Source organism: Phragmites australis, chromosome 9, assembly GCF_958298935.1.
Source record: "Phragmites australis chromosome 9, lpPhrAust1.1, whole genome shotgun sequence".
Taxonomy (NCBI): Eukaryota; Viridiplantae; Streptophyta; class Magnoliopsida; order Poales; family Poaceae; genus Phragmites; species Phragmites australis.
The window spans coordinates 44391-116479 of NC_084929.1; the positions used below are offsets into that span (position 1 = coordinate 44391).

At 46.5% G+C, this 72089-nt stretch overlaps 1 protein-coding gene and 1 pseudogene across 1 annotated transcript; both read left to right on the top strand.

The window, feature by feature from the left end:
- Positions 1-26982: 26982 nt before the first annotated feature.
- LOC133929579 (scarecrow-like protein 9) lies at positions 26983-34051 on the top strand. Its single transcript, XM_062376386.1, is given in 2 exon segments — positions 26983-27594; positions 33806-34051. Coding segments are annotated over 2 exon segments (858 nt in total).
- Positions 34052-37431: 3380 nt separating this feature from the next.
- On the top strand, positions 37432-39019 carry LOC133929750 (scarecrow-like protein 9; annotated as a pseudogene).
- Positions 39020-72089: the final 33070 nt, after the last annotated feature.

The window sequence follows — 72089 nt, forward strand, 5'->3', positions numbered from 1 at the left end:
GGTATGCTTCGTACTGAGATGCCTTGGAAGGATCCTTCGGCTCTGCCGATAGCTTCGAGGTAATTCAGTAGGTCTGGATGCCGGGCTTGAAAGCTTTTGTTGACATGCCCAGCAACAACCTGGGAGTCAGTTTTGACCATGGGTCTGGCGGCTCCTAAGGCTCGAGCCTTGCAGAGCCCCAAGAGGATGGCTTCGTACTCGGCAATGTTGTTGGTTATCTTGAACTTCAAGTGGGCAGCAAAGGCTGCTCGCTGGCCAGCTGGGGAGATGAGGACCACTCCAGCCCCAGCGCCATTTGCCCCGTATGCTCTGTCAGTGTATATTGTCCATACATCTTGGGGAGGGGTATCCAAGGGACCGGTAGATGGGGGAGTCCATTCGGCGATGAAATCCACCAGGACCTGCGACTTGATGGTCGTACGGGCCACAAATGTCACCGCAAAAGGTTCTAGTTCCACCGCTAACTTGCCTATAAGTTCCATCGCCTCTCGGTTACGGAACATGCCACCCAGAAGGTATGAGGTTGGTACTGTGATTTTGTGGGTGAGGAAGTAGTTTCGCAGCTTGCGGGAGGCCATCAGAAGGGTGTATGCTGCCTTTTCGAGCTGCATGTACCAGAGCCTCCGAAATGTAGTACACTGCCCTCTGAAGAGAGCGGCCTTCCCTCTCCTCTTCGTGCACAAGTACGACTCTTACGGTAGAGGCGGATAAGTATTGGAGGAGCCCTTCGCCAGGAAGGGGTATCGCGAGTGTCTTGAGGTCGGAGAGGTGGGCCTTGAGGGCTTCTAAGGCGTCCTGGTACTCCGTCATCCATTTGAATGGCTCGGAGCTCCTCAGTGTTTTGAAGAAAGGAAGGTTGTACTCGGCTGACATGGCAAGAAAACGGCCGAGGGCGGCAAGGAGACTAGCCAGGCGCTAGACCCCCATTGAGTTGGTGGGGGTGCCATCTATGTGATTACACTGATTTTGCCGAGGTTAGCCTCGATGCCTCACTTCGTGATGAGGTACCCTAGCGACCTTCTAGCCTTGGTGCCGAAGATAGACTTCTCCGGCTTAAGCCGTACTCTGGCGGCCCAGAGACTATTGAAGGTCTCTTGGAGGTCAGCAACGTGGTGGCCTTTGAGCTTGCTTTTTATGACTATGTCGTCAACATAGGCTTACACATTTCAGCCTAGCTGGTGCTCCAGGACCTTGCACACCAAGCGGGAAAAGGTGGCTCTAGCATTCTGGAGCCCAAAGGGCATCCGAATGTAGCAGTATACCCCAAAGGGGGTAATGAAGCTAGTATTGCCCTTGTCTTCCTTTGCCATCCACACTTGGTGGTACCCTGAGTATGCGTCCAGGAAACTCAACAACTAGCAGCCGGTTGTGGAGTCCACCAGCTTGTCTATGCGAGGGAGCTGGTATGGGTCTCGAGGGCAGACTTGTTGAGCGCTATGAAGTTGATACACATGCACCATTTTCCGTTAGGCTTCTTGACCAGAACGGGATTTGATAGCCACTCCGAGTGGATGACCTTCCGGATGACGCTGGCCTCCAACAGTTTCTGGACTTCCTCTTTTGCGGCCTCTGATCGCTTAATGGACAGCTTGCAGAGAACCTGGCGTACAGGTTGGGCTTGTGGGTTGACTCGGAGGGCGTGCTCGATGATGTGGCGGTCGACTCTGGGGAGGTCCCGTGGAGACCATGCGAAGACATCGATATTATCCTTCACAACGGCCATGAGCTAGGCTTCTTGCTATGGAGTGAGGTCCGCCCCGATCTGGAAAGTCCGGTCGGAGTTCCTCATGCCTATCAGGATGTGTTTGACGTCCCCCTCTGGCTGTGGCTTAGGAGGGCCATGATGCTCAAGGCAAGCCGGAGGGGGTCTTTGAGGGGTCCTTCAGCTACATTATGTACCTGGTGGCTGTTGAGTGGGGTAAGGTGCTCATTCTCGATGTGCTTAGCCAGGTTTTGATCATCATGTACAGAGATCAGCCCCTAAGGTCGAGGCATCTTCAAGCAAAGGTAATTGTGGTGGGAGGCCACTCCAAATTGGTTCAGGGTTCCCCGGCCTAGGATGACATTGTATGCATAGGGCACACCCACAACATCAAAAGTGATCATCTTGGTCTGGATGGTGGAGCCTTCTCCAAAGGCAACTGGGAGCTCTATCCGGCCCAGGGCATCGAGGGGGTCCTATTGAACCCCTAAAGGGGCCTCCGAGCTGAAGAGAGCTAGCTCCATGGAATACGAAGCTGGTCGAAGGCATGTAGAACTCTCTCCGTCGATCAACACCCTCTGGACTTTGACTTCGGCAATGTTGGTTATGATGACTAGAGCGTCGGTGTGGGGGAAGTTCAACCCCACAATGTCGTCGTAGGTGAATGCCACATGGGCTTCGGCCCATCCGGGGACTTAGCGGTGGATGCTGGTTGCGCCGACATGGTGGATCCCACGCTTGTAGTCCAATCTCTACCTCTTTGAGGAGCCGCTGTAGGCTCCTCCTCCTATTATGGCTAAGACCACTTGCCTGGCCTAGCCCTCATCATCGACGTGCTGCATTATTGGCAGGAGGGGCGGAGGCGGCAGTGATAGCTGACGAGGGTTTTGTGTGTTTAACTCTACTTTCTTGATGCTCAAAAATATTATACCATATAAGAGCACATTTGGTGTGTTTATTCATACACATTACCATCAACATGGGGGTCAAACTTTACTCACGGAAGCGCGTTGGTATGTTGCTGAAAGGATACTGGAGTTTCTTGAATTTTTTTATGATTCAACTATGAGTTTATCAGGAGTTTATTATGCAACATCTTGTTTAGTAGTGCATAATATTGTTGAAATTGCTACTCATTTAAACAACTATGAAAATAACAATCTTCTAAGAGATTGTGTAGTTCCTATGAAATCTAAATTCTTAAAGTATTGGAAAGAAATTCCTTTGTTGTACGCCTTTGCCTTTATTTTAGATCCTAAAGCTAAAATTGCAGCTTTCTGTAGAGTTCTCGCAATTCTAGGTGATGCTCTTGGCCACGATTATTCTAATTATTATACTAATGTTCGTTCTAAGTTATTTGAAGTTTATAGTAAATATGAAACAAAGTATGGTGGAGTTCTCCTGCAACGACCTCTACTAGCACCCACAACAAGTAAGAACACGACAACATGGGGGAAAATATTTAGTGCAGGTTCTTCATCAAGAAGTCCAGACTCTTCGTCACGATCGTCTACGAGCGCCAGAATTCCAACATCCGGAGGGGAGCTAATTACCTTCTTCGACAGTGACGTTATCAGCCATGAACAAGAAAACTTCAACATACTGCAATGGTGGCATGAGCACAAGATGAATTATCCAATGCTTTCACTGTTAGCGCAAGATTTGTTAACGGTTCCTGTATCTATAGTTTCTTCTGAGGCTGCCTTCAGTCTTACTGGAAGGATAATCGAAGAGAGGAGAACAAATCTATCAAGTGAGATGGTTGAAATACTTACCATAGTAAAAGATTGGGAACAAGCTGAAGTACGAGTGCAACACACTGCAGAGAACACTGAGCTTGAAGAATCATTCCAAAATTTGTATCTAGATGTTGATGAGAACGTATAATTTTTAATTTTCTGAGCTAGGTTGTACTCTTTTTTCCTTTGCTAGAAAGGTTTTTAATGAGGCAACCTATCAATAAAGCTCATTTTTAGAATTAATTATGTGTCCCTATTATTTCTAAGTTTTTTATTTTATTAATATTTTTCTTTATTTTTTTGAAAATGACCCCCACGGCCCCACCCACCTCTCGTCTTAGCCTATAAATACCATCTCAAACTCCCTGTGATCCCATCGCCCACCCATCTCTCTTTTCCTAGCTGCTATCCAATAGCCACTTCACATCAAGAAATCAATTCCATATTTCAATTCATGGATCAAGACGTCGAGAACTCGCGTGCATGGTCATGGGTGTGGCAATATTTTGAGAAAGTATTTAGAGAAATTAACGGGGAACAGGTAAGATTTGCTAAGTGTAATATTTGCAGCAATGAATTAGGTTCTAGATCTCCAAATGGAACGGGATACTTGAGGAAGCATATTAAATATTGCAAGCAAAATTCTAGGGTTTCTAATGAAATCATGTAATTTTTGGAGCATAGTCATAGGATGTACTCTTTTTTCCTTCTAGTAGAAAGGTTTCTAACGAGGCAACCAATCACTAAAGCTCTTTTTTATTTATTTTCTATAATTTTTTAATTTTTTGAAATTTTATAGCTATTATTTTTTTTTTTCCTATTTTCGAAGTGCTGCCGGGCAGAGCGTGCCTCCACCGTGCCGATCGGGCCCATCGTGCCGGCCGGGCCTGTCGTGTCGTGGGCTGGCCCGGCACGACACGGTGAAAGATGGGCCGTGCCGTGGGCCGAGGACGCGGCACATGGGCCGGCACGGCACGGCCCGTTACAGTAAGCGGGCCTATCAGGCCGTGCTATAGCCGGGCCGTGCCGAGCTTGGCTCATGCCAGGACGGCCCGAGTGGCCCATTTGGTCATCTCTACTACCGAGTATAGAAATTTTAGAAAAATTTGGCAAACTTTCCCTTGTAATAACGGCTCCCTGGACAAGCAAATCATATAGAAATCTCAGGCACTATATATAAACATTAAGCAAACATCACAGCCCGACCCAATAACTCGATACATGTGACCAATATAACCACGTGACCATCTCAACAATAAAGGTGTTTAACTGAATGTAACTAACAAATATGGAGTTCTAATGAATTAATACGAAGAGTAAATATAAATATTGGTGTGTGTATTCAGATCATGGTGTTAATCTCATCCCATGCATGCCGCGACCACTTGGTACTAAAAACCAAATTAAACACAAGTGTGAGTAAAAACACTCAGCAAGTATAATATGAAACTGGAAGAACATATAATGCATCAAAAGTCAAAGAAGAACCAGGATTAAGGAAAATTCTCTTGCCTTGAAAAAAAACTGAAGTACTAGTTTCTGTCTGAAATGGACAACACTTGAATACATCCTCAGCGTTTACTGGTAAACCGAGCAAGTAAGGCCATCACTTACTCACAAGAACACGAATATAAGAACCAAGTTGTACATCTGGTATTTTCAGAAAACCCCCAGAACAGGAATAATATGAAACAAAAACTTGAATCTCGAATAATCTTTGAAAGGAACATTATTAGGAAACTTGAATCAAACCAACACATGAAGATATGAAAATTTATATGTGAATATATCACAAGTCACTCCTTGTAGATAATGCATCCAAGTCTTAAGAGCAAAGACAACGATAGCAAGCTAAAAGTCATAAGGGGGATAATTATGCTTATGATTCTTTGAATGCCTCGACATGTATGCAATTACCTTGCCATGTCGCTTGAGTACGCATCCTAGACCCACTTGAGAAGAATCGAATCAAACGCTGAAACGCTCGTCGGCTCGGAAAGTGTGAGGAAAGGCAGACACTAAACTATGCATCAACAACTAAAGTTATGCTTACATTCATCCGTCCAATGAAACTTCATACCCTTATGTATACTCATTGTCATTGGCTTGGTAACAATGGAGTCTTTCACAAACCGACGTAAACATCCTGATAAGCCCAGAAAACTCCGCACCTCCTTCATATTAGTCGGTCTCTCTCATTCCTCTGCTGTGGAAACTTTATATGGACCAACTAAGATTCAATGCTCATTAATCACATGCCCTAGAAAACCAAGCTCTAAAATCCTAATTCCGCACGTCATTAACTTTGAATAAAACTAATTGTTCCGTGGAGTCTCCAGTAGACTCTCAAATGCTTCTCATACTCTTCAATCTTAGAATGGATTAGTACATCATATGTCAACACCATTATGAACTTGCATAGGTGCTAATGTAGCACATTATTCATCATCTCGGTGAAATAAGGGGGTATGCTCATGAATCCAAATGACATAATCTTAAACTCATGACCATACCAAGTGGAAAATGTAGCCTTCTTTGATTGTACTCAATCTACAAATCAATCTATGAAAACATCTTGGCTCCATACAGCTGATTGAATAAATCCACGACGTGGGGCAATGAACACTTATTCTTGATAGTCACTACATTCAGAGCATGATGATTCACACACTACGCCTACTTCCACCTTTCTTCTTAAAAAGGGCAAGCCAAATATACGGTGCTATGGAATAGAAGGAAGGGTATCGGGAATGAGATCACTAAAAGGATAATGATGTTGCCTAGAGAGGGGGGTGAATAGGCATTTTGGCAAAACTTCATCCCCTTTTGATAGTTGGCCTAAACTTGTAGCGGAAATAAACTAACGGATTTTTCACGAGTGAAAAACCTAAATATGCTAGGCTCAACTAGTGCACAGTCACCCTAAACAAATATGAAGGTTACAATCCTAGGGTGACAAATATTATTCAAATCTAGCAAGATATGCAAGAAACTCTAATCGGATGTTCTAATTTTACTGTTCATAAGAAATTCCAATACTGTTCATCAAAACATCCGATCAGTGCAAAATGATAGATTTGAATATCACAAAATTAACTCAATGCACACACAAATAAGCATACAAGCATGAATATCAAAGTAATGCACAAGCGTAAAAAAATATAGAGACAAATGATTTATTACCGAAGTTCGGATATCCACCGATATCTTATGTCTCCATTGAGGAAGCTCGGTCGCACTTTAGCTGGGTCTCTTTCAACCCTTTTCCTCATAAGGTTGCACATATGCACTTCTCATCTCCACTATGGTCAACTCTTCCTCCACTCCGAAGATGGTGAGTTTCGCAACCACTTCCGGGCCTCCTCACAATCTTCACTTGAGGAGATCGCTGGCAATCCACCACCGAGCCGTCTAGGAGACAGTGGTCTCCAAGAGTAACAAACTCCCGAACTCGTGCACTGTTGAAGATTTGTTCCCGATAATATGTCCATAATTAGATTGGGTACCTTCAGGATCAGGGATCAAACATGAAACAAGATGCACGATGTAGACAGGTTCGGACCTCCGGGTGGAGTAATACCCTACGTCCTGTATGGATGATGATGTATATGTATTCTCTCGAGTACAAGCAATATGGCTAGACCTATTGCAAGGAGTAGATCGGATCTAATCTAATCTAGAGATGAAGTACCCGAGTATCTCTGGTGCTAAGGGCTTCCTGCTTGTGTCGAGTTGTGTTGTGTGTTGAATTGAATTGTCCTCTTGTGAATTGAGTTGTCCTCTTGTGTCTTGAGTTCCCCTCTCACTGGGGGTTTGGATCCCCGCCTTATATTGCGGTCCTGGCGCCGCCTTGAGTTCTAGTCATAGTCGATAGGGAGTCCTTCCTCTTGTGGACTAAAGCAAGGCAGCCGAATCCAGCTTGAATACTACTTGTACTCGAGTCGGTTAACTCGATCGAGGCCTTCCTAGTATAGGTTTTGGGGATCTCCGAGTATATCGAGTTTCACAAATTCAGATCCGCATTATATGGAGTTGTCAATCAAGTATACACTATACCCAGTACATACACGATGTACTCCTTATGTGTATATACCCTATAGTTAGATATTCAATAGTAGCCCACTTTAACTCTGCTCAGCAGAGTATCTACTCGAGTACCACCAAATCTAAGCCTGATCGAGTAAAGTAGGTCAAGCTCGTAGTCGAAAGAATCAAACAAGAAAATGTCCCGTTTCGAGTAATGAGTGGAAACGCTATCGGGTCGAGCGGCTTGCCGTTGTCCGCACTCAAGACTCAAGAAAGGCCTGAATACTCGATTTCTCGACATCCGTCCATTAGTAGAGTTAAAAGAAAAAAAACTCCAAAATTTGAATCGTGAGGTATATGCGCATTTAATGTCTCCAGATGGGTGTGCAAAGATTCGCACAATGACATCATCCCGTCTTTCATGCTGAACTAGGCGTCACAACAACGGGAACAGTTACCAAAGAAAACGTTAAGTTCTAAATTATTTATCCATACGAACCTGGATTGTAGCCATTCTTCATCCTCTTGCTGCCATTCCCTAAACTTTCTCCTTCCTTCACCCACATGCATGCCACCATACAATCATCTTCACTCTATGGCCTCCAGCCCCTCCGAGAACGCCACTTCTCCTCCATCGCCGGAGAAAGACTCCAACTTGAAGGCTGCCGATCCATCCCCAAACAGCTGGACGAGATGAGACTTCTGACAGAGGCCTGGGCGATCTCGTCGATGCCAGAATCAAGGCTCAAGGAACTTGAAGGTGATGACATCATTCCTCCTTGCGACTTTGCCAATTGGAAGCCAGCATCGGGTGAGGAATTCCCATCCTGCCAATTCCGAGATTGTGGTTTTTGAATCCTTTTTTCCGTTGCAGTTTCAATGTTCCCCCTTCTAAGTTTCTTCTTAATGTACTCAATTGGTACCAAATCGAACTTCACCACTTAAACCCAAACTCGATCACCATGCTTAGTGTTTTTGTTCTTCTTTGCGAAGCCTTCCTTAGTATCGAGCCGAGCTTGAATCTTTTCCAGTATTTCTATCGTTTGAAGAGGAATAATGAAAATAAATGTCTTGAAGGTTGCGGTTCGAACTGTGAAATGAAATGAAGAACTCCTATATCCTGGTCGCTTTGATCTCTTATTGCAAAAAAGATTGGAAAATACATTGGTTTTATGTCTCTAACCCCGACCCCATTACCTTTCCCTTGGTCTATAGAGGCCTCCTGCCCCATCAAAACCTGTCTTGGTTGAAGAAGCCCCATGAGCTCGACCACACTACCTACTTCGTCAAGAAGATTGGCGAACTTAGGCTGAGCGGCTTAACCGGGTGGCATGTGGCCAAAGACTTCATCAGTCGAAGGCTAAGCCCCTTGAAAGCACGGGATCACTTCACTTGGGTTTATACCGAAGATAATGATAGCTCCTGGGATGAGGCCGGATGTAAGATTTAGTTTGCATTTTATTGCCTCTATCACTGTAGTTGAACTCTCTCGAGTGACTCTTCCTTTTTTTCTAGCCTTGTCTCTGCAGGAAACTGTTGCTCGATTGAACAAGTTGTTCATTGAAGGACATCCGTGTTCTATTCAGCCCTACTCCCTCAAGAATCCTCGACCACATGTGAGAATTTTCTTGAATTAGGAGAGTGGTACTAGTTGTTGCTTCATTTGACCCGATCTACCTTTTTTATTTCAGATTCCAGACTTCCACCAAGAAAACACTTCCTCTGGCGCTGGCGATGAGGGGAATACACCAATTGGTCAAGAGGCCGAAGGGTCTCTTTAATCCAAAAGATCTTCTTCGCCACCCGACTAGCTGCCCCTCAAATGCATGAGAGGAAAAAGTCCACTGGTATTGAAATGTAGCCTCCCAGTGATTGTTTGATACTCTTGATTATCGAGCATATACTTACCGATGCCCGATTTGCATGGGTGGTCCTCTTTCAGGGAACCACTAGTGTACCCCCTCAATCGCCTCCTTGAGACAACGTCGTTCTTGATCACTCGGTAACTTATGTCAAGTTATTGTTCTCATATGGGTCATTCCGCTGAGGTTCCGCTCGATATGTCTAGAATGATGATGAATCATTGTGGGTTGGTTTCTTACAGGCAATGGCTTCTTTGGCTTTGTTAGACCCCCCCCCCCCCCCAATCATTCCTTCGACACAACCAACATCAACTATGGGCATCATGAAGAAGAAAGTCACCATCAAGAGGCAGAAGTCGAACATTGTTTTGCGCATTCCGATTACCAAAAGGTTTGACATGAATCTTTATCCTGCCTCGTAGCCTACCTTTCCCTTTCTCATCCTGTTGATTGCAGATCATCACTTCCGAAGAAAGCAAAAGAGCCAGCTGAACCAAACCGGCAGCCTAACAAGGCTGAGACCTTAATCTCAATCCCAACTAACGATCCCTGGGCGGCGATCGTGGTTCTAATCAAGGCCACAGGTGCCCAAGCAGCTGCTGCTAAGGCTCGATACTCTGAAGTCGACCACAACAGCTGTCAAATGGAAAAAGATGCGAAGCTTGCTGGTAGTTTGAAAAGAATTGAGCGTGAGTCTGCTCCCAGATCACAAGTAGCTGATTCAATCATCACAAGTTCTTTCTTCAACCTCAGTACCTTGTGTTCTTCTCCTTCGCGCACAAATCTTGGAGGCTGGACGACGAACACTTCTTCCTCAAGATCCCCGTTGAGGAAGGCTGACTTCACATCGAGGTGGTGCACCTCCCAACTCATCTGTGTGGCTATTCCTAGCATGAGCCGCATTGAGTCAAGATGAGCCACTAGTGCAAATACTTCATCGAAGTCTACTCCTTCCTTCTTCACATAGCCTTTTTCCATGAGTCAAGCTTTGTGCTTCGCCACACTATCGTCAGCGTTCTTCTTCACCTTGAATACCCACTTCAATCCAATCGGATAGTGCCCAGATGGCAATTCGGTGAGGCACCAAGTGCCATTTTCTTCAATCGAAGTCATTTCCTACAGCATTGCTCACCTCCAGCACTGATGCAGCTCAGCTTCCCCAAATGAAACCGGTTCCTCAGTCATCTCCCTGAGCAGCTCATAGCTCAGATTGCGTGGCGCAAAACTGCGTGGCGAGGCCGGACCAAGTATGTTGTCGACGTCCCTCAACCGGAGAGGCACATCATCGTGATCAGCATTGAGCTCTCCTTCTGGATCCATGCTCGGAGTGTTCAGCATTGGTAGTGATGCTGTTGCCAACATTTCGGACACAGGTGCCGGCGAAACCGAAGTAGGTGCCGGTGAGATCGAGGTAGGTGCTGAGGGGGCCGATGCTGATGGTGGGAGAGAGCACAACACATCGATGTGTGCCAAATACTCCATGGTGAACACCTCTCAATCCTCACTGATGCTGGTTGTGTTCTCAGTCGTCGTGTCATCCATGCTCCAGTTCCAATGCGCTCCTTCATCAAAGATCACGTCCCTAGTGATGTGAACTTTGCGCGCCACCAGATCAAAGACACGGTAAGCTTTGCACCTATCTTCGTAGCCGATGAACACCATGGGATTACTCCTATCATCATGCTTCTTCAAGTGTGGTTTAGTGTTCTTCACATGTGCGATTGCCCCGAAAGTGCGAAGGAAGTTCACATCCGGCTTGCGTCCCCACCATGCTTCATACAGAGTGATGCTGTTTAAGCTCTTTGTTAGTGACCTGTTGAGGATGTGTACTGCGGTGGTCACTGCCTCCCCACAAAATGCACCTAGCACACCTTTCGTCTTCAAGAGATAGCGTGCCATGCCGAGGATCATCTTGTTGCGTCTCTTGACCACTCCGTTCTGCTGCAGGATGTATAGCGCAGTGAGCTGCCTCCTTACACCATGACATGTACAGTACTTGCCAAACTTCACTGACGTGAATTTGCCACGCCGATCGGTATGGAGGGCGCAGAGGTGTCTCCTGGATTCATGCTCAGTAATGGCTTGGAAACGCTTGATGGCGGCCGGCACTTCATCCTTGTTGTGCAGGAGCTGGATCCACATGTACCGGCTATGGTCATCGACCAATAGAAGAAAGTGGCATTTCCCTGTGTCGCCGGTGAAATTAGCCTGCACAGGTCTCCATGGACCAAGTTGAGTTGGTTTTCAGACCGGTACTTCGCCTTCTTCTGGAACAAAATCCACCTTTGCTTCCCGATGAGACACACTGGGCAGATCTATTCTCTGTGGTCGATGTCAAGTAGTCCTTTCACCATGCAGTGCTTCAACATGGCACAGAGTGAGTCATAGCTCAAGTGTTCGAACTGTGCATGCCAGTGTCGTGCAGTGTTGACCAGGCACACCATCGTGCAGTTTGATGCCTCGCTCTGCAGCATCAAGATGTAGAGGTGGTTTGATGTGCGAGTCACCCGGGTGAGAGGTTTGCGATGCTTGTCCTTGATACTCATCACACCATCCTCAATCTAGACTTGGCACCCCACCTCATCGAGCTGCCCAAGACTGATTAGGTTACTTTGAAGGCGCGAGATGTAGTACATGGCTGTCAGGAGTTGCCGCCGTCCACCGAGGCCCGAGAGTAGGATGGAGCCCCTCCCAAGGATGTCCACCGTAGATCCATCCCCGAAATGGATAGTCCCAGTGACACCTGAGTCAAGCTCGGTGAAGGCATTCTTGTCGCTGGTCATATGGTTGGATGCCTTGGTGTCCAGATACCAGCGCGAGTCGGTTGCATTGCCTTCCTTGACCAGTTACGTGCTGGCCTTCTATTCGTCAAGGAAGATGCGAGTGCTGGTGCCCTTGGCTTCGGCAGTCACCACCATCAGTAGCTCAGGTTCAGCTTCCTCCATGTGCATGATGTTTGCTTTGTCGCGCTTCTTCTTTCAGGATTCCTTCGGCCAGTGACCGATTTTGCCACGGTAATTTCATTTATCGCATCCACCACTCGGCGTCTCCTTTCCATCTCACGTGCTCACGTCTCTACCATGCCCACGGCCACGGTGTCTTCCTTGCCCAACATTCCCGTTTGGCTTACGCTTCTTCATGCAGTGAGGAGCAGACGCTCGTCGAAGCATTCACCAGAGTTGGGGTCGAGACAATCTTCGACGGCTTGAGCCTGCCAGTTACCTCCTCTAGTGACATTTGGTCCAAGTCCAGCAGCGTCTCAATCGAGAGTGCCACTTGCGAATAGTGTGACGGCACTGCCCGAAGGAACTTCTGGACTGTCTGTTCATCACTGACAACATCACCCAACAATGACAAGGTGTTGATCATACCGCTTAGTCGCATGGAGAAATCCTCAATTGACTCACCGTCCTTGAATTGGATCTCCTCAAAGTCACGGCGAAGCGTCTGAGCCTTCACTCTTCGCACACGCTCTACTCCCATTTTCATGATTTTGAGGGCTTCCCAGGCTTCCTTGGTCGTCCGTTTCACAGCTATTGTCGCCAACATCTCAGCTGGGACAGCGTGTAGGCTTGCTTCAAGGGCCAACTGGTCATCACGGTACTCAGCCTCGTTGCTGATGTCGACGCCGTCCTCGACTACAGCCCACCAGCCTCTTGCTTGCAGCATAACCTTCATGATGAGTGCCCAATCGCCATAGTTAGTACGGGTCAGGGTCGTGTAGTTCGTCATGCCACTGATTTGCTTCACCACGCATTGGACAAAAGCTTGTTAGCCACTAGAGTTGCAATACCTTGATCTGCGCGGGGTTGGTGAGGGTGAATGGTGACGATTTCCCGAGGACTCTGCAACCTCCTCGGTGAATGTTGAGAGGAAGACATGGTGGCCGGGATCGCACAGGCTCTAATGCCACTTGACAGCTCAGATCTCTCACAGCTCACTCAAACATGCTGGCATCATCGCTCTAAAGAAGTTCAGAGTCTTGCCAGGTGTGCTACAGGAACTAAAGAATTGCTTAGAGAGAGAGTTTCAGAGGGTGTTTTTGCGTTGTTCAAAGTGCCACAGCGTTTTCTATCTTCTTCTTCTTTTATTCACCAAATTCATCAGTTTGTATTTCCCTTGCCATCCCACGAGATCCGGTAGTGCCCGCACTGGATGCGCATCAGCCCGTAAAAACACAGTCAGTGCTCAACGTGCAGAACAAACAAATGCTCTAACTAAAAACTCCAAACTACCTAACCTTCTAACTGAGAATTTTTTTAGCCTATTTAAAACTAATATTTTAATAACAGCACGTGGGGATCTAAAATTTCAGGAAGTAGCCCCTTTTGTCATGCCAAAAGCTTTGGCGTGACTCCCGATTTAGTCACGCCAAGTTGCCCGGTGTGACCGAGCTGCCACGCTGGCGGTCGCCGGACACCTTGCCACGCGGCATGCCAATGTGGCAAACCTGTGTCGCGCCAAGCGGGTTGGCGCGACTCCGGTCACGCCACCTGCTTTAGCGTGACACAGCTGCATACAGGGGAGCGCCCTGGCCCTTCTCTCCCCAACGTGGCACACCTGTGTCGCGCCAAGGGGGTTGGCGCGACTCCGGTCATGCCACCTGCTTTGGCGTGACACAGCTGCATATAGGGGGGTGCTCTGACCCTTCTCTCCCCACTGGCCTTTTTCTTCCTCACACTTCTGCGAGCAGCTGAGTCGCCCACGCGCCACCGACACCCCCTCCCTCCATTCTCCACCGATTTCATGCCCGATTCGAAGGGGATTTGATGGGGAAGTGTCCTAGGAAGGTAGCTCCTCTAATCCCTCCAAGTATTTTTGTTGTTTTTGGTTTACATTGTTAGTTCTAGGGTAGTTAGGGTTTAGACTATGATTTTGTTGATCTATGAAATCTGTACGTTTTGTTCTAGATCAGAGTTCATATATCGTGTTATGTATGTATAGTAACGCATATGTATCGTGTGAAATTTGTTGCATGCAATTGTTTGTGCGTAGGAAATTGAAATACATATAGTTACACTTAATGTATATGAGCAATGCATGTTCTTGTGTGTATACAAGTATTTTTGAATTGTTGTGATGAAATTGAATCATATTGAAATGCATAATGTGTAGGATTTGCATGTGTTATAGAGATGATATTTGTGTACACGTGTAATGTTTGGATGGTTTGTGTAGATGGAACGGATTGTTCGTATGTTTTGTGGTGGCATAGTTAATACAAATGGGGAGTTTGATAAGATGAGGGAGGAAGTGTTGAAATTTGGGAACCCTCCTTGCTTCGACGAAAAATTGTTGCTCGGGTTAGGGCAGTTATGAATGTTGATGTGGATGTAAGTAATGTAACCGTACGGGGAAGGTTTGATGCCAGCAGGGGTGGTAGAGCTCACTATGTTGTTATGGACTTGGCGTCAAAAATTTATTGGAAGCTGTACAAGGAATGTGTGAATGGTTCTCAAGTGTGTTGCGTGGAGTTGGTAGTTGATGTGGGTGTTTGAGGAAGCTCGATGCCATCGGTTCAAGATGTGCCGGGCAGTAGTAGCCAGGAAGTGGAGCCTATTGAGCATTTGACTCAGGAAACTCCCTATATTGTCACAGAGGTTGCCGGTGCCTTCGAACTCACGGATGTTACAGTTCTGGAGGTAACTCGTGCATCTGTTCAGGAGGTACGTGTCGGTGATTCCAATAACTTTGATCTGGCTGTGGTATGTAATGACTTCGATGATGGTTATTTTGAGGATGAGGAGGCTCAGGGAAATGTTGAGGAAACACCAATCTTTTCGTCGGATAGTGAGGATGAAGATGAAGATGATGAGGCAGAAGAAGTAGAACATGTGTCTGGTGTTGAGCAACGACATGGGGGTGCTGAGGTGGGAGGAGAAGCGGGAGAGGATGAGCAGGCGGCTTGGTGTGATGGAATTTACACGGAGCAGGAGATACGGACACTCAAGGCTGTACATGTGGATGTGCCTGAGGTGCCGGGCTACGAGGACATTTCATTGACCAAGAATGCTCTTTGCGATAATGGCTTAATGTCGACGGAGGAGGAACGAGACAGTGATAAGGAGTTGATTAAGAAGGGGATTCTATTTGATAGTCTTGATGAAGTGCAGTTCTGGTTCAGGGACTACTCAATTCGGCACCACAGGCCGTACGACGTGGTTCATTCTTATGCAAAGGAGAGGTACACTATGAAATGCCAGAAAGGTTATAGATGGAGTGTATGGGTCCGTCGTATCCCAAGTGATGGCCGACGATGGAAAGTCACAAATGTGAAACAACATCACACTTGCGGGTCTGCGAGGCCGGAACAAGTGCACTCCCAGTGCACGGCGAGGTACCTTGGTTGGTGCATCGTGCCCATCGTTTGGGCGGACCCAGACACGACTATGGCCTCTCTAATTGAGTATATAGTTGGGTTTACAAATTACCGCGTGTTGTATGGCAAGGCATGGAGAGCGAAGCAACATGCCATGGCATTACTATGGGGAGATTGGAAGGAGGCATACGCGAGGGTCCCTAGGATCTTGGATGCAATTTCACATTTCAACCTCGGGACAAAGTGGTTCATTTCAACTGGTGGCATGATGGGCAGCGATGGTGGTGTCATTAAGCCGGTCATGCAGCGTGTGTTTTGGTGCTTTCCTCAATGCGTCGAGGCCTTCAAGCATTGTCGGCCCGTGGTTAGTGTCGACACCACTTTCTTGACAGGAAAGTACAAGGGTGCACTGATGATTGTTGTTGGCATCGATGTAGAGGATCAGTTGATCCCCCTAGAATTTGCGCTGACAGAGGGAGAGAGGAACAGTAGTTGGTCTTGGTTCTTGTTCCTGGTTCACCGTCACGTAATTGGCGCAGGGCGCCAAGTCTGTATGATATTGGATCGGCACCAAGGTCTCCTTAATGCAGCTAGAGAACAAATGGATGGTTACCCTCCTCTCGTGCACCGGTGGTGCATGTGTCACTTTGCTGCAAACATTTGGAGAAGACAGAAGAGCAAGGAGGAACTAAAGAAACTGAAGATACTTTTCAAAGTTAAAGAGGAGAGACAGTTCGACAAGAAGCTTATAGAATTGGAGAAGATATTGAACGAGCCTGCGACAGAGTGGTTGAAGAGCAAAATGCCTAATAAGTCCAAATGGGCGCTAGAGTATGATGCGGGTGGCTGTAGGTATGGAACAATGACCACAAATATCTCGAAGGTATTCAACAACATCCTTAAAGGCATCCGTGCAATGCCGGTATCTGCCATTGTGGAGTACACCTTTCACAAATGCAACTACTATTTTGTCGATCAGTGGAAGAAAGCACGTTCAGGACTTGATGCTGGTGAGGTGTGGGTTAAAGCTATCGCTAAGCACCTCACGAAGCAGGGAGAAATATCTGCTACATAGGAGGCTCAGCTCTTTGATCCAAGGAGCTATGTTTACAGCGTTAGATCCGCATTTCAGACCTACGTGGGAGGTGAGGGCTCCGGCGGCAGAATTTATAGAGTAGACTTAACTACATCTCAGTGCTCATGCAGGACCCCACAATTACTGCATATCCCATGCTCTCATGTTATCACAGCATGCCAGATGAGAAGAGTAGACCACACATGTCCCGACTACTTGACCCCAGTGTACTCTAAAAGGATGGCTCTAAATACTTGGGAGTCCACCTTCGAGCCTTTACTTGATGCTTCACAATGGCCTGATTACAATGGCGACGAATATGTGCCAGATTGTGGTCTACTGAAACAAAATGCAGGGAGGAGGAAGAGAAAACGTCTCCGGAACGAGATGGATGATAGCAGTAATGGTTACGGTGAAGACATGTATGGAGCAGACGACTTTGATGAGACGCCTATTAAAATTTGTTGCTCTATATGCCACCGATTCGGCCATAGGATGGAACAACACAAGGAGGGCTTGAAGAATAAGCCAATTCGTAGGAAAAAGGGGAATTCTGGAAGGGGGGAAGTAAATCGCAGTTTGGTAGAGGTGAACAATTCAATATCGTTTATTTGTTCCATGTTTAAATTTTTATATGTGCTGTCAATTATATTGTTTTTATTAATGACTCTGTCACTATTTATATTGTAGGGCGATGGCGCACCGAGCACACCTGATGGTCGACGACGACGAGGTAAGGTTTATCCGTACTGGTTACATCTAAGTGCTAGGTAAAATGCAGGTGTAAGTAACATTTTCAAATTACATTGTTCCTTTCAGGTGTTATCACCCCTTCGTATTCGCACTCACAGTCCTCTCAGGTGGGATGAGAGGTACACCTCATACGTTGGGCGTGCAGGCTTCCTGCCGTTGGCCAGGTTGGTCACGGCGGGGTTACTGATGTTCAACAACGCAACTCTGATTGCGCTAGCCGACCGTTGGAGGCTGGAGACACACACCTTCTACCTCCCTTGCGGCGAGCTCACGGTCACGCTGCAGGATGTGGCCATGATTCTCGGGCTTCCAGTGGACGGGCAACCTGTGTGCGGGAATGTGCAGCCTGCTGGATGGAGAGACATAGTGGAGCAGTTTGTTGGTAGTAGGCCACCTGAGCCAGTGCAGGATTCGAAGGACAAGAAACCTTATGGCGTCAGCTCTGCCTGGTTGGCTCAGAACTTCATAGAGTGCCCTGAAGATGCAGCGGAGCAGGTTGTCGAGAGGTACTCTCGCGCATGGTTGTGGCATCTTGTGGGCGGGTACTTGTTTCCAGACGGGAGTGGCAACAAAGTCTCGTGGATGTACTTGCCGATACTTGGCGAGGAATGGGAGAACGTTGGACTGTACAGTTGGGGATCGGCCACACTCGCATGGCTGTACCGACAGCTATGTGATGCATGCAGGCGCAGTGGGGACCATGCCAACCTTGGGGGATGCGCGTACCTGCTGCAAGTGTGGATATAGGAGTGGTTGCCGGTTGGTAGACCCGACCGATTCTCTCCCGGGGTATGTATTTTTATTTCTTCTTAAACTGATATTGTTTGTCATTATTTGCAAATGTGATATGATGCGTTTGAACTGTAGGTTTGGCAGTTCGAGGATGAGGGCTCGATGCTGACCATTGCTTTTCTTTGGAGGAACATTAGGGCCGTGACTGGAAATGCAGGCAGGCGGTACCTCTTCTACACCAACGAGCTTGACTGCATCATGCAAAGCCACGTGAATGCAATTGGTTGTGCATTATTTCTTTCATACACTTGCATATGTCAGTTGACATTGTCGTTCATTTTCAGGTGATGTGGGAGCCATATGACTGGCATGAGATCGTTGCCATGGGTCTTAGCATATTGTGCACACGGGACAGAGAGTATCGGCGGTCCGTTCTACCGCTTATTTGCTTCTATATTGTTGAAATGCACTGTCCAAACTGTGTGATGAGGCAGTTTGGGAAGTTACATCGTACGCCTCCAGACACGACCCCCACGTCCGTGGCTTTGCACAAGTGAGTAAAAATACTTGTCGCGTGGTTCCATGTATTGTTTATGCGAGGTTACATTTGTTTCTGATTCTGCCATCTTCTAGGATTGACAGGAGGAAGCAAAGGGGTGCTAGAGATTGGCGGGATGTCCACCACAACTACTTGGTGCAGTGGACCAACCGGGCCAAGACTATCATGCACGGTGGTGCCGCACACAGCTCGGGTCCCTACCGTGAGTACTTGAGGTGGCTGCACAACAACTCCAGGTTGACAATGAAGCCACCTCGAGTTGCAGTTGGAGCAAAAGATTTGCTGGACTCTGATGACGAGGACAACCTGGTAGATGAGTATGATCAGATCACTTGACATGGTCACCAGCCTGAGTGTGCCCCGCTTCACAACTATATGGTATTTATAATTTGTGATAGATACATCGTATTGACTCATGGTTTGTACCGTACATAACGCATTGCACCGTGTTTGCAGGGCTAGCAGTTCGGACGCCTTGCAAATGAGGCTGGACAAGCGTTGCTTGTCCCTCCGGGTTCTGCGGAGGAGGTTGGCCATCTTCGCGCTTTCATGGAGGTAATAGTTGACAAATAGACCATTGTTCAAAGTTTTCCCTTTTTTTGCCTGCATGTAGTTGTACACTCTGAAAATTTCACCAACTTCTTTGCAGAGGGTTCGTAGGAGCTGTCACCGCCTTGCGTACAAGATGAGCTGCATGACAACGCCGGATGTGGAGCTAGCACAAGGTGGTCCTTCTTCCCAGCCATCTACTGGCCACACGGCTGCTTTGACCCAGCACACGCCGGTGCACTATGGTATCCAGACCCGCACTCGCAGTAGCAGTGTTGCGCGCACGCTATTGCGCACTAGGTCAGGATCTGCCTCTACTTCAGTTGGCACGGCTGCACGAGGGAAAGGCAAAGCCCCACGCGAAGAACCCTCCGAGAGCGAGGAATACAGCTCAGACTGTGGTGACCCATCGTACGGGCCCAATGTGATGGGGAGCTCATAGCTCGCAGGCGCTCCTCCAGCGACGCAGCCTTCACAGCCACCGCGGCGTCGTCGTGACAAGACCGACATTGCGAGTGGCAATGTCCTTCCGACCAAACCGGGCCGTAAAAGGAGGAAGAAGAAGCCATACACACCAGGGGTGTGAATGATGACACTTTAGTCTCGTCGAGTTGCGTGTGATGTTGAACAAATTCACGCGTGTGATGCTTTTGTATGGCTAATATGTACTATGCCGAATGTCGGTGTTCATTTGTGGTATTGAACAGCCTATGGGTTCTTTGTTGCGTTGCCTACACTGTGTGTCGAATTGTCATGTAATGATTATTGCCTACACTGCATGTGTTAAGCTTCAAATTAAGTTGTGCGCATTTGATAACTAATGAAGGAAAAAAAGGGGAAGATGATATATTATTAGACCATGTTCAAATCTTTGAAAAACCTGCGAGACTCAATGTTGGATATGTGCCGTGGTTTGGACACAGAGGTGCGAAGTCGTGCAACACTGCTCTGTGCAGCCGTGATAGTTAGTCACGCCAGGGATGTTGGCGTGACACCACTATTAGTCACGCCAGAGATGTTGGCGTGACACTAGTCATGCCAGGGCCGTTGGCGTGACACAACTATTAGTCACGCCAGGGACGTTGGCGTGACACAACTATTAGTCACACCGGCCAACTCCCCCCCCCCCCCCAACTCGATCCCAGGGGGTGCTGGAAATTGAGACGGCCTAGCGCAACGGCAATATTAGTCATGCCAGGCACGTTGGCGTGACACAGCTGTTAATCACACCAGCCAACTCCCCCCCCCCAACCTCAATTTGGGGGGGGGGCACTGGAAATTGAGATGGGCTGGTGCGACGGCAATGTTAGTCACGGCAGGGACGTTGGCGTGACACCACTATTAGTCATGCCAGGGACATTGGTGTGACACAACTATTAGTCACGCCGGCCAACTACCCCCACCTCGATCCCGGGGGGGGGGGGGGGCCTCTGAAAATAGAAACAAGCTGGCGTGACTGCAAGGTTTGGTCACTCCAACTATGATGGCGTGACTACAGTTCATTGCACTTTGAAATTTGTCGTAGTTTAGTTACTTGAGGAATTTTATAACAAGCAAGTAGTTTTGTTAGATAGTTGGTCAGATGTCTGAGTTGTTTTTATAACAAAATGGATATGACCGCTTGAAGTATTCCAATTAAGATGAAATACCAAATATTCCATGCTTCACAATAGGTAAACTGTGAATGGTTCAGTAGAATGGAAATTAGGGTGTGCCAATGCCAAACATAGTACAATCGACGATGATTACACATCACGTTCAGAAATAGTTCACATAGTATAATTTATTCATCTACCCATATGCCCCCTCGTACTAATCGTCAGGACCATCATAGAGCACCTCATCGTCATCATCATCCGGGATAAGCACAGGTAAATTAGCAACAAGAGCCTTCATTGTCTCTATTTGCACCGTCGTAGCCGCAGCATCTTCACCCTCCATGGTTCTCCTTTTGAGTTGGGGATACAAAGCACGGTAGAAATCACGAGTTTCCTTCTTACGATGCTCCAGATAGCTTGACAGCACCTTCGGATGACGCTTACTCCGCCATGCAATCTCATGATCCACCACACCTTTATCAAGGTAGTCATCCCATGAACATCTCCGCATTCTCTATTAAAAAAAATCATATGCACACCAATTAATAATACGGTAGCGAAACAGAAAATATAGATAATATGCGTAAAACTAACCATATCCTTGCCAACCACATGCCCGCAGTAGTACCCTACACCAAGTTCGGAGGGCACTATCTCGTGTTGAGCATTCACACCACAAGGGCACTTCCTTGGAGAACATGGTTCTATCACCCTTTTCCCCTTCACTCGATCCTTTGACCGTCAGGACCGTACAATGGATCCCGAAAGCCACAAGTAGCACCATGGCGCTGCATTAAAATTCATGATACATGTTACATGACATATAACTCTTCCTCATTCAAATTGTAAACAAGCAACCATGCCCAGTTTTTACCTTCGTCATCCCGTCACAGCGGAAGTAAGGGGATTCCCCAGAAGGTTCACAAAGTACGCTTCGCTTTCCATAGTTGCACAATGGAGGATCTGCAACACGTGTATTCCTCAATTCTCACTTCTCTTTATCCGTCAGTTTTGGTGGATTTGGTGGAGGAGGAACCCAACGAACAAACTTGTCATATGGCTTCAGATACTGATTAAACCGTTTCACCTTCAGAATCCTCAGGTCATACATCTCAGGCCCATCAATCCATTGGAAGAAGTAGCACATCTCCCACTCATGCAAATTATTAAAACGTCATGTCAGCAAAAGTAATACCATATGCTTCTACCCTAACCCATAACAAATATACACTCACACGATAGTCCGTGCACAGGTAGTAAGCACGACCAGCAATATCTTCGCGTAGCGACTGAAGAACCACGGCAGGCTTACCATAGTCACACGTCGGGACGGGGAGGGTGGGGGGAACGGGGGCATCTTTGCAACTGACATCGGGATACTTCTTACCGATATGTGCCCACTTTTGCTTACGCCATAAATTGGAAGTCATACTGTACAACTGCATGAATACAAATCCATTACGAATTTAACATGCACCAAACACTTTTACAATCAACACTATCAAATCATATGCACTACACCTTAAACGGTCAAATTCGCACCACTAACTACAAGCGTAAAATGGTTCACGTACATTATGCATTTCAATATGATTCAATTTCATCACAACAATTCAAAAATACTTGTATACACACAAGAACACGCATTGCTCATATACATTAAGTGTAACTATATGTATTTCAATTTCATACGCTCAAACAATTGTATGCAACAAATTTCACACGATACATAAAAGATGTCCAAATGGGCCGTGCCTACTGGGCCGGCCCGAGACACGACATTGTAGGCACGGCCCAGGCACGGCACGGCCCGAGCTGAGATGGGCCGGGCCGGCACGACACGAGGCCACGGGCCGTGCCTGGACCGAGCACGGGCACGGCGGGCCAGCATGGCACGGCTCGGCTGAGTCGGGCTGGCACGGGCACGACCCAGCCCAGGCCAGCACGGGCACGGCCCGGCACGGCACGGCCCGGCTCGGGCACGAGACGGCCCATGAGGCACGGCAGGGTCGGGCCGGCACGGCACGGCATGGCCTGGGCACGTGACGGCCCGTCACTGCGCCGGCTCGGCACGCGGCGGCCCACGGCACGGCCTGGCCAGCACGCGGGTGCACGACGGGCCGACGGGGGCATGCGGGTTAAACGGGTTAAACGGGCCGGGAATAGCCCATTTAACCCGTTAACCCAATATTTTTGAATTTTATAGCCGTTTTTTGATCGTTGGAGCTCCAAAAAATTCGAAAAAAATTGCAAAAATCACCTTTTTTCACCTTAAATAGAGGAGCACCCTGTCCTTCCATTCCACACCAGCAACACCATTTTCTCTCTTGTTTCCTCCTCTCATTCTTGTCTCAAAGTTCTTGAGAATTAGCGATAATTTGGCAAAATTAATTTAAATTGTTGCAAAAAAATCCGAGCAATTCCAAAACCGTCATCCTGCTGACTTGCTGTCTTGAAGTTGAAGAAATCTTGGTGATTTTTTTGCATCGTTGTTGAGTCTTATTTTATTATTAGTTTTATTACTTGATTATTTCTAACTATGAATATTTGCAATTTTTGTAGTGTCATTCGACATTGATCATGGATGCCGGTGATCATGATACATCCATAGATCATGATTTTTTTCTCCAAGGACTCACAGGGGACTACGACCCCTTTGATACCAATGCTGCAAGTGATGATGGACCCGACGGTGAACCTCCGGTTGGTTCACATGCAGGTGACGCAGCAGCAGTTCCATCGTCGAGCTCTACAAGTGCGCACACATTAGCAAGCACCGGGTCTAAAAGATCAAGAGCCGGTACCTCCGAAGTTTGGCAAGACTTTGAAAAGTTCTACAAAGAGGAAGATGGGGTAAGTGTCAGGTATGCTAGGTGTTATATTTGCAAACATGAATTATCTGCAAAACCCTCGGGTGGAACAGGACACTTGAAGAGGCATGCCACAAGTTGCAAGCGAAAGAGTGGAGCAGCCATGAAGCAGATGGTGTTGCAGTACAACCCCAACGGCTCTGTTCGTCATTGGGAGTACGACTCTGCGAATGCTCGAAAAGAGCTATGTCGCTTCATTGCAAGAGCGGATCTACCACTCAATATCGGTGAGACTGCTGCATTTGAAAATTACATTAAGCAAACTCATAATCCTAGGTTCACGCATGTTTCTAGACGGATAAATAGTAGAGATATGGTAAAATACTACAATACGTGTCGTAGCAAGCTTAAAAAAATATTGCAAACATGTACATTTTCAGTTGCTTTGACCTCAGACATATGGGCAGGTAGGGCTAGAGAGGATTATCTTAGTGTGGTTGCTCATTTTGTTAATAATGATTGGGAATTAGAAAAGAGAATAATAGGTTTTCGTTTGATTGACAACGCGCATACTGGTGAAAATATTGCTGAAAAAATATCTCAAGTAGTTGCAGACTTTGGTCTCACGAATAAAATATTTTCTATCACTTTAGATAATGCCGGTGCAAATTCTAGAGCAATGGATATTCTTACTCCGTTGTTTAGTACCAATGTTGAATCTTTCTTGTTACATCAACATTGTGCTTGTCATATTATCAATCTTATAGTAAAATCCGGTTTGAAGAGGTTGTCGCAATACCTAGATGATTTTTGTACTGCAATATCTTTTGTGAACTCCTCTAACCAACGAATTACAGCATATAAACAGTATTGTGTTGCAATGGGTGTGCGTCCACGTAAGTTTGCTCTGGACATGCCGGTGAAATGGAACTCTACTTTCTTGATGCTTAAAAATAGGGGCTTTTGCAAATTTGCCACTGGTTTTTTATTTTTTGTAAGAATGCCACTCGAATGACAGTTCTGATGGTATTTTTGCAATTTTTTAGTGGCAAGTTTGCAATAACGGTTCAAAACAGTGGCAAATTTACAATTGTCCCTTGAAAATATTATACCATATAAGAGCACATTTGGTGTGTTTATTCATACACATTACCATCAGCATGGGGGTCAAATTTTACTCACGGAAGCGCATTAGTATGTTGCTGAAAGGATACTGGAGTTTCTTGAATTTTTTTATGATTCAACTGTGAGTTTATCAGGAGTTTATTATCCAACATCTTGTTTAGTATTGTATAATATTGTTGAAATTGCTACTCATTTAAACAACTATGAAAATAACAATCTTCTAAGAGATTGTGTAGTTCCTATGAAATCTAAATTCTTAAAGTATTGGAAAGAAATTCCTTTGTTGTATGCCTTTGCCTTTACTTTAGATCCTAGAGCTAAAATTGCAGGTTTCTGTAGAGTTCTCGCAATTCTAGGTGATGCTCTTGACCACGATTATTCTAATTATTATACTAATATTTGTTCTAAGTTATTTGAAGTTTATAGTAAATATGAAACAAAGTATGGCGGAGTTCGCCTGCAACGACCTCCACTAGCACCCACAACAAGTAAGAAGACGACAACGTGGGGGAAAATATTTGGTGCAGGTTCTTCATCAAGAAGTTTAGACTCTTCGTCATGATCGTCTACGAGTCCCGGAATTCCAACATCCGGAGGGGAGCTAACTACCTTCATCGACAGTGACGTTATCAGCCATGAACAAGAAAACTTCAACATACTGCAATGGTGGTATGAGCACAAGACGAATTATCCAGTACTTTCACTATTAGCGCGAGATTTGTTAACAGTTCCTATATCTATAGTTTCTTCTGAGGCTGCCTTCAGTCTTACTAGAAGGATAATCGAAGAGAGAAGAACAAATCTGTCAAGTGAGATGGACCAGGTAAGATTCGCTAAGTGTAATATATACAGCAAAAAATTAGGTGTCAGATCTCCAAATAGAACGGGACACTTGAGGAAGAATATTAAATATTGCAAGCAAAATTCTGGGGTTTCTAATGAAACCATGTAATTTTCAGAGCATAATCATAGGTTGTACTCTTTTTTTCTTCTAGTAGAAAGGTTTTTAACAAGGGAACCAATCAATAAAGCTCCTATGTTTTTATTTTCTATACTTTTATTGTTTTTTTGGAATTTTTTAGCTATTATTTTGATTTTTTCCTATTTTCGGAGTGCTGGCGGGCCGAGCGTGCCTCCACCGTGCCGACCGGGCCCGTTGTGCCTCCACCGCGCTGGTCGGGCCCGTCGTGCCAAATGGGTCCGTCGTGCCTCCACCGTGCCGACCGGGCCCATCGTGTCGTGGGCCAGCCCGACATGGCACGGTGATAGTTGGGCCGTGCCGTGCCGGCCCGCGTGCCCACGGCACGGCCCGTTACAGTAAATGGGCCAATCGGGCTGTGTCGAGCTGGGCTCGTGTCGTGCCGGCCCATTTGGTCGTATTTAACGATACATTGCGTTACTATACATACATAGCACAATATATGAACTCCGATCTAGACCGAAACGTACAAATTTTATAGATTAATAAAATCATAGTCTAAACCCTAACTACCTTAGAACTAACAATGTAAACGAAAAACAACAAAAATACTTGGAGGGATTAGAGGAACTACCTTCCTAGGACACTTCCCCCTCAAATCCCCTACGAATCAGGCACGAAATTGGTGGAGATTGGAGGGAGGGGGCATCGGCGGCGCGTTTGGCGTCTGTGCTTGTCGCGCTCGGGTGAGGAGGAGGAAGGGCTGGTGGGGAGAGAAGGGCCAGGGCGCCCCCTGTATGCAGCTGTGTCACGCCAAAACGGGTGGCATGATCGGAGTCGCGCCAACCCGCTTGGCGCGATACAGGTCTGCCACGTTGGCACGCCGCGTGGCACGGCGCCGGGCGACCGCCAACGTGGCAACTCGGTTACGCCAAGAAACTTGGCGTGACTAAATCGGGAGTCACGCCAAAGCTTTTAGCGTGACAAAAGAGGTTACTTATTGAAATTTTAGATCTACACGTGCTTTTATTAAAATGTTAGTTTTAAATAGGCTAAAAAAATTCTCTAACTGACGAAAACAGCTAACCAACTAACTAAACTATGGCTTAGCAACTGATCGATCATGACAAAGCGAACGTCGGTCGTGGAGTTCCTCAAAGCGCACCAACTGTACCTGGCAGCTTGCTGCTTCGAAATGACGGCGTACATCCAACATGACCATCTGCAAGGCGATTGCTGGGAGGAAAAAGGTGCACGTTGTGAATTATGGCAAGCAATATGGGTTCCAGTGGCCAAGTTTGCTGGCCTTTTTTGCTACTTGGGAGGGTGGACCACCGGAAGTGAGGATCACCGGCGTTGACCTCCCCCAACCTCGGTTCCGCCCAGCTGCTCGAATTGAGAAGACAGGGAGCCGGCTCAGCAATTTCGCCCGCCAATGTGGCGTGCCATTCAAGTTCCATAGCATCGTGGCAAAGTGGGATACCACTCGTGTAGATGATCTGAACATTGACCGTGATGAGGTACTCATCATCTGTAGTATCATCCAGTTTGGAAACTTGATGGATGAGGGCATCGACATATATAGCCCAAGGCCCAGGGATGTGGTCCTCAATAACATCTGGAAGATGCGGCCAGATGTGTTTATCCTTTGTGTTGTGAATGGCTCATGTAGCGTGCCATTCTTTGTAACACGGTTCCAGGAGGCACTGTTCTATGACTCTGCAATGTTTGACATGCTGGATGCTACGGCCCCACGGGACTCTGACCAGCGCTTGTTGGTTGAGCGTGATCTCATTGGCCACTCTGCTCTGAATGTCATTGCCTGTGTCACATCCCAAAATCTGAATTTAGGTTAAGCGAGCATAATCACCTTAGTATTATGCTTTGCGCAAATTTCCACTACTATAGAATCCATTTAGTGGGACGCTCTTTACAGACGGTACAAAGGGTACCACAGACGGCTCCAAACTAAAACCATCTGAGAAAATAGCAATAAGCAGTTCCAACAAACCAGGACGCTACAGTACGGACGGTTTCAAACTACAACCATCTTTACTAATAGTATAGATGTTTCTAATTTAGAATGATCTGTACTGTTCCTTTTATACATATAGTTCTAGTATAGAACCGTCTTTATTGTAAACAGTAACAGTGTGAGGAACCGTCCAAACAGTATTTTAATTAATCATTAAGTCGATTATTTTCATAATGAAACAATTTACCGCTCGACTTCTACCGAATTACCTATGCATTGCTATGCATTTCGATTTAACTTGCAATCTAGACATCAACAACATACTCAAGGCGACAAGAAAATGATGAACAACAATTCAAGGTAGAAGTAATGCATTCAACATAGGATCTACCCATTTGTACCTGATCTCGACTCGGCACATTCTAACATACATAAGCATAGATCATCAATTTTAAACTTCATTCAATTGAACAAATGTGCAATATGCTTAGTTGCTTGCATTGCTGCTCAGGTGACCGCCTAATGCTACTCAAGTAAAACTCGCAGAAGTGCGGGAGTTTGCCGTCATCTTCAACCTCGATCGCGCCATGCTCCGGTTCTTCGGTCACTAAACAAGAACACATGCAATGATGAGTATGATGATGTGCAACAACGCATGCAACAAAACGCATATGATGAATGCTATAAAATTATGTCTTATAATGCATGAAAACATTTTTCCTAGATAGAACAAGTCATAAGAAGACTAGCAAAATTGGTTTCACTTATTTTGAACTTGTGAAGAATTAACGATGGATTAATGAAGCCTTAACCTAATTAATTAATCTCAGAAATTTAATTAACTATTTAATGTCTAGGGACATTTTTAATAGGTATATTAGGTTATTATGAAACCAATAAAATTAGTTTCATAATTTTTGGAGCTACAGATAATTTATTATAAATTTTACAAGTTTTAGCCAACAGTAAACTGTGCTGAAAACGGTTATGTCTAAGTGACCGCAGTTAGACCACCAATAGGGCCGGTCAGACTGCCATGAGTTATGGTTAGACCGTAGAAAATTGCGGTCAGACCGCCGGCAAGCAGAGAGGTTTGGATTCTGGCAGCCAGACTAGCCCGAGGGGCGGTCGGACTCCTGGAACGGCGGTCAAACCTTTGGGAGCAGCTGGGGGCACTTGGTGAGCTCACCGGCGACGATTTCGGTGATTCTGGTGGCTTTTGGAATGGGGATTTGGACCTAGAGCACCCTCTTGACCTCTCTACCACATAGGACCACACGCATAGGCCGAAATCTACCAAAACTCGGCTATAGATACCAAAACATCAAGAACTCATGAACTTCAACCCTAGCCCCAAATTCTTGGATTTTGACCAACCAATTTGTGCATCCATGCCATGGGAGCCTAGGAGACTCACCCAAGACACTTTGCCGAGGTTGGGGACCACCGGGAGAAGGAGGAAACGGCAGGAAATCGAAGAATCCTGGTGTTCCTTGTGCTTCAACCAAGAACACCAAAAGACATCAAATTCGGCTCGAATCCTCTAGAAAAACGAAAATGAATTGGATGGATGCGTAGCTTAGGAGCTAGTGATCGCGTGAATACCACATACTCACCTCGAATCTTGCTCTAGAGGTGGGATTTGAGGGAGAAAGAGAGAGTTTGAGAGAGAGAGACAGAGCTGCTCCCCTTGCTTGCTCAGGTGGGGGAGCATGGGAGTGAGGTGTGGGGAGAGAGGGAGCAGGTGGGTGGGGCTGCTGCCCAGGAGGGAGAGAGAGAGGTGGTTGGCCCACCGAGTCGGGCCCACATGCTAGAGAAAGGAGTCCACTTTAACTGCGAATTCTATTCTTTTCTCTCCCAAATTTTTTTCTCATATCCAATTGACTCAGAACGAAGTACTCTAGTGTGTCAAAATATTTTACCTCAAATTTAATTATGATGCTAATGACGTATAATTAAGCTTAATCACATGATTATGGAACTTGGGACGTGACAAATAGTACAGACAGTGATTGCTCGGCCAACAATCCACTGCAAAGCTCTCTCGTCCCTCCAAAAAAGAGAGAAAGATGAAATCACATGGTGGGCCCAATGATCCACTGCAAAGCTGCCTCAGCCAATTGCCTTCCGCCATCACTCATCACGTGGATCGGCACCTCCATCGTCCTGAGGTGCCCAAATCCTCATAGCCACCCCCTTCCTTCTTCCCCTCTCCCAAAACTTTCCTCAATCAAATCCACACACTCTCTCTCTCTCCAACCAAGAACCAACCCTAGCCTTGCCGCCATCAACCAGGTCCGGTGGTACATGACCTACCCCTCGCCCTCCTCCTCCCTCGCCCCGGGCTTCTGCTTCCACCCCACAGATGAGGAGCTCGTCTCCTACTATCTCAAGCGCAAGGTCCTAGGCCGCCCGCTCAAGGTCAACGCCGTCGCCGAGGTTGACCTCTATAAGCTCGAGCTATGGGACCTCCCAGCCGGCTCCCGCCTCCGCTCCTATGACTCCCGGTGGTACTTCTTCAGCCGCCTCGACTGCAAGCACACCAACGTGCCACCGCTGGAGGCTACTAGAAGACCAACGGCAAGGATAGGGAGGTGCACCATGGCCCCAGGCTCGTTGGGATGAAGAAGATGGTTCCTATTTGGTCGCGAGCACCTCTGGGTCAAGCACTGTGGCATCTCCCACACCGGCTCCTTCAAGGACTAGATCTGTGTTGTAGTTCATAGATCTACCCTGTCTTGTTTCGGATCTGCGTTTGCTTCAAGCAATGCATTAGCTGAAGCTCTGTCATATTGTGTTACCATTCTCGATTATGTGTTGGTTCTCCTGCGTGATGGTGGTGTTACCCTTCGCTTTGGTACTTGTGAGGTTCGTGATGAACTGTCATGGCATATCTCATCATGCTCGTGTGATGATTGCTCTGGGATGATGTTTGCTTGATTGGTGCAGCTGATGAGCGACCAGAGCCGAGCTGATGAGCAGCCACGACGGGTGTAATTTTATTTTTTTGTATTTTTTGTGTTAGTAAAGATGGTTCTAAACTACGAGCCATCTGTACTATTCTTAGTACACAAACGGCTCAAAGTTTTGAGCTGTCTGTGATATTCTATAGTACAAACAGCTCTAGTTACAAGTCGTCTGTACAAATCTTCTGTGCAGACGGTTCAAAACTCGTCTGTACAAATCTGATTTGTACATACTCTTTTCCACAGATAGTTCAAAAAAGCGTCCCACGCGGGGGTTGAGAACCATCTGTATAAATGAATTCACTAGTAGTGTTCGTTGCATGTATAGTTCTACTTGTGAGTGAAAATGGTCTAAGGCTAGTTAGAAGTACCCCCTAGGCTTTGGAAAAGAAGAAGAAAAGGAGAAAGGGAGAAAGAGAAAAAGAGACAATGTTTTCAGCACAAAACCACCGTCGCAGTCTGAGCGGGACCACCCGCGGTTTGACCGCCAAGGCGCAGAAGGTTTTGAGCACAAAATTGCCCCTAGCGATCTGACCGAGACCACTCACGGTCTGACCGCCAGGGCGCAGTGGGTTTTGGCTTAAAGCCCATCGACCAACGTTCACTTCTCTCTCTTCCATTTTCACTCTCACTCACTCACTTCGCCAAAAGAGAGAGAGGGGGAGAGATCACCCAACGTCCCAAATGGCCGGAGATCGACGGAGAGGACTCCCCCGAACTTCCTGAGGACTTCCCTGAGTCCCTCCCCCCCCCCCCCCCCCCGTTTCCATCGCTGGAGGCACTTTTCTCCGAGTTTTCTCCATGTCAATCCTAGCGACCACCTCGAGGCCCGATCCGCAAATAGAAGCTTCCCCGAGGCGAACCAATCCAATACAAAGCTCCCCTACATCAATGTGAGCATTCCCTTACCATTTTTCCACCGTTCCCAATCTCTAATTGGTCTCTATCTTGATTTGGCCAAGTTCAACCCTAGCTTTGGATCCCACCCATGAAGTTTCTCGAGTTTGGTCTGGTGCGTGTCATCCAAACTACCCTAGAAACACTCCACTAGTGTCATAGAGCATTTTGGTACCCTTTGTGTTCGAAGACATCGCCGGAGCCTTCACTAGCGACCTCGTCGAGGTGGCGTCTGCAGGGTCCAGCGATCTGACCGCCAATAGTCCCGGTCTGACCACCAGTGAGACTAAGTCAGTTTGCACAGACTCCATAGTCAGGAGTCAGACCGCCATCAAGGCTGGTCTGACCACCAGTCCCAGTCTGACCGCCAGCCGTCCAGTACCCAGTGGACTTAGGATGTCTTAGATGAGGTTCAAACCTTCCATAGCTTGTGTTGTTGGCTTTCGTTTACAAATGTTTTTTAGATATGATGCTTTCCATGTCGTTCATGATCATGCATCATAAGCATCTTCCTTTTACATCATTTGCTGGTTTATTTGGTGCATTCTTGATTGTTTAGAGAGTGACGCGCTGACGGTTCACGTGGTCGAAGCCGACACCGAACCAGAATTCGTGAGCAAAGAACCAGAGCAACAAGACAAGCATCTAAGCATATTCTACCTTATACTTTGGATCATGTGAAGTCTAAATTGATAAATTATCGCTTTTGTATGTTATGCATGTTAGCGAGTCTGTGTTGGGTATGTGGGTAGAACCTATGTTGATGCATTATTTATACCTTGAATTGTTGATGATCCCTATCCTTGAAGCCTTGTCATAACACTGTGGTTATCTAACTTAAAAGTTATTCGAGTTGCTTAGCAATGCATAGGTTCTCGGTAGAAGTCGAGCGGTGATTCAACCATCATTCGCGACCCTAGGGCATATTGATGTTCACAAAGATAATGATGATGTTGGAAGGTATGAGATCGTGAGGATGGGGCGAGATTTGAGTGGGTGATAGGTAGGGCTCAAGAATGGAGTCTCAGATGCTATAGGCCTGCCTAAGTCGATTAAGCATCGACCATTGTTGCAGTTGACTTTAGCACTTTCTGTACTACCACATATTCGGATAATGGACGAATGAGTCGATTATCATACGCCGTGCTAACGCTTGCCTTGCAGCCCTATGATGCGTAAGAGAAAAAGAATGGGAAAAGCAAAGTGGCGGGGAGCCGAAGGTGTCCGGGACACACTAGCAGTAACCCTGGTGCCATAGGAGCATATGCAAGTGGGTAGTTCTAGGTACGAAAAAGGTTGTCTCGAGGGCCAAGAGGATGGACCCAAGTCGTGTGGGGAAAGATGTACCTACTGCAGGGTGTAAGAACAATTTGAATTGCCGTGCCCTCGGTCATGAGCATGCTTCTGTCCATTTGCATCAATCGTAGAGTCACGATGAGGAGTGATGTTACGATGAGTTGGGAAGTGGTTATGGTGGTTAATGTCGAGTTGATATGTTTCAAGCTACACGTATGTTATGTTACTGATATCAGGATAGAAAGGTATAAGTGGTTAGGTGTAGCTGCGCACATACTTAAGTCGTTAGTTTTTCTTTTGCATACAAATTCACTTAACCTTATGGCCGATTTTCTTGCTAATTCATCAAGATACGTTATTCTTGGAGTCGGGTTACTATATGTACCCATTATAGATTAAGTCTTGCGAGTACCTTCGTACTCACATTGCTTTGATGAGTTTTGTAAGTGAGGAAGTGATAGTTTTCAGTTACTTCGCGCCCGCCGATGTTGGCGACGGGCGAGAGTAGCTCCATCTACTTGAATGACGTCGTTTGGGGGTGGTGCCTCAGGGCAAACGGTTCCACATATTTTTGTTGTTCATAGACTAGTTATTCAATTGCATAGTGTCTCTAAGCGGCTAGGAGGTTAAGTTGTGATTTTATCCTCCTGATATACGTTTCTATAAATGGATGAAAATCTATAATAACTTAAAGACTTGTAATATAATTTGATTATTCGCTCTTTATTATACCTTAATGTGATGAATCATGTTGTAAAGGCTCGTGCTCCGATCTTAGGCATAAAACACTTGCAGGTACTACCAGAATTGGATTCTGATTAATCATTATGGTCGTGATTGTGTAAATGATCATCCTAATAATTAACTAGAATACAATTTGAATGGTTTCTCACAGTCTATGAGGACTTGGACAGGGTGGAGCGCCCTGAGACATATAAGCAATGGCAGGTGCGGAACCACCAGGCATGACTTAGGCAGCTACCGTTGTATCCAGATATTGTTAAGATCTTGTGTGACAAGGTCAAGAACCAGTACCATAAGGACTTTATCATTGATGTGGATCATCAGTGGTTCCTGGAAGGGTTGAAGGGGCGCATACTCTATGCCATGTCAACATGGTTTGCAGATGAAGCTATCTCAGAATTGTAGTTGCTTTTCTGCATCCATTCGGGCTATAGATATTGATGATGGTAGATATATTTATGTTTCTGTGTTACCAATGTGCAACACACACTGTCAAGTAGCTGTGGTTCAGCAGACTTCATTTCAAGATGGTTTGGACTAGAGGTGAAATTAGTAAGCTAGGGGGAAGTAGAGACTTAACAATTTCTTGTAAAATTAGATGCTTGATTAGGTGGTCTTGTTGCTGCTTAGAGATACATAGGATCTTTAGATATAGTTCTAAGTAATGTTGGTGTAGAGCTTGTGTTACTGTACAACAAACTGAAGATCCCTAGATTTTTTTTTTTTTGCGCTAGTATATGGCTGTGTGTTATTCTGTAGCTGACAAGCAATTTATGAACTACTTGTTTGACTTTTCATGCGCGTTGGGGTATCGTCTTGTGAAGTTCACTTTCTGTTGTGACATCAGATTTTGGGCACTTTCCTTGCGTCTAGAAAGAGTAAAGTGAAGCGTGATTAAGCATATAGTCGCACAGGTTACAGAGTATTTGTTTTCTGCGTTATCTTCCTTTCTGGTTATTGTTTGAAATGCAAAAATTGAAGACATCATACTCCCTCTGATGAGAAATATAGTTACTTAGGACATCAACACGGTCTACAAGGTGATACTTTACACTTTGACTAGCAATTTTTATGAAAATATGATAGTTCAAATACAAATAATTATATGTTACAAAAATATTTTATGATGAATCTAGTAACACCATTCTTATGTTACCGGTATATGTAATTCTTTATATATTAATGGTTAAAAACAAACAAGTTTGATGGGTAGAAGTTCTAAAACAACTTACATTTCCGATTGGAGGTAATTTTTTACTCTAGTTTCTTCTAGGTTTCAAATTTACCGTGACGAGTACTACTTTTTGTTTTTTGGAGGAGTTCCTCCAGTTTCTTGCAGGTTTCAAATTTACCGTGACGAGTACTACTTTTTCTTACAAAAGAATTTGATTATCCGACTCTTCCAGGCAATTTCTCCTGAACATTTTTCTTTCAGATAGGTACAGCTAAAAGAGGTGGCCAGATTCAAGATTAAGTGGTGTTCCAGTAAAAAAAAGATTAAGTTGTGTTTCTAGTATTCAGGGTTCAAAATTTCGCTGGCCGTATTTTTTCACCCTAAGGCGAAAACACCGAAATTTGTGAAATCCAGACGAAATTTCGAAAATTTCGGACAAAGTGACAAACAAAATTTAAAAAATTTGGCCGAAATTACCAAAATTTCGGGTGAAATTTCGGACGAAATTCCAGCCAAAATTTTGGCAGACCGCAATCATTGATCCTAGTTTGACAGAAAAATATAAATAATTACAATATACGCACAATGAGAACCAGAACCAGAACCAAGTTCACAGGGACAAAAAAGAAATGACAAGCGGCCGTCGACATGCACAAACAACAGCGCCGTTGCTACAAACAGCTATGCCGTGTCTGTAAGAACGATAGTGCCCACGTTTAGCCCTTCCAGTGTTTTCTTCTCCTAGCGAAACCCAACAACAAAGACAAGCTTCTTGTATCATCATTTTCTTCTTTCATCAGGCAAGAACAGGAGCTGCCAACTGTAAGCCTAAATTCTTCATTTACGATCATCTGTGTTCTCAAATCAATTCAAACCACAACTTTCACATGCTCATGAATCTTTTTCACCATCTCGTTTGAACCATGCCCACTGAAATCGCTAGAGCCGTAGCGACAGCCGGCCGTGCTGCCGGTCATGGCAACCTGCCAGTTACTTTGTAATGCAAGTGCAGGCAATAAGTTAAGCACCTATATCTAGGAGGATTTGACGACATGCTGCAGCTACCGCGTCGTGTCACGCCTTCCGTGCCAGCATGTGATGGCGAAACCTTCTGAGCAGCTCTCGGCTGGTGGGTCCAGCTGAAAGGTGGCCGGTGACGAGCGTAGAGGTGCGGCGGCGCTCGGCCTTTATGGAGAGCCGGCTAGGATGATGCTCTCGAAGGCATGCACGAGCGGAAGGGAAGCTCACCGTGTTATAGAATGGCTGGGAGGTGGGCTGCAGCAAAGTGTCAATGGCGAGGTGGTAGCGGAGGCGGAAGAAGGGCTGCCGGACTTGAAAAATAAGGGCGCAGAAGCTTGAATCGGCTCAGAGATGGGTGGATTCACGTGGGGAAAACGCCGGAATCTAGTCGGTGAAGCCTCGAGTGACCTCCTTCCGTGCTCCTGCATGCTCGGTGGGGTGGATCCAGGCTTTGCGCTCGGGATTGCTCAGTGGCTCGGGTGGGAGAGGCAGGAGGATAAGTTCACAGGAAAAATAAAATAATTCAAAAATGCCTAGACATCGGGGGGAGTTAGGGTTATGGTTAGAATGGGCTTGGGCTGCTGATTTATTTGGGCCTGGGTCTATTTGAATTGGGCCGAATTTTTTTAACCGAAATGAGTCAATTTCGGTCTGGGCAGAAATTAGCGAATTTTCGCCGAATTTTTTCCCCTTGCTGGTATTTGAGAAGAGTTGATGGCTGGCATCTGCTTGATGACACATTAATGGAGTATGAAGTTTATAGCTGTGATGGTTTCTGAACATAGATGGAGACCATATGGCCTCTGTAAGTTTGCATTGATCCTTGATCATATGAGTTCATCACATTGATACTGAGTTACTACCGATGAATATGATAAGTAAGAACCAAGAAAGGTTCACAGCTGCACGTCTGTAAGTTTGGTGTCTGTTAGTTAACCGTAGGCCAATCGCTGAACCTGTCAGGATTCTCATATGAACTTTGAGCTCAGGCATCAGAATAACAGTGAATAGGCTTGTGTTCACAGGCCAGATGCTTCTTGCTTGCGTTAGTCATTTCTTTCCCTGTTGTTTTTCCTTTAGGCAATTTCTCTCTCAATGATCAGTCGCACAGTCTCATACTTTATACATCTATGTCGTGTCTATTTGTTCATTCTTCAGATTTGGAGTACCAATGTGTGGAGCACGGGAGAAACACTTAACTGAACGTGGATGGTTTGATTATTACAGCCAAACATACATATATTTGAAGCAGGTACAGTTTTGGTCTCTCTTTGGCTCTGTCCATCCGTTATATAGCCTTTCAGATGCATCTGAAGTGTATGGTATGTAAATTTGCACATTAAACCATACCATTATTTAGTAATCATAAACCAGGTGCAGTGCAGTAATCAGTACATGTCTGCTGTTTCATCTGTTGCCAAAAGATGGTTGTTTCACTTTGTGGGCAGGAAACATACATATGCCTCTTAGTTTGTGGGCAGAAAACATACATATGTTGTGTCTATTTATTTGCTTTGCAGGTTGAGAGTACCGGTTTCTGGTTCTTCAGTCCCTTTGTGGAGCATGGGAGAAACTCCTCATGTACTGATAAATGGAAGAGGCCAAGAAGTTCTTGCCCACCAACAACAGCCTCCTCATCGACCTCGAGGCCACCTCCTGGGAGCACCTGCCTGGAGACGGCAAGCTGTCGTGTGTCTTTGCCGCCGGCCAACTGAAGAAGGGGGTGGTGGATGGAATGCCAATGTTCCCAGAAAGAGGTAATAGCAGGGGACGCAAGAACAAGCATAATTGGGATGACTTGGAGGCAGAGACAGGCAGGAACAGCAAGGTGATGGTGCCCGAGCCGGAGGAAACTGGGGAGATGGTCGACAAAATGATTATCAATGTATACGACATGTGTCTCGAGAAAATGAAGGGCCTGCGCATCACTATGGGCCGCGAGGCTGAGAAGAACAACAGGAAGGGCAATGGGAAATTGGCGCAGGGAAGTCAGAGCTCAAATGAGGCTGTGGACTTGCGCACATTACTTATCCACTGCGCACAGGCCGTGTCCATGGACGACCGTCGGAGTGCGACCGAACTGCTTATGCAAATCAAGCAGCACTCCTCGCCAGGGGGAGACGCCAATCAAAGGTTGGCACATTATTTCGCCGAGGGACCGGAGGCGCGACTGGCAGGCACGGGGAGCCAGGTGTGCAAGTCGCTCATGACAAAGCGAACGTCAGTCGTGGAGCTCCTCAAAGCGCACCAACTGTACCTGGCAGCTTGATGCTTCAGAATGATGGCGTACAGGTTCTCCAACATGACCATCTGCAAGGTGATTGCTGGGAGGAAAAAGGTGCACATTGTGGATTATGGCGAGGAATATGGGTTCCAGTGGCCAAGTTTGCTGGCCTTTTTTGCTACTTGGGAGCGTGGGCCACCGGAGGTGAGGATCACCAGCATTGTCCTTTCCCAGCCTGGGCTCCGCCCAGCTGATCCAATTGAGGAGACAGGGCGCCGGCTCAGCAATTGCGCCCGCCAATTTGGCGTGTCATTCAAGTTCCGCAGCATCGTGGCGAAGTGGGATATGGTTCGTGCAGATGATCTGAACATTGACCCTGATGAGGTACTCATCGTCAATAGTATCATCCAGTTTGGAAACTTGATGGATGAGGGTGTCGATATATGTAGCCCAAGCCCTAGGGATGTGGTCCTCAGTAACATACAGAAGATGCGGCCAGATTTGTTTATCCTATGTGTTTTGAATGGCTCATGTAGCGCGCCATTCTTTGTAACACGGTTCCGGGAGGTACTGTTCTATTACTCTGCAATGTTTGACATGCTGGATGCTACGGCCCCACGGGACTGTGACCAGCGCTTTCTCGTTGAGCGTGACCTCATTCGCCGGTGTGCTCTGAATGTCATCGCCTGCGAGGGCTCGGACAGGGTGGAGCGCCCTGAGACATATAAGCAATGGCAGGTGCGGAACCACCGGGCGCGACTTAGGCAGCTGCCATTGTATCCAGATATTGTTGAGATCTTGAGGGAGAAGGTCAAGAACCAGTACCACAAGGACTTTGTCATTGACGTGGATCACCAGTGGTTCCTGCAAGGGTGGAAGGGGCGCATACTCTATGCCATGTCAACATGGGTAGCAGATGAAGCTATCTCAGAATTGTAGCTGCATTTCTGCATCCATTCGGCATATAGATATTGACGATGGTAGATATATTTATGTTTCTGTGTTACCAATGAGCAACATACACTGTCAAGTAGCTGTGGTTCAGCAGACTTCATTTCAAGATGGTTTGGACAAGAGGTGAAATTAATAAGCTAGGAATAAGTACATACATAACAATGTCTTGTAAAATTAGATGGTTAATTAGCTGGCCTTGTTGCTGCTTAGAGGTACATGGGATCTTTAGATATAGTTCTAGGTAATGTTGGTGCAGAGCTTGTGTTAATGTACAACAAACTGAAGATGCCTAGGTTTTTTGTGCTAGTATATGGCTGTGTGTTATTCTGTAGCTGACGAGCAATTTATGGACTACTTGTTTAGCTTTTCATGCGTTGCGGTATCTGTCTTGTGAAGTTCACTTTCTGTTGTGACATCAGATTTTGGACACTTCCCTTGCGTCTAGAAAGAGTAAACGGCTGCGTGATTAAGCATTAAAGTTGCCCCGCTTACTCAGACTATTTGATTTCTGCATTATCTTTTTTTTGTTATTGAAAAGGCAAAATTGAAGATGTTAAAGCATCCCCCAGCTTCTTGCAGGTTACAAATTTACCGGGAAAGAACTACTTTTTTTCTACAACAAGAATTTGATTTTCTGACCTTCCTAGGCGATTTCTACTGAACATTTTTCTTTATTTGTCATTCAGATAGGTACAGCTAAAAGACGTGGCCAGATTCAAGATTAAGTGGTGTTTCTGGTATTTGGGAAGGGTTGATGGCTGGCGTTTGCTCGATGATACATAATGTGAAGTTTCAGCTGTGATGGTTTCTGAACAAAGATGGACACCTTATGTCCTCTGTAAGTTTGCATTGATCCTTGACCATATGAGTTCATCACATTGATACTGGGTTACTACCGATGGATATGACAAGTAGGAATTAAGAAATGTTCACAGCTGCACATGTGTAAGTTAGGTGTCTGTTAGTTAACCTTGGCCAATTCCTGATTCTGTTGAATTGTCTATTGGGTATATTTCCTGTCTGCTATCTTGGTATTCTCATAGCTGATCAGAATCTGGGATTGAATGCTTTTGATCCTATAAGTGCTAAGTTGTCTAAAAGACTTGCCTCCTGGAAGCGAAAGACCATGTCATCTGGGGGCAAACCGACTCTAACCAATTCTTGCTTAAGCAGCATTCCTATGTATAACATGGAAACTGGACTCTATTAGAGCTAAGTTCTTTTGGTAGGGGGTAGAGGACAAGTTCAAGTACCATATGATGAAGTGGGAAGCTGTTTGTAAACCTAAGGAGTTTGGTAGTCTGCGGATTACAAATACTAGGATTCTGAATGAGTGCCTTTTGGTGAAATGGATCTGAAAAATCATTAGGAGTAGTTCTGAGATATGGTGTCAAATTCTGCGAGCCAAATATATGCCTGATGACCTTTTCTTTAACTCCAAGAAAAGAGGATCCTCCCAGTTTTGGCAGGGGCTGCACAGAGTTAAGCATATCTTTAAATGGGGTGTTCATTACAAAATCTATAGTGGGAACAAGGTCACCTTCTGGAAAGATACTTGGCTTGGGGAGTCCCGAATTCATGTTCAGTTCTCTGACCTTTTCAGGCTTTGTGAGGACCCTGACATTTTGATTGCAGATTGTGTTAGCTCTGACAATTGAAATCTTAGGTTTAGAAGGTCTCTAAACCTGAGTGAGCAGAAAAACTTAGAAATCCTCTATCAAAATTTGAATAAGGTGGTTCTGAATGGTGAGAAAGATAAGGTGTTATGGGCTTTGGATAATTTCAGGAAGTTTTCCACTAGATCCCTTTACAGGTACTTAACCTTTTGTAGTGTTATCAGCAAGGGTGCTGATATGGTCTGGTCCAGTAAGCTGCCTGTAAAAATCAAAAAATTTCTTTGGCAAATTCTACACAACAGGCTGGAAGTGTTTGCTTTTGTTTGTGTGGGAAATTAGAATCTATTGGTCATATTCTTTTCTCCTGCCATTTAGCCCGTTTTGTTTGGTGCTGTCTCAAAGAATGCTTTGATTTGAACTCTCAGCCCAATTCTTTGGAAGGGTTTCTGTCTTCGTTGCTTGGTTTGTTTCGTAATGGATCGACAAAATTAGGTGTTTTCCTTTTTGCAGGTTTAGCCTAGGCGATTTGGAGGGCTCGTAATAGGATGGCGATTGAAAAGAAATTTCCTTCGTTGCCCATTGATGTGCTTTTTTCTGAGATTTTCTATTTGCAGAAATGGAAGATCCTGCTCACTTTGGAGGATAGAAAATCCCTAGAGGCTTCCCTTTCTCACATCATTCAGTGGATTTCGGTGTTCAAACTTTGAGCTTAGGCATCAGAGTAGCAGTGAATAGGCTTGTGTTCACAGGCCAGATGCTTCTTGCTTGAGTTAGTCATTTCTTTCCCTGTTGTTTTTCCTTTAGGCAATTTGTCTTTTATATATATATATATATATATATATATATATATATATATATGTGATCAGTCGCACAGTCTTATACTTTGTACTTCTATGTCGTGTCTATTTGTACATCCTTCAAATTTGGAGTACCAATGTGTGGAGCACGGGAGAGACTAAACGTGGATGATATGATTATTACAGGCTAACATACATATATTTGAAGCAGGGACAGTTATGGTTTGTTCGTTGGCTCTGTCCATCCGTTTATATGTTATTATAGCCTTTCAGATCCATCTGCAACTAAGTCAGAAGTGTATGGTATGTAAATTTGCACATTGAACCATACAATTATTTAGTAATCGTAAACCAGGTGCAGTGCAGTAATCTCAGTACATGTCTGCTATTTCATCTGTTGCCAAAAGATGGTTGTTTCACTTTGTGGGCAGAAAACATACATATGTCTCTTACTCTGTTTTAAGTACAGTGTGTTTGATATAGATTCTTATTAAGCAGTTGAATCGGTTACCTGGATGGTGCATACGCCGTCAGCATCATGATTCGGGTGGTTTTTTCCCTTTTTTTAGCTTATCACTTCGTCTTCTGTTTGGAGAGGTTGGAACATGATTGATCTCAGTCCAGGAGATAATAATGAGTAGAATGACTACGAGGGAGCTCTTTTTGACTCTTGTTGCTGCTTGCCTTTCGTCTTCCTCGTTTCCTTTTCTCTTGTCGTGTCTCCTGCACTACATCGTACCACCATCAGCAGCCGCCGCCGCCGCCGCCGCTCCTACCTGGAAACTTCGCTTCCATTTCCCTGAGAAATCTTGCAGCCTATTAAAGCTGGATGCTTTGGGCTTAACGGTGGTGGCCCGATCACCATACAGTCGATAGCTAAGAGAAGCACTGAGTGAGCATCTTTTCTTGTTTCTTGTTTCTGCTAATGGAGTACAACGCCAACTGTTTCAGAGTTTCCAGTTAGCAGCCATGGCTGCCAGAGGAGTTCCTCTTCATCGACCCCGAGCCACCCTCACCCTCCGTCTTCCTCGACCTTCCACTGACGCCTTGTGTTGATGGAGGAATGGTACCACGTAGGCCCCATTCGTTGACTTCGGTCACAATGATCAAATCCTAAAAATCAAAATAGAAAGGCTAACATTAAGGTAGGAATAATTCTCTTTATGCTCTGCAGGAGTTAAGCTCGAGAAGACGTAACAAAACCCAAGGAACAAAGCTCGAAAGTGAAGCCCAAAGAGCCGAAGTAGTACGGCAGAGCCCGAAGGACGAAGAGTGCAGCGAAGCCCTAAGGCTGAAGGGGTGCGATGAAGCCCGAAGGACGAAGGGTCCACTGAAGCCCCAAAGCTGAAGAAAGGCAGTGCAAGGACATTCATGGACATAGCGAAGGTTGACCTGAAAAGGGGACCCATAAGTTGGTTGGAACCTCACGATGGAATGGCTAAAGGGAAATCGCTAGTAACCCGGACGAAGGGTCCAATATGGGAACCTCACAACACGTGTTGTGATTTGGTTGCTTAGGGCAATATGAGTAGACAATGACCACAATACCCCTGAGATACCCTGAAATATTCCCTAGTGTTAGTAGGAATATTCCTGCGAATAAGGAGTAAACATGTAATGATAATGGGAGTGGTTGAGGTATGTCTATAAATACATCCACTCATCCAATGTAAAAGAGAGAGGAACAATTATTACATAAAAGGTTATTGCACTGTTCATTATATTGAGATTAGGATCACAACATTTGGCGGCGTCCGTGGGGATCGAACCCACGACCACGTGGTGGTATCAGCCACTGAAGACCACAAAAGAAAAGGCACAAGTGTCTACGGACAGCGAGGGGGCTCAAAGGTCCCTTCTCAACAAGGAGGAGCTGCGGCGACCAAGGATGCCAGAGCTTCGGTCGAGGTCCCAGGGTCGACATACCCGGGGTAGGCATGGATATCCTAGGCGGAGCACGGGGTCTAGGGCGGTCGCGTTGGATGACCGTGGAGGTCGAACGTCTGCACCTGAGGCCCTAGAGCATCATCAAGCTCCCACACACACCCCAGCTAGCCAGGGAGTAGGAGTTCACGATGGCAATGACGCACATTACAGGAGTCAGGTGGAGGAAGCCAACAAGCAAATCCAAGAGCTGCACGAGGAACTCAGGTCCCTCCGCTAATCCCTCTCATCTCAGCAAGGACCTCTAGGAGGCCTCAACGGCAGCGAAGATCTAAAGATACTTCATCAGCGAGTGTCGGAAAAACCTCATCGACTAGGGACGGCTACGGGTCTGCCCTCGCCGGATTTTGCTGGAACGGACCCGAACCCAAAATCCGACTTGCCAAACCCGACCTAAACCCGAAACCCAACTTGCCAAACCCGACCCAAACCCAGAATCAATATTGGGCACAAAACCACCCCGCCCCTGGCCCCGACGGGGACCCGAAACCCGACGGGGCAACCCGAAACCCAGCAGTGTGATGGCGGCGGGTCGGGGCGAGGCGAGCGAGCGGGGCGGGCATGGCGGGGCGAGGCGAGCGAGCGGGGCGGGCACGGAGGGGCGGGCGAGCGGGGTGGGGTGGAGCGGGGCGGGGCGGGCGCTGGGTGGACGGGGTTTCGGGTTTCGGGTGACACTCACGGGTGAAAAAACAGACCCAAACCCGAACCCGACCCAAGTTAAGGCCCCGACTCGACCCGACCCAATAGCTTCGTAGGGTTTTTTTTGCACCCAAACCCGCCCCTGTCGGGTCTGAAACCCGCGGGGACCCAACTCGACGGGGGAAATTGCCACCCTTATCATCGACTACGGGTGGTAGATCAAGTCTCTCGATTTGCCACAAGTCTGCATATGTGATCATGGCCTCCGGTGTTCAAGATGCCCTGACTGCACTTGTACAACGGTAAAACTGACTCGAACGAATTTGTGATGAGCTTCAAGGCCAGAATAGAGTCTGCGAGTGGAAACGAAGCTACCATGGCCAAGGCTTTTGTCCTAGCCATCAAGGGAATTGCGCTCTCATGGTACATATCCTCCCAGTGAGAACGATATTCTCCTGGGAACAACTTCGGGATGCGTTGTTCTCACATTTCCAAGGCAACTATGTAGCTCTATGCCAGCTACGACTTTGAGTCCAAGAGGCAATGAAAGGAATACATGCACAGAGTTAATCATGTGGAAACAGGTTCCCTGATGGTCAGGTCTCGGTGGTCGCACCAGCCGATAACCTTTTCACAGGAAGATCTCCGGGTACATGATTATCCACATATGGATGCCTTTGTCATTTCTATGGAGGTGTCCGGCACAGAAATACGCCAGCTCCTGATTGACAGAGGAAGTTCCGCTAATCTCCTATTCGCAAAGGCATTCGATCAGATAGGAATTCCTATAAGCCATCTGCGGCCGCTGGGAACCCCATTACAAGGCTTCATGGGGATGCCCATCGTAGCTCTCGGAAGGGTATCACTCACATTATCTTTCAGCGAATGGGGAGGACTCCGAAGAGAAGATGTCATGTTTGATGTGGTCGATGCTCCTTACTAGTACAACGTCATTTTTGGAAGAGGAGTGATGTCAAAGTTCAACGCAGTGGTGCATCTCAGCTACCTGTGCATGAAAATGCTTAGCCTGGAGGGTGTGATATCTGTCTAGGGAGATCAAAGCACAACCCGCCAGATATAGCATGGCTACACCCCAAGTCAACGGAAGGTGCACATACTACGTGAGGTGGACGTGAAGGGGCAAGATATCATGCCACCAAGAGCCAAGCCCGAAGGCAACATCAAGCGGGTCCTGTTGCGCTCGAAGGACGAGGATAAATGTGTGTACATAGGCATGTGTGTACATAGGACGGGGAGCCAGAGGTGTCTAGGACACGCTCGCGGTAACCCCGGTACCATAGGGGTATGTGCGAGTGGGTAGTTCCGGGTATGAGAAAGGTTACTTCGGGGGCCAAGAGGATGGACCCGGGGCATGTGGGTAAAGGAGTATCCCCTGCAGGGTATAAAAACAATTCGAATTGACGCGTTCTCGATCATGAGCATGCTTATGTCCATTTGCATAGATCGTAGAGTGACGAATGTGGGATGAGGTGTTTGATATGTTGGTTCATGGTTATGTCGGTTTGGTTACAGTTATGTTACATGGTTCCAGTTACATATGTTCGCATGTTGAGTATGGGATAGTTGGTAGATATGTTTTAGTATAGATGCTCGTATATGTATGTCTAGTTGCTTTTTGCTTATAAAATTTACTTAACCATGTGACCTTCTCCTTGCTAATAATTCAATGCATAATTTTTAGAGTTGGGTTATTTATATGTACCTATTATGGATTAAGTCTTGCGAGTACCTTCGTACTCACGCTACTCTTTCAGGTGCTACCGGTGAGGAAGGGCCCATGTTTGGCTAATTCACGCCCGCCAATGTTGATGGCGAGAATGAGTAGTGCAAGCTACTCTTGTGGCAAGGTTTTTGGGGTGGAACCTAAGGGCATATGGCTCCATCTTCCCCTTTTGTTGGTTATAGCTTTTGGTCTTCTGTTGCGTAGTTCTTTTGTTGTCTAGGAGTGATATTTTTGTTGTCCTCCTAGCTCTCTTTGGATGTAAATTATTGTAAATGGTTGCATGCTTAAGAACTTGTAATATAAATTAATTACTCGCTCTTTCTTAAGCTTCCTTGTGATGTTATATGTTGTAAAGGCATGTGTTCCGATCTTGGGCACAAAACACGTGGGGGACTATCGGAATGGTATTCCAGTTAATCATTATGGTCGTGATGATGCAAATGATTGACCAGGTGATTAGTTGGAATACTATTTGGACAATTCCCCCACACTCTCAGTACACGGTTGGATCACTCCTTAATCTATACTCTAGGTTGCAGCACTTAGCAACACTTCTCTCTAGGCCTATAAGCACTAATCACTCTCTAATGGTGTGCTTAATCGTCTTGGATGAACACTTTATGCTCTTGGATGATTTTGATGTCTTCTTAGGTGTACAAGGGTTTCTCTGGACTCCAGCAGCTTCCAATGACTAAGTGGAGGGGTATTTATAGCCTCAACCCCACGAGTAGCCGTTATCCCAATGGCTCAACTTTACTGTGAACACCGAATGGTCCGGTGACAACAGTAGTACAATAACCAGACCATCCGGCGTGTACATCTGAGGAAACTAGCCGTTGGAACTCCACTCAAACTTCTTTTGATCACCGGATTATCCGGTGTATACTCCATCCCCATCACCGGACTATCTGGTGTGTGTATACCTTAGCTTGACCAAGCCATAATCTTCACTGTTCAATTGTCCAGTGCTTTGATCTTCTGATCACTGGACCTTTTTGTGTGTTGATTTCCATTTCGTTGCAACTCTCTGGAAAACACTCTGGTGTACACTGTCATTTGATCACTTGACCTTCCGATGAGTTCATCTTTAGTCTTCGATAGTTGAATTCTTCTCTGGAACAAATACTCCGGTGTGTATAGCACATAGATCATCAGACTATCCGGTGAGGTCATTTCATTCTTCCTCTGAGTGAAAACACTCCGGTGTGTGCAAACTCCTGAGCACCAGACCTTCCGGTGAGTTCAATCTGATTTCATCTCATTTTTTCCATCTCTCTGGAAAATGCTCCAGTGTGTATACTTGAGGTATCACCGGACTATCCAGTGTAATCGTTTTCCCTGGAACTTCTCCAATTCTACCAAACTTTGTCCCGATTTTGGTGGCTTTTTCATGTATTGCATCTATGAGACCTACTAACATATATTCTTGACAAATATGTTAGTTCCATTGACTATATTTTTATTAATCATCAAAATCGTAATCATGGCCTAATAGGGCCTTGTTTTTCCACAACGGGTCATGGAGTGGAAATAGCCGCTCGTGACTGGCATACCCGTGGTCAATCTGAAGCCCTCGCTAGAGCCTGAGACGTTGGTTCTGGAGCTTCGGTCTAGGTGGCGGCTGGAACCAATGTAACGCGTGGCGGGGATGCGTCGGAGGGGGGCCAAGGTGACGGAGTTAATATTGGAGGAGATAGGTGTGACTTTCTAACCCTGACTTCGCCAATATGTTTTATTAGGTCATAGGATAGGTTGTAGGCCAGGGCATCTACTCTGATTTAGTAAGGACTGAGATCTTTTGTTAGTCTTTTGTCAGGCAAATTTTTGATAATGGGACTACCCTTCATTAGCTTTGCTTCTTATTTGTTCTCTTCATGTCTTTCAGCATTTCAAACGAACTGTCAGATGTGGTCCTCGTCCTGTTTACAGACGGGAGAAGACACTATCATCGGGCCCTAGATCGAAGAGGGTTGCTCTAGATGAAATTCCTCTAGCGATGGAGTATGAAGGTCTCTACATGCGCTGTGCAACATGGCGAACATTTCTACACCATTATCTACCAGGGGAGTTCAAAGACTATTATATCGTTGGCAAAGGGCCACTTAGGATACGCCTAACACTGAAGCACAAGTGTTTTAGAGTACTTTTGATGGGTTGGTTTTAGAGGCTCTCTGAGAACGCAAGGGAGCTCAACATATTTTGGTGGCCGTGTTTCTCACCCCAAAATAAGAGCCTATTTAAGAAAACGAGATTGCGATGAATGAAGGTTTTATGCTCGGAGTTCGTTTGTTGGTTTTGTTTATGTGCAGGTATCGTCCTGAGGGCAGACGTGGTTGGTGACAGGATCGGGATTAGGTTCAAGGAGGAACTAAAGTCAAAGCAGTCAGGAGGTCACACGAGATGTTCGGACTAGAGAGTGGTGCACGTGAAGATGATCACGCCATGAGATGTATACCGGAGTTGTACGGGCTATGGTGTGAATATGGTTGCACCAGGAGGTGGTACGATCTGTGGTACGGAGCATCACGTGATGATATAGAGTTTTATGCTAAGCATGTATGCGTGTGTGCATTTAGAATAAAGAAAGGAAAAAGAAATATCAGTGTGGCTTGTGGCTGCATGCAGGACATAGTGGTACATGTTGGTTCGGTTAGGTGGCCTATGTGAGCAGCAAGTTAGCAGGCAGGTGGCCGGCTTGGCAGTTGTGCAGGAGGTCCACGCGTGAAGCTCAGGTGCTGGCAGGCTGGGGCGCCAGTGGCCTGGTTTGGCGAGGCAGACCGACGGGAGCTCGGGCAGCTCGGCCAGGCAGTGGCCCATCCGGCTGGGAGGCAGCCCAACCACGGGCACGTGGCCCACGCGGACTGCAGGATGACCAGTGTACTGACTCGGTGTACTGGTGCTCGGCTATATATGTTTGTTGTCGTGAGCGACGACAGAGTAGACCGACAGAACCGGAACAAAAATCGATCTATTTTTTTAAGAGAAAATAGAGAAGAAAATTAGGATTCCGTAGAAGAAACTTTTTAGAGATGGTTTGTAATGTATCTTGTGAACTTATCTATGTAATAAAGATTAAATTTTAGTAAGTTTTTTCGAATTCAGTGCTTTTGTTGTTTCACAGTGATTTTCAATGGATCGCTTGTTTGTTGCGATTTGTATTGCTTTGATCTATTTAAAATCATTCTAAGACATCAAGATAACTCTCTGAGAAATTTGATTGATCAAAGTTTTGTAATTCCTGAGTTATTTATGTTTAATCTATTTTCATCACAGTTTGTTTGCGAATTTTATATCTTTAGTGGGCCGGTATGTCTCTCTCCCTCAGGCGCTCTGGCGACTCGCCCCCTCGTCCCGCTCCACCCGCAAATCTACCTTTCGTTCCTCCCAGATTCGCTCCTTCCTCCCCCAGATCTGCTCCTTCCTCCCCCAGATCTGCCCCTCCCTCCCCTTCGTTGTGTCAGATCTACCCGCCTTCGTCGTCTTCTCCTCTTCCCCGCAGGTTTCGCCCTGGTCCTTCTAGCCCGTGTGATGTTCTGCTGGGTCCGTCAATGCCGGTGTCTCTTTCGGATCCGGTCTCAGTTTTTGCATCTGGCGTTCCTCCTGGTCTGATCCAGCAGGCTCCATGCGTCAGGCGTTCCTTTGCCGATGTGGTTAAAGCAGGGCCTCGTCCGGGTGCAGCGCATCCGGCGGCCGTTCAGGCCTTCATTGCTGCCGGTCCGCCACCTGTTTCGGATTCTGTCTCGGGTGAGGGCCCGGTTTTGCCTCTCTCCACCCGGTCTTGCTCAGGCCGCTCTGCTGTGGGTTCAAGCGATCTGCAAGATTCGCTGGGGAATCCTCTGATTCTCCCCCCCCCCCAGTGCGTCAGTCCCCACATCGCTTGTCCCTGGCATGTTTCCCTGGTGAAGGGAGTAAGCCCTCAAGGATCGATGGAAAGTAGGTGGCCTTTAATGCATCGGCCTCTGAAGCCTGCCTCCCTTCATCTCTGCTACAGCCTCCAGTGAAGATCCACATTCAATCTTCTCACAGAGACGGAGGAAGGGTCAAGGATTTTCCGTACGGTGGTTCACCATTAGTGGACGGGTGTCAGGACCGCGTCAGGGAGTCGCTCACCGAGGATTGGAATTTGGTGAAGCCCAGTCACTGGTGGCGAAAGGAAAGCAAGCATTCAAGGCCTCGTTCTTCCCCAGGTCTGCGTCGGGATAGTTACTTTTGAGACGATTGCAAGGAAGATGCTTTAATTGCCTCGCTTCGGATCACCATGTCGCTGCCTACCGAGACCCTACTAAATGCTGGCTTTGCAAAGGTTTTGGTCACCGGTCCGGGGCTTGCAGATTGAGAAGTTCTTTCCCTCATCCCTCCTCGTCCTCCAGCTCTGAGCAGTCACTCTCTCCTCTCGGTGTTGAGGCAGCCCCCTGGCCCCAGTGGCGAGGATGTCGACTTTCCACAGAGATCCAGCGACGAGGACTTTGGAGGCTTTTGCTGCGGTTGCTGCAACGGAGGACATTGAGCGGTGAAAGGAGATGTTGCTCGACAGGGCGGCTGTCTGCTGGCTAGCTAGGACCAGGCCAGAGACAGCATCGTCCGTCCTCTCGGATGCCCTCATGACTGCCTTCTGTGTTGGTGTACAGGACTGCCAGCTGGTAAAGCACCACCCAGAGGACTTCCTCATCATCTTCGACAACAGACATACCAGAGATGAGATCGTCGACGCTCACCGACTGCCATACCAGGGTCAGGACTTTCGCTTTGCCGCGTGGAGCGAGAGGCGGTACACAGAGTCATCTTCCTGGGGTTTTCACGTCCGTCTGCGCATTGAAAGTCTTCCAGCTCACGCTTTGTTTGAGGAGGTGGCAGCGCTGGTGATCTCGAGCCAGTGCACGCTGCACTATGTTGAAGAGCACTCCAGGCGGCAAGAGCGCACGCGGACTTATGACCTTTGGGCTTGGTGCAACTGCCCCAACCTCATTCCAAAGGTGGTGTGGCTGACCATCTCTGATGCTGACAAGGAGCCACGGCCAACCTCCACATCTCTCCTACAGGTGGAGATACATCATGAGAGGCCATCGAACGTCAAGAGAGGGCAATGTTATCGACTCTTCATCCATCTAGAGGTGATTCAAGACCTCGCTTTTCTCATTGATAATCCGCCTGACCTGCGCCATTGCAACTGGCGATGGGAAAGGCTCTTGGACTGGCAGTTCGGTTCTCTAGACGGGGGCGTACATGCGGACCATATTCACTAGCGCGCTTGCCGGAGCGGTGAGGATGGCCGTCGCGACCGTGACGAGGATGCCGATGGGGATCGGTCCAGACGTGGCCACCCTCGTCACCGTAGCCGGTCTCTCTGGTCGCGCCTCTCGCTCCCATGCTGAGATGAAGGCAGCACCGTTCGTGGGGAAGGAGACAGTGGCTGGTATGGACGCCGCCGCATGGAAGTTTTTGAACTGCGCTCGGCTTCACCCCCCAGACGCCCGGTTCATCGTCAATGCCACTCGATCAAGAAGAGGACTTGGCACAAGAAGGTTTCCTTCGCTTCTCTGATTGCCATGCTGTGCTCACCAAGTAGCCCAAGGACCCAGTAAACGTCAGCTAAAGGTGACTGACGTTCGGTTGATTTCTTCCCCGGCACTTCTTTCGTCTCAAACCATCTTGTTTTTGATCTGATGCTTGCCGAACTGGATTCGTTCCCCACCTCTGCAGGTTCCAGTGGAATGTTGCCATCCCTGTCGTGGTCGTCAGTGGCCTCACCGCCCATGTCTGGGGCTCTTCCCTTGCTCGAAGCTTCCTCCTTCACAAGTCAGGATGGGGAGGAGATGGCGGTCGTGAAGGCCATAGCACCAACCTTGGACAGCCCCCCGCGCCTTCCCCAGAGTACTTCCCTTCTCTAGCGGCCATCCAATCCGCACAAGCGGAGGGGGGGGGTTGTCCATCATTGGCGGTTTCAGATGTGGACGCCCATGGGGTAAGCTGCACTCAGGTTTCGAGTGACATTCCTTTTCTGCAGATTGTACTAAACCCCTGGAAGCCCCACTGTATGCCAATCCCCCCCCCCCCCGGTCTCCAAAGCCGCCTATGGCCAGGAAGAAGAGAGTCATTGCCCCTCGAGTTGTTCCTCCTAGAAGTAGTGTCCACCTTAAATTGAGAAATACTCAAGGAAAAAGTTCTATGCAATTAGCCACCGAAGTTTTAGCTAAGAGACTGGGCTCAGCAAGTTCTAACAATAACAAATCCGAGCTGCTGAATTCTTATTTACGGATGTTTGCTCAGCCTCTGGAGCAGAAGACCATACTGGCTATCGCAGAGCTGGTGGACAAGGGCCGACAACAACAGAAGAATTCATCCAACAAGGTGGTACCAGTCGAAGAACAGGCTGCTCTGCAGGCGTGATGCAGCGTCAAGCGGTTTAGATCATGTCGTCGTTTTTTCACCCATGTCAATTAGCTTAGTCTCTCAGTGTCGTCGTCGAGTCAGGTCCTTTTGGAGCTCTGTCAATAGCGTCGCGAGCTGTCCAATGGGTGTTAGATACAGCCTTTCACGTCTGATTCAGCTCGGTTCCTCCCAGATTGGTTTCAATTCCGCTGCTATGATGCGGGCCTCTGGGGTCTTTTGTTCTGCGGGCACCCAGCTGGTCCTCAAAGTCAGCTTTAGTAGAAGGTTTCAGCAACAAAGCAAGGACATTCTGGTTGTGCTCCGGGTTAGGGAGCTCTTGTCCACTTTTGTAAAGTGTCTGAGCCTATGTGGTCCTGTGTCTGTGTCCTCATCTGCATGCGGGCTTTCAGGTCTTCTGCTTTTAATTCTCAGAATGAAAGTCATCTTTTGGTGTACCTATGTCGCAAGAAAATTGTAATATCCTCTGCTGGAATGTAAGGGGGTTGAATGCACCGGCAAAATGTTCAAATGTCAGGCTGATCTTACAGTCGGCAGGCGCAACCGTGGTTTGCCTCCAGGAGACGAAGATTTCGGCGTGGTCTCAGCAGTTGGTCATTGAAATGTTGGGGACCCATTTTGCTCAGCATTATGTTGTGCTCCCTTCAAATGGATCCGCGGGCGGAATTCTTCTTGTTTGTTCGGCTTCATACTTCTCCCTGTCGAATGTAAGATTGACGCATCATTCTATATCAGCAGACATTACAATGTTGAATGACCAGATGACCTGGTCCATAACGGTAGTCTATGGGCCACAGGATGACGCCGAGAACGTGGCCTTTATGCAAGAAATTCAGGACTTAAAACAGTTCATGAAACCACAGTGGCTCCTATGCGGGGATTTCAATGTAATCTACAAAGAAGAGGACAAGAACAATAGGAGGCTTAACAGGCCGATGATGAGACGTTTCAAGGACCTGATTGGCGAGTGAAATCTTCATGACCTTAAGCTTTCGGGCAGGATTTTCACGTGGTCTAACCAACAGCACAACCCAACGCTGACCCGCATCGACAGGTTTCTTCACACCTCCGACTGGGAATTGCTATTCCCAAATGCGCACCTTCAGGCTCTATCGTCAAACGGTTCCGACCATTGCCCGTTGTTTCTCACAGGGAGCCTACTTAAACCAAGCTTTAGCGTTTTCCGCTTTGAGTCATATTGGGTAAAGATGCCGGGTTTCCTGGACACGGTGCAGCTTAGTTGGAACAAACCGGCCCTTCTAGTAGATCCAATGCTTAGGCTGCACGTCAAACTTAGGCATCTCCAACGTGATCTCAAAGCTTGGAAAAGGAGAACGATCGGGGACACAAGGCTGCGTTTAGCAATAGCACAGGAGGTTATTTTCAGATTGGATCAAGCAAGGAGAACAGACTTCTATCTCCGGATGAGATTGAGTTTAGGAAAGCTCTCAAAAGAAAGGTCATGGGCCTTGCGACCATTGAGAAATCAAGGCTTAGGCAACACTCAAGACAGACTTGGATAAAATAGGCCGACGTAAATTCAAAGTTTTTTCAGCTAAAGGCAAATGCAAGGAAACGAAAGAACTTCATCCAGAGCTTGCTGATAGATCAAGGGGTCATCACCTTGAGGATAAGGCACAGGAGGTCTTCAAATACTTCAAAGATCATGTTGGTTCTGTTAAGAATCGGGATCTGGCCCTGAATTGGGAAGCCCTGAACATTCAGGCAGTGGACTTAGTCGAGTTAGAGGCCCCTTTTGACGTTAATGAAGTCATGGCGACTATTAAATCCATTCCGCAGGAACAAGCTCCGAGGCCGGATGGTTATATTGGTCTATTCTATGTCAATTGTTGGCTGATTATCAAAAATGATTTGATGGAAGCCGTGCAAGCATTCTGGGATTTAAAAGTGTTCAAATTTGCATCTTCTTAATAATGCCAACATATTCTTGCTACCCCAAAAAAAAACAGATGCTACCCGAGTGGCAAACTATAGACCAATAAGCCTTATCAACAGCTTCTCCAAGATCATTTCCAAGTTGCTTGCAAACAGGCTCGTGCCAAGACTTCAGGACATCGTCTCAAGAAGTCAAAGTGCCTTCATCAAAAATAGATGTATCCACGACAATTTTGTTTACGTGCAGAGTGTCATAAAAGAATTGCAAAGGGCAAAGAGACCGTCTCTTTTTGTGAAGCTTGACATCTCTAAAGCTTTCGATTCAATCAATTGGCGATACCTTATTGAGGTGATGGTCAGATTTGGTTTTGGGCAAAGGTGGCGTGATTGGATCTGCCAACTACTGGCATCATCTTCATCTCATGTTTTGCTAAATGGGGTGCCGGGTCAGGAATTTTTTGACGCTAAAGGTCTTAGGCAAGGGGATCCTCTATCGCCTTTGCTTTTTATTATAGCATTCGACCCCCTTCAAAGACTCGTGAGGTTGGCAGAGGAGAAAGGATTCCTGAATTTGGTATTGCCGACAAAAGCAAAACTAAGAGTTTCCCTTTATGGTGACGACGCGGCCATCTTCACCAATCTGGATAAGCAAGAATTGCAGTTTCTAAATGAAATGCTATCGGCCTTTGGGAGATGCTTTGTCTTGAGTACAAACTTATCAAAGATAGAAGTGGCCCCGATTAGATGCCAGAATGTTAATTTCGATGAGCTTCTCATTGCCTTCCCGGGACAGTTAAAACATTTCCCTTGCAAGTATCTAGGGCTTCCTCTTCACTTCAGGAAGTTAAAGAAAGTTGAAGTCCAACCTCTGATTGATAAGCTCGGGGCTAGACTCGCGGGGTGGAAAGGCAAATTTTTCTCCCTGGCTAGCCGCGACACCTTGGTAAAAACTGTTCTTTCCTCCCAACCTATTTACTTCCTCACGGTATTCCCGTTGCAAAATTGGTTGGCAAAGAGTATTGATTGCATCCGTAGAGATTTCCTTTGGAAAGGAGAAGCCCCGGATAAGGTCTCTGGTGGTCACTCTCTGGTAAACTAGAGCACAACAGCTCGGCCAAAGGAGTTGGGGGGGGGGGTATCTTGGAGATAGAAAAATTCGCAAGAGCCTTGAGAGTCCTATGGTTGTGGCTTCAGTGGACCGATAATCACAGACCATGGGCTCGGTTCCAACCGTCATGCGATAAGTCAGATAGGGACTTATTCATGGCGTCCACAATAGTCACGGTTGGAAATGGAGCGAAGACGAGATTCTGGCATGACAGTTGGATAAATGGGTTGGCACCAAAAGTAATCGCTCCAGATTTGTTCAAGCTTGCAAAAAGAAAACATAGATCAGTTTGAAAAGAATTGCGGGATAACAATTGGGTTCATAGTTTGTGCAGTTTAACTTCTCATGAGGAAATTGCGCAATTCATTGAGCTATGGAATGCAATGCAGTCGGTACAGCGAGACCAAGCTTCGGAGGATCAAATTAGATGGAAATGGATACCGGAGGGGTGTATACCACAAAAAGCGCGTACAAAATCCAATTCCTAGGGGCGGTCAGACGGCTTCATACCAAGCACATTTGGAAGGCCCGAACAGAACCAAAGTGCAAAACATTTGCATGGCTGGCGATCCAGGGAAAGATTCTTACAATGGACAACTTGGAAAAATGGGTTGGATCCATGGACAAGATGATCGGCAATGCAAGCTGTGCAACATGTCGTACAAAGATACAAATCATCTCTTGAAAGTTTGCAGTTTTACACGTCGAGTTTGGCACTATATAGCTCTTTGGTTCCATTGGGAACATGTGCCAAGCCTCTCCGATTGCAGAACCATTCTATCATGGTGGCGCCAAGCCAGTGTCAAAATCATCATGGAACGGCGAAGGGATTTTGATGAAGGTGTGATTTATTTTTGGTGGAATATTTGGAAGCAGAGAAATCGTCAAATTTTCAAAGGACAAACTTTGGATGAGCTATCAATCACACGGCAAATAAAGGAAGACATTGCTCAAAGGAATCTGGCGTGGTGATCGCTTTTGGTTCATTCATACGTTGTTGTACGTTGATGCTGTGCCGGTTCAGAGGGGCTGCTTGCTTTGTTCCTTGCCCTCTGCCTACTTGTTGGATGAGGCCGGGCAGGGCTGCTCCTGTCCAGGGGCTTGCAGGCTAGCCTCCTTTCATCCGTAAGTTCTGAGATCTTCTTCAGTTTAGCGATCTTTTGCAGGGCAATGAAGTCCAAGTCATGTCCTTGTATCCTTTCTTGCCATTGCATTGCGCCCTTGGCAGTCTGTTGTCGGACGTGTAGTTTTTTCGTTTCTCCTCCAGTAGCCTGTGCTGCAGCGCTTCATCGTTGGCCCGAGTTGTCGCTAAGTTCCATTGGTTTCCATTTTGGTGCGCGCTGGTGTTTTTTGTTTTGGTCCCTGCTATGTTAGGCCTGCTCTGACCGGGCGGGCACGCGGGGCTGCTCGGTGGCTGCCTGGTGGGCCCTCCCCGCAACACTAGCCGAAAAGCCAAATGATGACGAGCAAGACCGGACGGGGGCACGTTTTCAACCATCCCCGTCACCTCGCGTAGCAGCCCATGATGGTTGCTTTCCATTTATGGCGTCTTGGAACTTACGCCATCCTTTCTGGGCACGCTACTGCCCCGATGGGTATATAAGCGGGGCGGGCTCCCCAAAGAAGGAGACACGGAACACACAAAGCCTGGACCGGGACACACATCGACGAGTCTCGGAGAACACAAGACAGAGAAGACGGAGACTTAGACTTGGATCGACCGAAGAACAAGGAGCACGAAGCTCTAAACTTAGACAAATATTCTTGTAACACAGCAGATTCTCTGGGAGTCATTCTCAGAGCATTTATAGCATACACACATGAAAGGATCGAATAGCCCAAGAGGGGGGGGGGTGAATTGGAATATTAATTAAAACTTCTACCGCTTTAGCAAATAAAACTAAAAGGAAATGTGACTAAGGGATTTAACTAGAACTAGATAGCTAATCAAGCAAGAATTAACTAAGAAAGATAATCACTAAGAAGAACTTGCAATAATAACAAAACTCAAAATAAGATGCAAGAAAGTAAGGAGTTGGAGAAGACAACACCGATTTTTTTTCCGAGGTTTCGAGAAGTTGGCACTTCCCCCTAGTCCTCGTTGGAGCATCCACCAAGGATGTCGCTCCCCCTTGAGTCACCAAGGCTCAAGTGCTCTCTCTTGATTACCCCTTCTCCATCTCCGGATTGGCGGGTATCAAACCAAGTACATCCTCCTTCTCCCGGGGCTCCCACAATTCCTCCAAGAGCTCACCGAGAAATCCTTCGATCACCAAGACCGTCTAGGTGTTGCCAACCACCAAGAGTAACAAGCCTCAAGCTTCGCTTGACAAAGACAAAGCCTAGACAACAACTAGATGCACACTTGCTACTCTTCAAGCACTCAAAGAAGTCCTTAATCCTCAACTAAGAACTTGGAATGGACACAAGTGCTCTCTCTCTTGCTTTTAAATGACACACCAAGTGTATGAGCTGCTACAGAGTCGCAAGAGCAACTGTTGAAACCATCTGAGTGGGTATTTATAGCCTAGAGATAAAAATTAGCCGTTGGCTAACCACTCCCATTTTTCTGTAATCACCGGATAAACCGCTGGCTATATCCTTAAGATCACCGGATAATCCGGTGGGTTCAAACCCAGAGTCAGCTGTCACTAGCCGTTGCACGGCAACATTTGTCCGGTGATAAACTCCGGTGAACAACAATCATCACCGGATAATCCGGTGAGTACAACTTACCCGACCCTTTAGATTTCAGAACCTTCTGCAAGAAATACTCCGGTGATATTTTTTGCTCTCACCGGATAATCCGGTGAGTTCAATTTGTCTGAGTTTCTTCGCAACATTTCTCCGGTGTTCTGCCAGCTAAGTCACCGGATAGTCCGGTGACTGTAATTTTCCACTATGGCTCCAAGCAATGCTCTCTGCAAGAAATAGTCAGGTGTTCATATTATGGGGCATCGGATAATCCGGTGAATACAAAGTTGTTTTTCTCCCAAAATTTTCTCTGCTGGAAAAGCTCCGGTGGTCACCGGACATTCCGGTGTGACACTTCTGAAATTTTTCATATAATTCGGATGCCTCAATTAGTGTTTATCCGGTGAGTATTAGACATCCATCAGAGGATAATCCGGTGAATAAATTTTTTGTGAGCTCGTCCAATTCAAATCTCTTTGAGCTCTAATTCCTTGACAGCTTCACCATGGACTTGTATGCTCTACCTAGTGCTAGAATTTAACAAGTGTGCATCATCTATGTCTAGACTCACTAAGTCAAGCTACTACTTTTAGCCCCCCTTTATAGTACGGTCAAAAGACTAAAAGAAAAGAAGACCTATACTACTCTAAGTATCCTCCATCTCCTTTGTGACACTTAGAACTAGAAGATCCTTAGTCTTTAAGCATATGTCCTTTGATTGTCCATATAAGCACTTTAGGGACCAAGATTACCCAAATGTCATTGTATACTGAATTTTTAATTCCCTTCAAAACAAATTGTTAGTCACAGTAATATGGTTGTCATTAATCACCGAAACACTTACCACTTACCTAGGGGCCTAGATGCTACAATCTCCCCCTTTTTGATGATTGATGACAACACAAATAACAATAGAGATATGAATTTGAAGAGCAACCTATCATACTAGAGATAAGAATGTATAAAGCAATAAAAGCGAGATAAAGCCTAGCGCTACAAAACTATCATGCTAGAATAGGTAAGAATTATGCGAGCATGAAAATAAACACAATGTGATGACAGGCGAAACACATCCATATACAGAGCCAAATAGCCTGTCATAACATCAAAATCAATCCATAAGATCCAACATTTCAAAACTAGCTACCCAAAAATCTAACCTCCCCCTGAATCAAAATCTCACTAGACCCACCAGCTACTCTCTCTACCAACTCCCCCTATTACTAGACTCTCCCCCTTTGGCATCTAAGCACCAAAAAGAGAAAAACTAGGACATGACTAAGCATCCGGAGCTGGAGAAGATGTAGGACCCGATGCTATCGAAGAAGGTGCCACGACGAACTGAGAACCGTCGGCCTCGGAGTCGGAGCTGGACGGACTGTGACCCGCAGCTGCTGTCGCCTCAACGATCTGATCCTGCACTGACTGAAGAGTAGCATCTGGAGCGTCAAGTGTTGGCTCAGCGACTGAAGAAGGCACAACTGACAGCTGAGGGACATGGGGAGACATGACAGGCTGCTGATGCTCGGGGACTGTCGGCTGTGGAGTGTCCTCGAAGCTCAGAGGACCAGTGGGTACAGGAGAAGTCAACGATGGTAACACTGGCCTCTGAGACATCCCAGCAGGCAGAGAGTACACTCCGGAGGCCAAGAGAGCTGACAGAGGGAAATCGGACCCTGGAGTACGCAAGAGTGCACTGACACTGCCTGGGAGAGGACTCGGGGCAGGAGCCGGAGCAGGTGCTGGAGCTGGCAACTGAAGGCCCTGTGCCTGGAAAAGAACGGAGAACAATCTGGCGTTGTTCTCACGGTCTGCCTGAAGTGCTGCAAACATGGCCTGCTGCTGCTGCTGTAGTGACTGCATCAGTGCAAACTGCTGCTCCTCTCGGCGGCGAGCATCCTCTGCCTGAGCTGCCTGCTGCTGCTGCATCTGCCGAAGGATAAGAGTGATCTCCGAAGGCACTGCAGCACAGGGCTCGGTGGTAGCTGTCTCAGTATCTGAGGAAGGAACTGAAGTCTGAGGCGCACCCTGAGTAGAACCACCGGCCTCAGCATCGTGACGTCTCGGGAGTGGTGGAATGAACTCGATGTCCTCCGAGTCACTGTCGTCGTCATCCAAGTCTATGAAGGCATGAGGTAGCTCTGCCTCGGCCTCTGCAAGGGCCTGGTCCTCAGCTGCAACTTTGTTTCGCTCCTCTGCTGGGATTTGCCACTGAGCCTGCGCCATAGCACGCTGTCCGCGACGTCTGTCCGTCGGAGCGCTAGGAATATAGTCCGGGAATCGCTTCGGGGATCGCTGGTAGACGTCAAGATGCTCTGGATAATGAATCGAGCGAGCCAACAAATATGAGATGAAATGCGCGAATGGCTGCTGTCTGCCCAGACCCTCTGCTATGTTATCCTCAATCTCACACAAGATGAGATCTAAAATGTCGAACTGCTGATGAGTGAGGATAGATAAGAGCAACCACTGCTGGATACTGGTGATAGCCTCTGCGTTCCCGATCCTAGGCAACAGGCTGCGTCTGAGTGCAAAGTGAACTGCCCTCGCCTCCGGAGTCAGCATCTCTGGCAGTCTCAGTGAACCTGGAGGAAAGGGCGACCTGAACAATAGACGGATCTCGTCATCCGTCGGGAAAACACCACCGGTCAGAGGACGACGAGGAGGATGAGCGTTCGGATGAACGACCTCATGCAAGAATCTGGTACTCTCCTGAAGCCTCAGAGCCTCGAGCATATCTGCCCGGTACAATTTGTAGACCTCTCCCTGGAACATGAACTGAATGAACGACCTGTCGGGAGCGATCCATACTGTCGCATAGAATACTCTGACCCAATCCCCAACATATCTGTCTACCTGAGTGAGGAGAGCGGTGAGACCTGGGAATGCATCAAAGTGTTGTCTCACATCTGCTCCCCCTGCAGCTGACTGCAAGTACTCCCATCTCAGCGTCCTGTGTTGGCTCAACTGAACGCTTTTCCTGCCAAATGAGCGATAGAAGCTCTCCTATACCACTGTCCAGAACTGGGGATCAATCCCCTCCTCTCTGACCTCAGGGAACCACTCCTCGACTGGTACGAATCTCAGCCTCTTGATCCTCGGACCCTTGCAGGACGTGAGATCAAGCAAGCGGACCTCTCCCTGAGCTGGAGGCTGCTGCTCGGACTGCTGCTGCTGTTCAGACTGCTCGGACTGCTACTGCTGTGTCTCTACTGCCTCTAGCTCCTGGCGAACCCTCTTCCGGCCCCCTGACCGGCTGGAAGGCGTCGAACCTGACCTCCCGGAAGCACGAGTGCGGGTGGAACGACGTGTAGGAGGGGTGGTGTCATCTCTGATCACAAAACCCTCCTGCCTGTTGTAGGCATCAACAGCAGCAAGCGCTCTGTCCCATTCCTTCTGAGTCTTCGACTTCTTCTGCTTTGGCTTCTCAATTGCCTTGCCCTTGCCCTTGTCACTGCGATTACGACCCATCTGACAGATGCAACGTGAAATAGAGATGAGTGATCACATTGGGTTTAAGATTTCGAATGAAATTAACCCTAAACCGAACCCTAAGCATGGATGGATATGAATTGAGACAATCATGCTATGGATTTAGGCAAGAGACAATAGATATTGATCAATTGCATACAGTAGGACTTGAACTTGAGAAAAAGAATCAAAATAGGCATGAATTTGAAGCAAATATGAATGAATTTGCTCGAATTTGAGTGAAATGAGCGATATATGGCACAAACAGATGAACATGCCCTAGTAGGTGATAGAAAAAGGTGAAGATGAAGCTAAGTTCATGATTTGATCGCATTGAGAGTCAAAATTTGAACGAGATTCATCTAATTTGACATGAATTTGAGGCAATTTTGCATAAGATTCAACTGATTTAACAAGGAAGACGCACAATTAATGAACATGCTCTCAATTCATGTCGATTGAAACTGAATGATCACAAATTTGAGAGAAAATTGACTCAAATTTACATGAATTTGAATGAAATTTGCATGGATTGTCACGAATTTGGCCAAATTATGCGCAATTTTGACTATCATGTACTCAATTCATGTCTAAGAGATGGAATAGCAACAAATTGGATCAAATTTGCTTTGATTTGTGAAGAAATTTCATGAATTTTGGCACAAAATTGTATAAGTGTGATCTAGGGCTTCATCAATTTGAGTAGACCGGCCACATTGTGCTCACCACGATGAAGGAGAGAGAGAGGAGGTGCCGGTGATCAGATCACGATGCCTGGAGACGAAAGCCGGTGGCGCAGGAGGGGCGGCGGCGGTGAGTGGGACACGCCGGAGGCGGCTCTGCGCGCGGGAGCTCGGGGCAACGACGGGCGACGAGCCAGCAACGGCGACCTGGTGGCGCCGGTGGACGGAGTGACCCCGGCGGCGGCGCTAGGGAGCTGAGAGGCGGTGAGTTGGTGAGGTGGCGCGAGGATGTACGAGCGGCGGCGAAAAATGAAAGAGCCGGCCGACCGGGAAGACATATATGACAGGTGGGTCCCGCAGTTTTTGAAAGCACCGGATAATCCGGTGGAGGCAACAGAGAGCACCGGATAGACCACCGGACTAATTCTTGCAGAACCAACTTTCAGAGTCCGAAAACTTCTTCTGTTCACCGGATGTTCCGCTGAGCACAAGATAACATCACCGGACGTATGTTAAAATTTTGAAGTTCTCAGAACTAATGAGCACCGGAATGTCCGCTGATAACTAAACTGATCACCGGACTATTGCCATGGTTGAACTGACAGAGATCACAGGATATTCTGCTGGTAAATTTAAGGGAGCGCCGGACTATCCGGTGATATGAAAAAAATAGGCTGAACTATTTTCTCTTACTGAGTCCAAATTTCAAATAACCACTCAACATAAACACATATTTGGATCAGTTTGAGTGACATCTTTTACCCTCTCAAACACTCCTTTGCAAATATTTGCCAAAAGGCTTTACTATATATATAATAATTATTATTATTATTATTATTATTTAAAAAAAATAGGCAAATAAGATTCAAAGAGTAAGAGATGGAACTCAAATGGATATGTTTGAGCCATATTTCCTACGAACTTAAAGATTAAGACCTTAAATTCGATAGGATATGACTCAATAGGCATTAAGCACTTATATCAATTTAAACACACTTATAGAGTTGTATGCTCACATCAAGAGTGAACAACCATCTCAAAGAGTGATATTCTCCTTTGTGATCTCTATACCGCCAATGCAAGGTTAATTCATGAAAGTAAACATGAGTGTATATTAAATTAATCTATCTTGTCATATTACTTCCCTTCTCAAGCTTCTTCATGGTGAACCCAACAACCTGCCTTGAGAAGAACTAGTGACCCACCATCTCAAGCAAAACCCATGTTCACCATTATCTTGAGAAGGTTAGACAAGTTCCTATTATGAATGCATCTATATGACATTAGAAGCATCGATCACATTTAGTTCATTTCGTAATCTACTAAAAGTGGCTTCATCTAGAGGTTTAGTGAAGATATCCGCCAATTGATCTTCCGATCGAACACTACTAAGGGATATATCATTGTTTGCCACATGGTCTCTTGGAAAGTGATGACGGATATCAATGTGCTTTGTGCGGGAGTGTTGAACGGGATTGTTAGCAATTTTTACGGCACTCTCATTATCACAAAAGAGTGGAACCTTCTCTAGATGAACACCAAAGTCTAACAAGGTTTGCTTCATATAGAGGATTTGAGCACAACATGCTCCGGCGGCAATGTATTCTGCTTCAGCTGTGGACAAGGCTACTGAGTTTTGCTTCTTAGAACTCCAAGAGATTAGGGATCGCCCTAGTAAGTGACACCCACCCGAAGTACTTTTGCGATCCACACGGCATCCGGCAAAGTCCGAATCTGAGTATCCAAGGAGTACAAAACTAGCACCTTTTGGGTACCACAAGCCTATGCTAGGTGTATGCTTTAGGTATCTAAGGATTCTTTTTACCGCACCAAGATGAGATTCCTTAGGATTAGCTTGAAAACGAGCGCACATGCATACACTAAACATTATGTCGGGCCTAGATGCGGTAAGGTAAAGGAGTGACCCAATCATAGAACGATAGAGTTTTTGGTCAATCGATTTACCCGTTTCATCCAAGTCGAGATGTCCATTTGTAGGCATGGGGGTCTTGATTGGCTTGCACTCTTCCATCTTAAACTTCTTGAGGATATCTCTCGTGTACTTCTCTTGATGGATGAATGTCCCTTCCTTCAATTGCTTGATTTGGAATCCAAGAAAGTAATTTAGCTCGCCAATCATTGACATCTCGAACTCCTTAGACATCATGTCACCAAATTCCTTGCAAAACTCTTTGTTAGTTGAACCAAATATTATATCATCAACATAAATTTGACACAAGAAGAGCTCATTGTCGATGATTTTTGTGAACAATGTGGTATCCACCCTCCCGATCTTGAATCCTTGGTTGATGAGGAAGTCACGTAGACGTTCATACCAAGCTCGTGGGGCTTGTTTGAGTCCATAAAGCGCCTTGACCAACCTATAAACATGATTAGGATATCTAGGATCTTTGAAACCGGGAGGTTGTTCAACATATACGAGTTCATTAATAAGGCCATTTAAGAATGCACTTTTCACATCCATTTGATAAAGTTTAATGTTATGATGTGAAGCGAATGCAAGAAGGATACGGATGGCTTCAAGCCTTGCCACGGGAGCAAATGTTTCCCCAAAATCCAAACCTTTGACTTGTGCAAAACCTTGTGCGACAAGTCTTGCCTTATTGCGTACCACCACACCATGTTCATCTTGCTTGTTACGGAAGACCCACTTGGTTCCAATCACATTCTTATCTTGAGGCCTCTCTTCGAGTATCCATACCTCATTGCGGGTGAAGTTGTTAAGTTCTTCTTGCATTGCCAATACCCAATCCGGATCCTTGAGAGCCTCATCTATATGTGTGGGTTCTGAACAAGAGACAAACGAGTAATGTTCACAAAACGAAGCACACTGACGAGAACGAGTTTGTACTCCCCTAGATGGACTCCCAATGATCAAGTCAATCGGGTGGTCTTTGGAAATATGTGTATGCTTCACTTGTGGTTGTTGAGGTGTATTTTGTGGTGGTCCAACATCTTAAGCTTGCGCTTGAGCTTCCTCTTGAGAGATATGGACGTCATGTGATGGAAGTGGTTGATCATCTTTGTCTTCATCTTTATCAACTTGGGGTGCTATTGAGGTGTGCGGTATTGAAGTAGAGGGTACATCTCCATCATCCTCCTTAGGCTTGATATCCCCAATTGCCATATTCTTCATTGCATCTCTCAAGGGTTCATCACCTACATTATCACAAGAAATAACTTCTCCTTGGGAGCCATTAGATTCATCAAACTCCACATCACAAGTTTCTTCAACAAAGCCGGTGGCGTTGTTGAATACTCGATATGCTTTGGAGTTTGATGCATAGCCAACAAGAAAACCAATATCACAACGTTTTTCAAACTTGCCTAGGCGTTCCTTTTTCTTGTAGATAAAACACTTACATCCGAACACCCGGAAGTAGGAGACATTGGGTTTTCTCCCAATGAGAAGCTCATATGACGTATTTTTCAATAGTCGATGGAGGTAGACTCGGTTAGAAGCATGGCACGCCGTATTGATTGCTTCCGCCCAAAACTTCTCTGGGGTACCATACTCATCTAACATTGCTCTTGCAAGTGTAATCAAGGTCTTGTTCTTCCTTTCCACTACTCCATTTTGCTGAGGTGTGTAGGTTGATGAAAACTCATGTTTGATGCCTCTTTCTTCACAAAAGTCTTCAATTTGAGTGTTCTTGAACTCTGTCCCATTGTCACTCCGGATCTTCACAAGTGTGGACTCAAACTCATTTTGAGCCCTCTTTGCGAACTTCTTGAAGATTTCAACGGTCTTTCCTTTGTCATCTAAAAAGAAAGTCCAAGTATATCTTGTATAATCATCAACAATGACAAGACAATATAAATTACCACCAAGACTTTTGTAGGTAGTCGGTCCGAAGAGGTCCATGTGTAGAAGTTCCAAGGATCTTGACGTAGACATCATAGATTTGTATGGATGAGGACTTGCAACTTGTTTTCCGGCTTGACACGCACTACACAACTTGTCCTTCTCGAAAACCACATCCTTCACACCAACCACCTTCCCATTTTTGAATACCTTCTTGAGTTGGCTCATCCCAATGTGTGCAAGCCGACGATACCAAAGCCAACCCATAGATGTCTTGGTGAAAAGGCATGTAGTCAAGCTAGCTTCATTAGAGGAAAAATCCACAAGGTAGATATGCCCATGTCTAAACCCCTTGAATATTAGGTCATTATGCTTCTTACTCGTTATGATAACATCAACATCACTAAACAAGCATGTGAAACCCAAATCACATAGTTGAGCTACGGAGAGTAGATTGAAGCTAAGTGATTCTACTAAAAGAACATCGGAAATAGAGAGATCTTTTGAGATAGCCACCTTACCCAAACCTACCACATTTGCCTTAGAGTTATCACCAAAAGTGACTTTATCATGATTATCCACTTCATCTTCTAGAGAGGTGAACATCGTTACATTGCCGGTCATATGTTGTGTACATCCGCTATCAAGCACCCAATGTTTTCCACCGTCTTTGTAGTTCACCTACACACATGTGATCAAGCCTTTTGTTTAGGTACCCAACCAAGTTTGGTACCTTTCATGTGAGATACAAGAGATTTAGGCACCCAAAGTTGCCTAGGAAGTTTGCCCTTAGCTTGAGTTCCAATGAATTTTGCCATAATTTTACCATTTTTAAGCTTATGCAATAGAAAATGATGATCATTAAATGTGGACTTGTATTTGGAAGGCAAAATAGGGAGAGGTTTGGTAGGAATTGGACACTCCCTTGTGTGGTGTCCGGTGACTTGACAATGTTGGCAATATGAACCAACTTCCTTGATGAAACAATTCTTGATCTCCGGTGTCTTTATGATCCTTTTTACCGGGTTGGGGAAGCATCCAAGTCCTTTCTTGTTGTAGTACAAAGCATTCTTCATGAGGATTTCTTTGTGCTTGTACTCCCCCTTAGTCAACCGGGCCACACAAGATTTGAGACTTGCAATTTCACTTTCAAGCTCTTGCTCCCTTGCATGGTTAGTCTTAGATGATGATGTAATATCACATGATATATCATGAAGATCATCACAAGAAGTAGATGCATTGACCTTAACTACATCATTATCAACCAAATCATTCAAGCTACGATCAATGGCATCATAGGCATACTCAAGTTCTTGATGTTTGTATATTAGGCCATCATGCTCAAGTTTTAGCTTATAGTTACTTGCTTTGAGAGACTTGTTGGATTCAACTACTTCATCATATTTTCCAAGCAAATTATTGTGTTTAGTGAGCAACTCATCATGTTTAGAACTAAGCATGGAGTTAGCATTTTCAAGCAACTTGATTTTAGCCTTTTTCCTCTTGATTATAGTAGCATAGTCATTCATTAGCTTAGATAGATCATTAGGAGAAAGATCATTATCATCACTACTATCATCTTCCTCAGTACTCACCTTGTTGTTACCTCTTGCCATGAGGCACATAGGTGGTGGAGGTAGAGGTGGATCATCATTGACGATTGCAAGACCCGCGAAGTTGTTGTCATCATTATCACTTGAGTCATCACTTGAGCTCTCACCGGAGACCCATTCACCAACAATGTAGGCTTTACGTCCTCCACCTCTCTTGTTAAAGAGCTTCTTCTTCTTCTTATCTTGATCCTTCTTCTTGTACTTGTCCTCATCCTCACTTGCATCAAGCCTCTTGGACTTGTTCTTGTTTCTCTTATCAGGATGAGGGCAATCATATGATATATGACCAAGATTACCACAATTGTAGCACTTCTTCTTGTCTCCACCCTCGAACTTGTCAAAATTCTTCGGACAAAATTTGTTCTTCTTGGGATCATAGTTGTAGCCCTTCTTTTGAAACTTAGAGATCATCCTTGTGGTTCTTCTCATGAGAAGAGCAAGCTCGGTGTCGGAGTCATTATCATCATCTTCATCATTATCATCATCTTCATCACTTTCACTTGATGATGACGGAAGCTTGATCTTCTTCTTCTTGTTGTCGACCATCTTTGCTTTGAGAGCAAGGTTTTTCTTGGATGAGGACTCATGATCTCCGAACAAGAACATTTCATGCGCACATATCTTTCCAACGGCATCGGTGATGGTCATGTCATTGATGTCTCTTTCATGAAGAAGAGAGATAACAATATTGTATTGTGGCTTGGGAAGTACCATCAAGATCCTACGAATAACATCTCCATCGGACAATTGAGTGAGTTCAAGAGAATTGATTTCTTCCACAAGCATGTTCATACGAGAATACATATTATTGCATAATTCATTTGGAAGCATCTTGAATTGATTTAGAGCATTCATAAGCACATGATATCTTTCTTCACGAATTCTCCTAGATCCCTCATGAATTTCACAAAGAGCGACCCAAATGTCATGAGCGAATTCCTTACTTCTAACTCTAGAGAAAACTTCTTCACTAATTCCTTCAAATATAGCATTCTTAGCCTTAGCATTCCACCTAACTTCTTGTTCGGTAAAAGGTTGTTCAAACCCAACGGAGGTTGCTTGCCAACACTCGGGGGAAATAGCCTCTAGGTAGCTCGCCATGCGAACTTTCCAATATGCAAAGTTCTTTCCCTCGAACCTTGGCACGCTACTTCCGCTCCCCGGGGCCATTTCTCTAGGATTTTAAGCCTATCAAGAGAACGTGGCTCTGATACCAATTGAAAGGATCGAATAGCCCAAGAGGGGGGGTGAATTGGGATATTAATTAAAACTTCTACCGCTTTAGCAAATAAAACTAAAAGGAAATGTGACTAAGGGATTTAACTAGAACTAGATAGCTAATCAAGCAAGAATTAACTAAGAAAGATAATCACTAAGAAGAACTTGCAATAATAACAAAACTCAAAATAAGATGCAAGAAAGTAAGGAGTTGGAGAAGACAACACCGATTTTTTTTCCGAGGTTTCGAGAAGTTGGCACTTCCCCCTAGTCCTCGTTGGAGCATCCACCAAGGATGTCGCTCCCCCTTGAGTCACCAAGGCTCAAGTGCTCTCTCTTGATTACCCCTTCTCCATCTCCGGATTGGCGGGTATCAAACCAAGTACATCCTCCTTCTCCCGGGGCTCCCACAATTCCTCCAAGAGCTCACCGAGAAATCCTTCGATCACCAAGACCGTCTAGGTGTTGCCAACCACCAAGAGTAACAAGCCTCAAGCTTCGCTTGACAAAGACAAAGCCTAGACAACAACTAGATGCACACTTGCTACTCTTCAAGCACTCAAAGAAGTCCTTAATCCTCAACTAAGAACTTGGAATGGACACAAGTGCTCTCTCTCTTGCTTTTAAATGACACACCAAGTGTATGAGCTGCTACAGAGTCGCAAGAGCAACTGTTGAAACCATCTGAGTGGGTATTTATAGCCTAGAGATAAAAATTAGCCGTTGGCTAACCACTCCCATTTTTCTGTAATCACCGGATAAACCGCTGGCTATATCCTTAAGATCACCGGATAATCCGGTGGGTTCAAACCCAGAGTCAGCTGTCACTAGCTGTTGCACGGCAACATTTGTCCGGTGATAAACTCCGGTGAACAACAGTCATCACCGGATAATCCGGTGAGTACAACTTACTCGACCCTTTAGATTTCAGAACCTTCTGCAAGAAATACTCCGGTGATATTTTTTGCTCTCACCGGATAATCCGGTGAGTTCAATTTGTCTGAGTTTCTTCGCAACATTTCTCCGGTGTTCTGCCAGCTAAGTCACCGGATAGTCCGGTGACTGTAATTTTCCACTGTGGCTCCAAGCAATGCTCTCTGCAAGAAATAGTCCGGTGTTCATATTATGGGGCATCGGATAATCCGGTGAATACAAAGTTGTTTTTCTCCCAAAATTTTCTCTGCTGGAAAAGCTCCGGTGGTCACCGGACATTCCGGTGTGACACTTCTGAAATTTTTCATATAATTCGGATGCCTCAATTAGTGTTTATCCGGTGAGTATTAGACATCCATCAGAGGATAATCCGGTGAATAAATTTTTTGTGAGCTCGTCCAATTCAAATCTCTTTGAGCTCTAATTCCTTGACAGCTTCACCATGGACTTGTATGATCTACCTAGTGCTAGAATTTAACAAGTGTGCATCATCTATGTCTAGACTCACTAAGTCAAGCTACTACTTTTAGCCCCCCTTTATAGTACGGTCAAAAGACTAAAAGAAAAGAAGACCTATACTACTCTAAGTATCCTCCATCTCCTTTGTAACACTTAGAACTAGAAGATCCTTAGTCTTTAAGCATATGTCCTTTGATTGTCCATATAAGCACTTTAGGGACCAAGATTACCCAAATGTCATTGTATACTGAATTTTTAATTCCCTTCAAAACAAATTGTTAGTCACAGTAATATGGTTGTCATTAATCACCGAAACACTTACCACTTACCTAGGGGCCTAGATGCTACAACACAGGAGTAGGGTGTTACGCTTAGTGTGGCCCGAACCTGTTTAAAAATCCCCTGAGCATTTTCTTCCTCCTGCATTCGATCATTCCACCCCACCTGCATCTCATTTACTCCCATCTATTTCACCTACGAAGCGGATTCAAAATCATCCCTCCGATCGAATCTCAAAGGGAGTCCCTCCGGATCCCTGCTTGAGGAGTTCACCCTCCGACAGCTGGCGCGCCAGGTAGGGGGGTTGCATCCCTGAATCTATTTTGTTTCCTGCAGAAAAGATGGCAGGTGGACATCGTCTCCAACGCACCGGCTCCAGCTCCAGTGAAGAAGTGGAGCCCATCGCTCAGGAGGCCCCCGTCTCTACTGCTCCTCAGCAGCAACAGCTACGATCCGCCTGTACGGTGCTCCCCTCTCATGGGGACAGTGGCGCTGGGCCCAGCAGGGCCACCGCCGCCGTTGTAGGCGGGCCGCCTAACCCTCAGCAAGTGGCAGACACTCTTGCTGCGAGATCCACATCCGGACAGCGCCGGGTGCCATTACGGCGCATGCTCGCTTTCGGCGATGCCAGTCCTGGGAGTGTGTTGCTTGCGGCGTAAGCACTCCTTAGGCACCCGCCTGTCCAGGCGACGGGGGAAACCCCAGAAGGGTGCTGGCTTTAGGAGGTGGCCGCCCTGGTGGGCACAGCTCACCGGCCGGTGCTGGCCGAAAGCTCCCGTGCCACCTCTCACCACGGCGCAACCATGGCCGGTCCATCCTCGGGTGGCAGTCGAACCGGCCGGAGGGCCTCCAGGGGGAGTGCCACCCCCTGGCCACAACCGGAGCTCAGGACCTCCGCTTACACCTAAACGAGTGGAGGGTCGTCGAAGATATGCGTATCACCCTCGAGCGCCAACGGGAGTCCCGGCATGAGGTCGAGGCAGAGGACCAGGCTTCCTCTATGCTGGCCCACGACCACTGGGGTTCCCTGGCTCGCCGACATTCACCACCCAAGGGCACTGCCCGTGCTACGGGATACGGCACAGGCTGTCGCGCCTTCACCAGCGAGCTCCGTTGGGTCAACTGGCCCACGAAGATCAGGCCAGAGCTGTCAGAGAAGTACAACGGGTCCATTGACCCCTTCGAGTTCCTCCAGATCTATACCACCGCCGTCCAAGCAGTGGGTGGTAATAAAAAGGTGATGGCCAATTATTTCCATGTAGCCTTAAGGGGCTCTACCCGTTCATGGCTTATGAACTTACCCCCAGGGTCTATTAGTTCCTGGGATGATCTTTGCCACCAGTTCGTGGCCAACTTTCAGGGCACGTTCACGCGCCCCGGCCTGGAGTGCGACCTCCACGCCGTAAAGCAACAGGAGGGGGAGACGCTGTGGTGCTTCATATAACGCTTCAGCCAGGTCTGTAACACCATCCCGCGGATAACCCCGCACGCCATTATCATCGCATTCTGGCAGGGCGTCCGCAACGAGCGGATGCTCGAAAAGCTAGGTACGCACGAAGTTGAAACCACCGTGGAGCTCTTCACATTGGTCGACAAGTGCGCGAAGGCGGCGGAGGCTTGGGCGTGGCATGTCCCGCGCCCTGAGCAACCCGCTGCTGATCAACCAGGTTCTTCCTGCTTTGATAGACGGGAAAAGAAAAAGAGAAGAAGGCACAATGCTGCCCTGATTCTACCAGAAGAGGGTCCTGCCCGTAGGCTGGCAGA